This window comes from Budorcas taxicolor, chromosome 14 (assembly GCF_023091745.1).
Source record: "Budorcas taxicolor isolate Tak-1 chromosome 14, Takin1.1, whole genome shotgun sequence".
In the NCBI taxonomy this organism is placed as follows: domain Eukaryota; kingdom Metazoa; phylum Chordata; class Mammalia; order Artiodactyla; family Bovidae; genus Budorcas; species Budorcas taxicolor.
This window is the reverse complement of record NC_068923.1, coordinates 41,450,252-41,522,340: the sequence shown is the minus strand read 5'-3', so window position 1 is coordinate 41,522,340 and position 72,089 is coordinate 41,450,252. Positions and strand designations below refer to the sequence as shown.

The following is a 72,089-nucleotide window of genomic DNA, read 5'->3' as shown; positions in this document are numbered from 1 at the left end:
GTATATGTCACAAAGGGATACATTAATTTCATGAGTAATGAACTGATTCATTTTAAAAGCCTGATAATATAGTGCTCCATAAGGAGAAAGCGAGAGTGGATGGGCCCTTATGTACACTGTGTATAAAACCATCCCCAGGGGTATACAAGAATTATCTGTGTAAGTAAATAAAATGTTAGAAGAAAATGTAAGAGACTGCATATATACTCTAAGTATGGAAGAAAATTTATTAACCAAGTGAGAAAAACTGAAAACTAAAAGAAAGAAAACACTAGGGCGGGAATGAGGAAAAGAGAAAAAGATAGATTTGACAAAACAGCTTTTTTTCATTAGGGTGAAAGTGTCTTAAACAAAATCAATAGATAATACAGATAAACAGCGCTTTGGGGGAAAAGAAGCCACAAGTTGAAAGATCGACGAAGAGTTATCACTTGAAATGTATAAAAAATTTCTCCAAAACAACGTGCGAAAACATGGGAAAGGATATGAAAACAGGCAACTCACAGAAAAGCAAATCTGAGTGACCAGCACACACATGAAAAGATTTGATTCATTAGTAGTCAGTGCAAAAAAAAAAACCAAACATTTAAAAAGTAGCAATGAGGTATCACATCTGGCAAAAATTCAAGTGCAAAAATGCCTACTACTGACAAGAACGCAGGGGAAAGAAACTCAAACTACTGGGTGAAATGTCAGCTTTACAGTCTTTTTGAAAAACCATCTAGCAACATCTAATAAAATGTAATAGAATTACCTCCTTTGATGGGGCGATTCTATCGAAATCTATCATATAAAAATAAAGGCACCTAAAAATATCTACAACTCTGCTTTTTTCACAGGACTGTTGATATGCAGTACTATCAATTTGGGGAATAGTTGAATGTATTAAGATAATATTACATCATGAAATAATTTGCATCACTTAAAGCAATGAGTTAGAATGATACTATATACTTAAGAGAGTTCCTTGAAGTTTTAAGTGACAAAAAGAAAATACATAATAGTACGAATAATATAATGCCATTTTAAGGGAATTCCCTGGTCGACTGGTTAAGACTCCGAGCTTCTACTTCAGGGCGCCCAGGTTTGATCTCTGGTAAGGGAATTAAGATCCCACAAGCCACTAGGTCAAAAATAATAAAAATAATAATGCCATTTTTAATAAGAACTAAAAATGGCCTTCTATTTCTATACCTGTGTGTATAGGAGTGTATCTATATGTAGTTTGTTTATAATTATAATTATAGAGCATGGAGTAAACACATTCAGAGGGGTTAGGGAGGGTCTGCCTGATTTGAGGAAGAGCAAAGGAGAGAAGAAAGAAAGAGCAAAAAAGGAGAAAAAAGATATCATAGCTTCTCCTCCAAGATTATTGTATGATGCCATTTAAGCATTTATATTAAATTACATATATTGAACTGCAAGGAGATCCAACCAGTCTATCCTAAAGGAGATCAGTCCTGAATGTTCACTGGAAGGACTGATGCTGAAGCTGAAATTCCAATACTTTGGCAACCTGATGCAAAGAGCTGACTTATTTGAAAAGATCCTGATGCTGGGAAAGATTGAAGGCAGGAGGAGAAGGGATGACAGAAGATAAGATGGTTGGATGGCATCACCGATTCAATGGACATGAATTTGAGTAAACTCTGGGAGCTGGTAATAGACAGGGAGGCCTGGCATGCTGCAGTCCATGGGGTTGCAGAGTCGGACACGACTGAGCGACTGAACTGAACTGAACTGATACATATACGTGTATGCATGCATATAAAGAAAAAATTAATTTAAAAAATTAAAAACTGAGAAAGGGAAGGAAGAAGTGAGGAGAAGATGGAAGGGGTTGGGGGAGGAAAGGGGGATCGATGATCAGCCTTTTCAGACTTGCATCACATCATCTCCTTCACTTACTAGTGACTTAAGACTCAACCTTGACAGCCTTCCATGATATCAGATATTTCAACAATTTCAGTCCAAAATGTGAGGGAGTTTTTAGTTTTTGTAATTTTTCTTTTCTTTATCCTTCTCTTCCCACTTCATGCCTTTTTAAAAACAAGAACAACCCATTGCCAATGCTGAACATCACCTACACGGCTCAGATTCTTACCTGACTTCACGGAAATCTTTTAAACTGATATGCCTACAGAGTGGTTTTCTATGCTTTTTGTTGTCTGTGTGAAATCTCAGATAACCTACTGACGAGGAGCTTCTTCTAAAAGCAAAACACCCAGCTCCAAGAAAAGCTTGCTTTTGCAAAACAACAACAAAGGCTTCGTCCACATCTTCTGAGTTATAAAAGACAAGAGACTGTGTTTTCGACACAGAAGAAACAATTTCTGAAATGCCTTAATAAATCTCAGTAATTGTTAGAACACCATCAAGTCAAGCAGAAAACAAAGAAGGATATCAATTTCTCAAAAGATCAAGGTCAATAAAATTGGTTCCAGCAACCATTCAACAATTTATAATGAGATCAAACTTGTCACCAAATGTCTTGGGAAAGTAATTACAATGGACATACTTTGAGGCTGTGGGTTAGCACAAAGTGTCACCAAGGAATTAAGAATGATGACAGTATTAAGGGTTTAGGGAACAATGGATGAGGAATACAAATACGAGGGAAAGAGGTTTTAACACAGACATTGAGTTCGCAAACTAAAATTAACTTGAATTCAAGTTAGTATCATTTAGATAATCTATGTCCATTAAACTTTTATATTCAACCCTCATCTAATCATTCATTAAAGTGGCCTCCGTCATCTTCTCTCTGCTTGGCAAGAGTAGAGGACTCGACTAATGCTCACCCCAGCTTCTTTCTTTGAGCCTCCATTCTAATAGAATCACACTTTGTATCATATCTCATTTAAGCATAATTACAAGTTTATGAAACAGGTCTTCATTTCACTGTTTTAAGGTGAGGAGACTGATGCTTGGAGAGATACAATGAATATCATCAAGGTCAAAGAGCTAATGAGTGTCACAGCAGGGATTCACCGCCACGGCCAGTTTCAAATTGTGCTTTTTCTGCTCCACTGCCTGTGTCTCTGGTTAAGCCAATGCGGTCCTGGAGACAGCCAAACGTGGAGAACTCACCAGATCCACAGTCATCTGGCATGGAGTCACTGACTCTGTAATTACGCATACTAGGTCATTGTGGTTGCTAACTCAACATCTGTGGGATGGATCAGAAGACCCAGTGGCTCACCCCCAGCAGCTCATCTTCTTTAGAAGCTCACCTGGTGAGCGGACACTCAGTCCACCTCCCCAGGCAGTGTGTGGCGTGCCACCCTGTCCCCACCAGCCGCTTAGAGTTCTAGGATTCGTGGGCAAGTGACCTAAGGGAGTTAGTAATGACCCAACTCCCCATTATCTTTTCTTAGGACAAGATACACATTTTCTCCTCCTAAGCTCAGAAAATCTCTTGGGAAGAATGTTAAACGCTAATGGGCAATAAAGATTACAGAATCTTATCCTAGAGAATATGGTGGATTGGAGCACTCAGATTCTATGAGCTAGAGGTGTCTAGGGCAGCTCTTTCACTCTGCAGCTGAGGAAGCTGGGCTGAAGATGTAACATTACGCAGATTCTTGTGATATAGCCCTGCTTGCCTTTTTGACCCCATCCTGTGCCCCTGGGCCATCCTCCATGTTCCTCATAGAGCAGAGCAGCTAAGTACAATGGACAGATCTCATGTTTCAGTACCTCTGTTTCCTCATTTTAAAAACAGGTCCTGAAACACATTCTTTTTTTTTTTTTAAGTCTTTATTTTGTGTTGGGGTATAACCAATTAACAATGTTGCAATAGTTCCAGGTGGACAGCAAAGGGCCTCAGCCACACATATACTATAATATCTATTCTCCCTCAAACTCCCCTCCCATCCAGGCTGTCACATAACGTGGAGTATTTCCCTGTGCTAGACAGTAGGTCCTTGTTGACTATCATTTTGAATATAGCGGTTTGTACATCTCCATCACACTCCCTAACTATCCCTTCCCCCCTGGCAACCAAAAGTTAAGTCTGTAAGTCTCTTTCCACTTAAACACATTCCTATTGATATTCAACAGTACTAGAAGTTTTTTAGCCAATTGCATAGGGTTAACAGGGCTTCCCTGGTGGCTCAGACAGTAAAGTGTCTGCCTGCATTGCAGGAGACCTAGGTTTGATCCCCCTGGGTCCGGAAGATTCCCTGGAGAAGGAAATGGCAATGCACTCCAGTACTCTTGCCTGGAAGATTCCATGGATGGAGGAGCCTGGTGGGCTACAATCCATGGGGCCACAAAGAGTCGGACATGACCGAATGACTTCACTTTCTTTCTGTAGGGTTAATACGAGGATTACTTCATTAGAATTGATCAATGAGGCTTACATCCTATGTAAAATTCTTATCCTGGTGACTGCTCCATAGTAAGTTCTCTGTAAATTATTAGTATTATTCCCTTATCTCACCTCTACATTTTTGTACACTCCACCCTGTCTGATTGAAATGCCCTTCCCCAGCTTATTCATTCTTTAAGACTCAAAAATATCACCTCCTCTGCAAAGCCTTTCTTTTTATTCCAGAACAGTTCCTGACTTCCTTTTCCTCCTCTGGTTCTCTTTGTGCATGTATCAATTATAAAAATATTCAATATTAATAATACTTTGCCCCATATCTGTCTTCCCTCATCACCACTAGACAGAGTTCCATGAAAGCAAATGGAAGGTGGTGTCTTATTCATAGCAGAAGCCCTCCCATTTAGTGCAACAGGGAGGACAAAATTGATACTCTGTATACAGATGTTGAAAAGGTGAGTTGCCTGCTTGAGCTTTTTTCTTTCTTTCTTTCTTTTTTTCTTTTTTTGCCACGAGGCATGTGGGATCTTCCTTACTCAACCAGGGATTGAACCCTCACCCTCCACTGGGAAGCTCAACTTCTGGGCCACCAGGGAAGTCCCTTGCCTGAACTTTAGAGTCAATTGGTCATAGAACCAGAAATCTGATGTCCCCTGATCCTGCCCCTGGTGTTTCTCTCTCCATTCACGCTGCTTCTCTAAATCCCTGGGAACAGGGGCCACAAGACACTCAAGAGCAGCCAGAACTTCTCAGGAGACCTAGGTCGGTCTGGGTCCAATCAGGAGACCGAATCTACACAGTGACTTAAACAGGGTGCGTTTAACATTAAGAATTACTATACTGCAACTTAAGGGTAATTTTAATATGTAAGAAAACTTTATAAGAGTAAGTCCTCAAGGAAAACCAAGCATAAGAGGAGGTCCCCTCCCCAGGGCTGGGGTTCAGATCTCAGTAGAGAAGCGATCGTTTCAGACCACTACTTGGCAGATGAATTTGCCAGTCCACAGTAACAGGGCAAAGAGGAAGTGATCTCTGTGACACAAGTAAGCTGTGGCTGATGAGCTGGCCCACAAGGTGCTGAGGGATGGGGACACTTGCATATCTGGAGGGCCTAATGTTTATATTGCTAGAGCTGCAGGAGATGAAGCTGGGATGGAGGGAGCAGGCAAGAGGGATGGGGAGGGAATGGGGTGCCAGTGGGGGCAGAGAGCCCACAGGGCAGTGTCTTGATCATCAGCTCAGGCCAGGGTTGCAAATCATCAAACGACCATGCATTCTCGACTCACTTCTGGGGCAGAGTACCACTGAAGTGTTCACATCCACACCCCTGACAGACAGTGCAGACACCAGAAGCAGCACAAATGCCCTTTCCTTCGGTGGTATTCTTCCAGTACCCTCTATAAGAAAGCTTAATATCATGCTCACTATAAATGAAAAATGTTTAACGTTAGCCTGTCCATTATGACATAGTAGATATTGGAAGATGAATTGGGAGTTGACGGGCAATAAATTGACCACTGGCATAAAGCCTAAATGGAAATTTCAGAGTGTAATAAACGCCTATGTTAATTTTTTCAAGTCTGTGAAACTGCCAATCAAAAGTGAACAACTGGGGCTTCCCTAGTGGTCCAGGGGTTAAGAGTCAGCCTTGCAATGCAAGGGACACTGGTTCAGTCCCTGGCCTGGGAAGATCCCACAGGCCACAGAACAATAATCCCCTTGAGTCCCTTCCAGATTGTACTCACCCCAAAGCCAAATCCTAAGTCATAAACTTTTGTGACCAATTGAAGGAGAAATGGAATATTTCCTGCCATATCCATAAACAAGAATGTCACAGTTGTTGGCAGTTGCTGCCACATGGATGGTGAGCTGGTGAGCCCTGAAGGCACTTAGGAAGGAGAATGCCAGCCCTCAGAATGCAGTCACTCCCTAAGGTGAGCCCCAAGGGAGCTCAGGATGTGAAAAAAACCACAGGATACTGGCCCAGAACAGCTGGGATGCCTATGAAAGGAATGATTTCAGTGAGCCCTGACTCTAACATTTTCCCGTACATAGAGAAACACTAAAAATTCCATGACTTAGGATATCTGGTTTTCTTTAATTAACAATAATCTTTTGATGCTTAGACTACCTGACCTTTGTTACAAAACTTCTATATGAAACATAACTCTCAACTTTTAGGTTGTGAATATTTTTTAAGTTGACAGTAATCAGGAGGGGAGGTCTTCCCAGGTGGCACAGTGGTAAAGAATCCGCCTGCCAATGCAGGAGACCCAAGAGACATGGGTTCAATACCTAGGTCAGGAAGATCCCCTAGAGTAGGGCAACCCACTCCAGTATTCTTGCCTGGGAAATCCCATGGACAGAGAAGCCTGGTGGGCTACACAGTCCATGGGGTTTCGAAAGAGTCGGACACAACTGAGTGACTGAGCATGCACGCAATCAGGAGGGGAACAAGACTGAAAGTATTTAGCGGTTTCCCACTTCCCTGGTGGCTCAGAGGTTAAAGCGTCTGCCTCCAATGCGGGAAACCCGGGTTCGATCCCTTCCCTGGTGACTCAGACGGTTAAGCATCTGTCTACAATGTGGGAGACCCAGGTTCGATCCCTGGGTTGGGAAGATCCCCTGGAAAAGGAAATGGCAATCCACTCCAGTACTATTGCTTGGCAAATCCCATGGACAGAGGAGCCTGGTAGGCTACAGCCCATGGGGTCGCAAAGAGTCGGACACGACCGAGCAACTTTACCTTTACCATGGATATTTGGATGGATTGGACTTTCTCTCCATGTAGTATTATGTGGTCTCTCCAGCAGGGTGGCCGGATTTTTTATATGGCAACTCAGGGCTTAAAGAAATATGAAACTGGAAGCTTCCAGACCTTAATGCTTGGATCCACATAGGATCCACTTGCACTGCCTTCTGCTGATTTAAGCTAATGCAGGAGATGCGGGTTTGATCCCTGGGTCAGGAAGATCCCCTGGAGAAGGGAATGGCAACCCACTCCAGTATTCTTGCCTGGAGAATTCCATGGACAGAGGAGCCTGGCGGGCTACAGTCCATGGGGTCCCAAGAGTTGGACACAATTTAGTGACTAAACGACCACCACCAACCCCTAATGAGGGGCATGATGAAGGAACTGTGGTCATTTTTTTTTCTCCCCAAATAGGCTCATTGAAGAGGAGCTTTAGTAAGTATCTCTTTCCAGGTATGTGACCTGGCATCTTAACTTGATTGGCAAAAGTTTTGGCCATGATGATCTGGGAAAATCATCTGACCTCTTTGTTGAGCTGCTGGATCTTGCTAGAACAATGCATTTCATTAAGAATAGATTTTGCTACTGCTATTTTATGCAGAGACATTTTCACCAACTCATTTCCTGGAATAACAATCTTAGCTATTAAGAAAAAAGAGACCTTAATTTGTTCTTGGTGTGGGGGATGGTAGGGTAAGTTTAAAACAGATTAAAACAGAAGATAAAACAACACATCTCTTGTTGCTGATAAAAAACAAAGTGTCAAAAGAAGCAAAGCTCAAACCAAGCACACTTCCAGCTCCTTGCTGAAAGGAACTAAAGGAGACAGCTGCACTGAATTTTTATCAGATCTATTTCTGACACACATTTCACTCACCTGCATGCATCCCTCATCACATTCATGCAGGACCAGTTTCCAGAAACATCTCTTAAGTAAGTGAACTCTGCCAGTAGCATTTACAACTTTATAGAAAAATTGAGTTGATCCGTGGTTCTTGCATTCCAAATGCTACCCAAGAAGCAGGAGACAGGATTTGATTATACCTCATTAAACAAAATTACATAAAAGCAGACTTTTGGGGAAGTCATCAGACTTGGGCAAAACTCATTCATTCATTCATTCAAAAATTTTCATTGAGAAGGTGCTGCCATAAGACAAATGCGACTTACCATTTCAAAACAAAGTATCATAAAAAGCAGTAAGGGGAAGAGAGGTCATGCATAAGAGGGGGTGACACTGTTAAAGTTGTGGGACTACCCACAATCTCTGAACATCAGCGTAAATTGCTCTTCTCTGCTCCATGCTGGCCAGACAAAACCCACACCATCGGCAGTAGAAACCACCAAGAAGCCAAATTTTCAGTCTGAATTTCTTCTAACTGTGCTCTTCCTAATACGGTGCCTGGATGTCACCACTGGATTTGCCTTGGAGGAAGGCCGCTAAAGGACCACTGGACTTACTGCAGCAAGCTTTGGTATTAAGCCACACTCAAGACTCTTCCTCCACATAGCTAGCTGGGAGCACAGCTTGAAGTGAATGAGACATAGCACAGGTACAATTTGATGCAGAAGTCTAAAGAATGATGCCATGCCAGCAGAAGATCCTGTATAAAAACCATTACTACATTTATTCTACAAAGCATCAAGGCTATGAGAATGGATAAAATAGTTTCCATTCTCTAAAAAAATACCTGTGAAGTCTTATTGACCACACATATCTGCCTGTCATTAGCTGAGTCTTGGCAGAAATTCACTCTGCCTCTCACAACAATCTGGCAATATGGCATCAGGGTCCCCACTTTCATGGTGAAGAAACTCAGGCTAAAGAGGGCTACATAGCTTGCCCAATATCACATGGCAGGTAAAGTCCAGGTCTTGATTTTACCCAGTCCTAAGATCAAAGCCCTTTCTGCTTGATACTACAAAAGCTGCCTCAAGCAGAGAGGAGGATTTCAGTTCAGTGACCACAAAGAAACACCATCCAAATCAGACCCAGGGGTGCCTGAAAGGCTTCAGGAGACTCTGAGGCTGTAATTCACTCTTGGAAGATCAGTAGATTCATTCATTTAAATTATTTTGTCAATTATAACTGGAAGCTCTCAGTAGACAGTTCAAAGCAAAGCCATAAAAAAAAAAAAAAGAACAAAATAATGGCATTTGCAGCACCATGGATGGACCTAGAGACTGTCATACTGAGTGAGGTCAGTCAGAGAAGGAGAAGTATCATATGACATCACTTGTATGTGGAATCTAAAGCATGACACGAGTGAACTTCTTTACAAAACAGGAATAGAGTCATAAATGGAGGAAACAAACTTACGATTACCGAGGGGAAAGTAGGGGAAAAATCAGGAGATTATGACTGACGTACACACATTACTATATTCTCTGGTGGCTCAGTGGTAAAGAATCTGCCTGCAATGCAGGACACCCAGGTTTGATCCCTGGGTTGGGAAGATCCCCTGGAGAGGGGCAAGGGATGGCAGCCCACTCCAGTACTCTTGCCTGGGAAATCCCATGGACAAGAGGAGCCTGGCGGGCTATTGTCCACGGCGCTCGCAAAATGTCAAACACAATTGAATTACTGAGCCCACATGCATGTATAGCACAGGGAACTCTACTCAGTACTCTGTAGTGACCTTGGGAAAGGACTTTTTTTTTGGGGGGAAAGGACTCTTAAGAAGAGTGGATATAAGCATAGCTGATTCACTTTGCTGTACATCTGAAACTAACACAGTTTAAAGCAATTCTACTCCAATAATAATAATAATAAAATAAAGACACAACAAAATTGCATTTTAGGAAAACAAAGAAAGATATAAGACAAAAAGCAAAACCTCTCCTCTTTCTTCCCCCTCAGCCAGCAAGGTTAACATCATACTTCAGAAGTAGTCATTGTTATGAATATCTTATGTATACTTCCAAAATCTTTAGCTATAAAATCCTTTTTAAAAATGCTTAAATTATGCATTAAAATTATATGTGGATCTCTTGTTTCAGTTGTGTGTTAAATTTTAAAACTCTTGGTACAGATCATATATGCCATGAAGTTTTGTTGTTTTTTTTTTTCATTTAAGAAAATATATCACCATCTTCTTGCATCAGCATCTACAGCTACCTAAAGTTTCATTGTAAGGAATTCCACCATTTACTTTTTAGACTAACAGGTTTGTTTCCATCCTTTAATTTGCTATTACAAACAGTACTGCAAGGAGTATGCCCACCCCCTCACACCTTTTTTTGTGCACTTATGTACACAAAGAGAACTTCCTAGGAGAGGAATTCAGAGTGGTGTTGAAAAACTGAAGACAATGGCTGAAGTGAAGAGAGTGGGCTTGGAGTAGGGAGAACTCTGAAGCTGAGGGTCCAGTTAGGGGGCACAGGGCCAGCAGGGACACAGCCATGGAGGCCAGAAACAGATCACACCCGTGGGTGTGACCGAAAGAACGGTCTGAAACAGACTTTTTCTACCTCCCTCCCCAAACCGTCACCCACCCACACATGGCAGACAGCACCCACACACACACACAGCACCCACACACACACACAGCACCCACACACGCACACAGCACGCCTCATCCAGGGCAGCCTTCCCTCCTCATCATGAAGGTTTTCCACAAAATGCTGCGAATTTCAACACCTTCAGGTCTCATTTTTCACCATATATAATTGAAGCAGGGTGGAGAGATAGTGCTCACATCAATACGGGCAATCACTGTAAGACTTTGAGACCCCCAAATCAGTCTCCACAAAGCCAGACAGAAACACAAGTTGGGACAATGGCTTGTAGAACAGCTAATCCTGTTGACCCAGATTTAGCCTAACAGAGGAGCTTCATTTCTAAAATCACTGCCGTAAAATTATGACTTTTCTTATACCAACTACCTTAATAGGTGTTTGGGGAAAGATAAAGGGATGGAAAGGGGACCAGATTTTAAAAAAACAAAAACAAAAACAAAAACTCATTTTTTGTAATCCTCCACAGTGCATATATTCTCTTCCAATATAATAAAACGTGCCCTGCCTGTTGACAACTGAGAAAACTGAGAAAGTCTAAGTCGAAATATGATAAAGAAAAACCTCAGCCAGGACAATGGAAAATGTAATCAAACCTCAATAGCTCCCTCTGCTGTCGTTTTATGTAATTTAATTTTTTTGTTTGTTTTATTCAATTACAAATCACACGAAGCTGGGTAATATAGAAGTCAGTTGATAAAATCCTTAATTACTTCATCTAAAACTGGAAGCATCACTCCTGTATCCTGTCTCCTGTATTGGCAGGTGGGTTCCTTTTCCACTAGCGCCACCTGGGAAGCCCACTCCTGTATCATGAATAAGGATGATCTGATGATGGGACAGTTTTCTATACAGTAGAGGCATTAGGGTAACTTAAAGAAGTGACTGGGCTTCCCTGGTGGCTCAGCGGTTAGGAACCCAGCTGTCAAAGTAGGAGACACAGGTTGGATCCGTGGGTCGGGAAGATCCCCTGGAGCAGGAAATGGCAACCCACTCCAGTATTCTTGCCTGGAGAATCCCCATAGAGAGGAGAGCCTGGTGGGCTATACTCCATGGAGTCAGACACGGCTTAGCTACTAAGCAACAACAACAAAAGAACCGGCTACATTTCTGAAGTGAAAAGTGCTACATACGCTTCAATAAACCTCGATCTCTAAAAATTAGGCACATTTTTTAAAAGACAACTTTTAACGATTCACTTGTCTAGGCCACACTGGTCCTGTGAGAGCTGAAAAGCCCATGGCTTTGAAAAGGATGTGGAAGACGTAAGGTTGGAATGCAGAGAAAGGAACAAACACCAGGCCAATTAGGAACAGAACAGGTTCTTCCACTTGAGGCGCCAGGACCGCAGGGCACAGGACGGGGGCGGAGCCGGGGCTGCCACGCCCCGGAGGCTGCCGGCAGGAGGCCCCTCGGCGCGCATCCTCACCGGACGCTCCGAGCAAGTCTGAGCGGGGATATTTCTCACTTTACGAACAAGAAGACACTTAATTGTTTGGTCCGTCAACAACTAAGGAGAAAGATTGGGCACAGATTTAGAAGCCTTTGGCTTGGAAGTGGGAGCTAGAAAATCTGGGCTTTGAAGTCTTCATTCTGTCACTCACGGGGACCCTGGGAAGGTCACAGCCTCGCAGCCTGTTTCTTCCACTAAAAATTGAAAGATGTGATTCAGTGGCCTCACAGGTCTTTTCCAGCACTCGAAACCATTGCAGGCCCATCACACTCTATTCCCCCCCTTTATCTGACCCAGAGATGGTTCAGTTTAAATGACAATCAAAGGCAATTTGCGGAAAAAGGAAAAAAGAGAGGAAGCAAGGAAGGAGGTGGAAAGAGGGAGAAGGAGTGGGAGTGAGGTAGGAGATAGATGGGCTCCAGGTTAGACATTTTAAACTGGCCTCCTGTTTGTATTTCATGGGCCACGAAGAAGTGGCCTTCAGATTAGATACTTAATACTGCTAGCATTTCTTGAGACAAGAGATAGGTGGGCTCCAGTTAAGGCATTTACAAGCACCCTCCTGTTTGCCCTCTGAAATGAAAGTAACAACAGAAACAGGGTAAATTGCCAGTGTTTGTCTCTTGTAAAATCCTTAAGGTAACAGTCATGACAAGAACAAAGAAGGGCAAAACCCTGTTTGAGTAAAGGATTAAAGGATCTCCATTTCCCCGCCTTTGGGGACAGGAGACACTACACATGCGCAGAAAGGCTCCTAGGGGTCAAAAGTCAGGGGGTAACACCAGCCATAGTGAGTCTTGCTTTTCCCAGAAGCCTTCACTTCAAGATCCATCTTGGCTGAGGGGTGTGTGGGTACCCAGGGAAGGGTCCCAGGATAGGTCAGATGTGGAAAAAGAAACCAGAAAATTGCTTGAAGGTAAACAAAGACCTGGAAGAACTGCCCTATATAAATGACTTAATTGCCTCTTTATTGAGCTCCTCCTCTTGGGGGGGGGGGGCGAGGAGCGGGGACAGTCACACCCTTTCTCTGCGGGTGTTCGCCTCTTCCTTGCTTCTGCGTTAACTAAACAAACCATTTCACTCTGCTCTCCCACTTGTTGTGCTACGTCTCTAATAATAAACTCTGAACCTGCATTTATAGTTTCTGCCCCCAGGATCTTTCACTGGGGGTAAAGATCCAGAGAAAAAGAGATTCTAGGCTCTAGCCCTGCTGGTCTGGTGGCTAGGATTCCTGGTTTTCACTCAGGTTATCCAGGTTCAATTCCCAGGCAGGGAATTATGATCTTGCTTCATGCCACCGCTCACTGATGCCTCATTGAGATCAGGAGGAAAGGAGGGAGGAAAAATGGGAGGGAAGCTGGCAGATTTCAAAAAAGCAGCCAAATAGAATACTTGCAGTGAAATGGAGATATTGGCAGGTGGTGAACGTGCCCCTTGGTGAGAAAAATGAAAGTCACATGGCTTTTTTTCAAACAATAATGAGCAGCAGCAACTTTTCCCTGCTCCACTCACCGCCAGTTTATAGACTGACGTCTGGATCTCAATCAGCAAACACCACCATCGAAACATAAATAGCAAAGGCTCCATTCATCCCAACCCTGGAGCGGCTGGGAGGTGCCGATGACTCATTCAACTGGGAGCTTCAGAGCAGTTTACATACCAGAGAAGTCCCTTCCCTCCTAATCTCAGTTTACAAAGATAAGAACAAACACAAACACTTCTGGAGAAGTTCTATGAAGAAAATGGAGGTAAGAGAATGGAGTGGTAGGGTAACTGTTTCAGCTATGGTGACTAGGGACATCCGGTCTCTCTCTCCCTTATATATATATCTTGGCTTTGATCCCTGGGTTAGGAAGATCCCTTGAGAAGGGAAAGGCTACCCACTGCAGTTTTCTGGCCTGGAGAATTCCATGGACTGTATATAGTCCATGGGGTTGCAATACAGTCCATGGGGTCACAAAGAGTCGGACACGACTGAGCAACTTTCACTTTCACTTTATATATATATTTATATATGTATTTAATTAGAGGATAATTACTTTATAATATTGTGATGGTTTCTTGCCATACCTCAACATGAATCTGCATTAGCTGTACCTATGTCCTCTCCCTCCTGAATCCCCCTCAGGACATCCTCTCTGAGGAAGTTATCCTAGCAGAGTCCCTGCTGCTGCTGCTGCTAAATCGCTTCAGTCGTGTCTGACTCTGTGCAACCCCATAGATGGCAGCCCACCAGGCTCCCCCGTCCCTGGGATTCTCCAGGCAGGAACACTGGAGAAGAAAGCAAATATCTGATCTAAGCCGATGACAGAAGACCCTGAAAGTGGGAGTGAATCTACAGTATGTGGAGTGAAAGAAAGTCAGGGTGGCTGGAGGATGGGGACAGGGCAGAGAGAAGGTATGTGAGCTGAGGCTGGAGGGGAGTCTGGGCTGGTTAACAACGGAAGCAGGAGAGCTGACTTGGGCAGGAGAGAAGTGGAGTTGGGGCAAGTGGAGAAGAGGAACCCCGCTCACTGGGCACGGCCCGTGCTTTTGTTCCCACCACCTTTGCTTGGAGCTTTGTAAGCTAAATGGTGGTGTGGAAAGGAGAGCAGAGGAAAAAGGAAGTGAGAGGGTGCTGAGTGGGGTTAGGAGAGGCAAGAAGACCAAGGATGAAAGCGAACATCCCCCAGCAGATATCCCCCAAAACAAATCCCTGACAAATACGAACACAAGTCAAAACTAATTTGAGGGTCTTCCCTGGTGGTCCGGTGGCTAAGACTCCATGCTCCCAATGCAAGGGGACCAGGTTCAATCCTGGTCAGGGAACTAGATACCACATGTCGCAACTAAAGATCTGAGTGTAGCAACTAAGACCCGGCAAGGCCACATAAATAAATATTAAAAAAAAACTAATTTGAGCATCAAATCATTCACATTCTTATTTGTATAGGCAATAAAGCAGCAGATAAGGTGTGGAAATGATACAAAGTTAGAGGGAAAAAGTTCAGGGGTAATTAAAATCTCTGAACAATAGGTCCCTTGTAATGAAGATGTTAACTGAGAAGCCTGTTGGACTCTATGTTGGCAGATCAAGAAGGACAAAAACTGGTGTGTTTCTCTAGAAAGGTGGGCGGTTGTGTACCTGTGAATGGTGGAGTTATCCAACAGGACCTGACAGATCTAAGGACAGCTATTCACACAAAGGACCACAAACACCACACAGTCCATCAAGTGTCCCCAAAGCAGTGGTTCCCAGGGGGGGGCATCCACAGTGCCAAGTTTATACTCATAATCATACCAGGGCTCTTCGCTCTTATTTTCTCCTGAGTGTACAGTCCAGCTGCCCAGAGAATTACATGACAAGGGATACTGCAACAGCTTGAACACAAGAACGATGAAAATCCAGCTGCTACTAAATGAAACATTAAGCCCTTCAGAATTTTTCCATTTTAGTTTCCAGTGTGGTGACTATTGATAAAACCCATAGGAACAAAAGCTTTTGGGTTTCCTCAATCATTTCAGGGTAACAGAAAAGTTTGAGAACTGTGGCTCAACCTGTTAGTAAATTTGAGGTTATTAATATCATATAGTATTGTACTATAAATATAATGTAAGTGTTACAATAGGATAGTGATTGGTGATCATTTTATTATTAAGTGGGGAGTTGCATTAAGACTAGATACTAGGGCAGTAGATCCAAGACTCACAGCCATCCATGAACCACTTCCAAGGCAGTGATTTGTCTGCCATTGGTCCCGTGCAAGACTCCTAAGTGATGAAAAAGCAGATCTACAATGACAAAATTCGGAGGCTTTCCTCAAAAGGAATGCATGTTTCTGCACCAAATGATACACAGGAGCTGAAGGGGAAGAAGAGGCTGTGTCTATGAGAATGAAACTCGCATTCATGTCTTTTTTTACATTTGAACCTTTCTCAGAAAGCTGTCCAATACTTCTTCACACACACTCACATACGTATATACGCTATTGATAGTCATTCCTTTGGTTTTTCATTTGACCTTTCACCTACTGCCTGGAAACCTAAAGAAATTTGAAACCTTCAGTTTTCCATTTCACATTTCATTTCACACATGACTTTTCAACCATCGCCTGGAAAGCTGAAGAAATTTGGGGGGATAAAAAATAAAAAAAGAACCAAAACAGAGAATCAAGCCAAGGCTACATACAACTCCAAGATAGGTATTGAATATTTAACTTCTTTCTCAGGCCTTCCTGCCCCCCACCTTACTAATGGAGCAATGGGGGAAAACCATCAATTTACATAAACTCTGAGAAAGGAAACGTGTCTTTCCAAAAGAGGAATGGTTTGACTCAAGACTTGACATGGTTTCAGTTGGCTTTAAATTTAGATACAAGAAATTGTTAGTGGGTACATTTCTTCTCTCCAGCGTTACACACAGAAAACATTGCTCATAGTTTAGATATTTGAAATAAATATGTAAGTGCTAGCACGTTATATTTTCCAAGGGGTATGAATACTTGTCTTTATTACATTTACTTGCAAAGATGTCCTACCAAGTCATCATTACATATGGACACAGGCAGTCATGTTAAGATATTTAATACAGAGGGAAAGAAGTTTGGGGACTTTAAAAAGGATAATTTAGGTCAAAACTTCTCAAATAAAGTGTTAAATAATGAAAGATACATCATTTAAGGAGTGGATTCATAAGTGATACAAACAAACCTTGCACACTGTAATTTAAAACAATTATGCAGAGAATTCCCTGATAGTCCAGTGGTAAGGACTCTGTACTTTCACTGCCAAGGGCCTGGGTTCAATTCCTGATCTCAGAAGTAGGATCCCACAAGGATTTGATTTAGATCCAAGAGTTCTTCAAATAGGAATCATGTCTTTTTTCTATGAACCACACCTCACCTCTAAGTCACCATCTAAAATTTCCCAACGGAGTGAAAACTGAAAATACACTTGCAAACTACAAGCAAACTTCTACATTTTTAATGAGTTTCCTGCCAAGTTTTTACCATTTTCTGATCTACACCTGATGTTCAAGCTGGTTTTAGAAAGGGCAGAGGAACCAAATTGCCAACATCCGCTGGATCATGGGAAAAGCAAGAGAGTTCCAGAAAAACATCTATTTCTGTTTTATTGACTATGCCAAAGCCTTTGACTGTGTGGATCACAATAAACTGTGGAAAATTCTGAAAGAGATGGGAATACCAGACCACCTGACCTGCCTCTTGAGAAACCTATATGCAGGTCAGGAAACAACAGTTAGAACTGGACATGGAAAAACAGACTGGTTCCAAATAGGAAAAGGAGTCATCAAGGCTCTATATTGTCACCCTGCTTATTTAACTTCGATGCAGAGTACATCATGAGAAACGCTGGACTGGAAGAAGCACAAGCTGGAATCAAGATTGCCAGGAGAAATATCAATAACCTCAGATATGCAGATGACACCACCCTTTTGGCAGAAAGTGAAGAACCAAAGAGCCTCTTGATGAAAGTGAAAGTGGACAGTGAAAAAGTTGGCTTAAGGCTCAACATTCAGAAAACGAAGATCATGGCATCCGGTCCCATCACTTCATGGGAAATAGATGGGGAAAAAGTGGCTGACTTTACTTTTTTGGGGGCTCCAAAATCACTGCAGATGGTGACTGCAGCCATGAAATTAAAAGACGCCTACTCCTTGGAAGAAAAGTTATGACCAACCTAGATAGCATATTCAAAAGCAGAGACATTACTTTGCCGACTAAGGTCCGTCTAGTCAAGGCTATGGTTTTTCCTGTGGTCATGTACGGATGTGAGAGTTGGACTGTGAAGAAGGCTGAGCGCCGAAGAATTGATGCTTTTGAACTGTGGTGTTGGAGAAGACTCCTGAGAGTCCCTTGGACGGCAAGGAGATCCAGCCAGTCCATTCTGAAGATCAGCCCTGGGATTTCTTTGGAAGGAATGATGCTAAAGCTGAAACTCCAGTACTTTGGCCACCTCATGCGAAGACTTGACTCATTAGAAAAGACTTTGATGCTGGGAGGCATTGGGGGCAGGAGAAGGGGACGACAGAGGATGAGATGGCTGGATGGCATCACTGACTCAATGGACGTAAATCTGAGTGAACTCCGGGAGTTGGTGATGGACAGGGAGGCCTGGCGTGCTGCAATTCATGGGGTCAGAAAGAGTCAGACACGACTGAGTGACCGAACTGAACTGATTGATCTACACCTCATTAGAGAAATAACTTTTATCAAGTTATTTCCAAAGCAGTCAATTTAGTTTTCAAACCAACAACTCTCTTTCAGTCACATTTTATCAGTTTACATATTTAAATGTCATAATAAAAGAAATAAGTACAACTGGAATAAGCAAGCTTAGAAAAAGCCACAAATGATATTGATAAGCATATGTACAAGGGCAAACTAGAAAACAGCTCTGAGATGCAAGTATTAACTGTGATCTAACAAAATCAGTTACTGCTGATAGCCCAAGCAGAATAAGTTTAATATACTGGAGATGATAGCTTTAATATTAGCATGCAACAATATTATGATAAAGCTTTAATTTGTAAACTTTTTACCTCAAGATATAATCTTGAATATGTACTAGAGTAGCTAGAACTACCATGTGTCAAATACCTCTTCCTTCTAAAGCTGTACAATGTTACCAATGCCATACTGAGGTAACACATCCACATTAGTGTTTCCATTTTGAATTGTTACTAAATATTCATTGTGAAGCTCTTATAATTCACTAACATACTTAAGTGGCATGGATATCAAGCAGCGTTGTAACAGGCAAAGCATACATTTTTTTTTCTTTTAGTATTTATTTATTGCCTGCATCACAAGAGACACAAGAGATGGGAGTTCAATACCTGGGTCACTAAGATCCTGGAGAAGGAAACGCATCCACTCCAGTATTCTTGTCTGAAAAACTTCATGGACACAGGAGCCTGGCGGCTGCAGTCCAGTGAATTGCAGAGGTGGATTCGACTGAGTGACTAAGCCCACACATTTACTTAGTAGTGCCAGGTCTTAGTTACAGCAAAATTTCTTGATCTAATTTTCATCTTTGGCTTTATTTTCTTATATTGCTTATAGATATTCTTGTCATTCCTCCATTTGCTCTCCTTTTAGTCTAATTTCCCTTTGGTTTTGCTGTCTGCTCTGCTCTGGCAGGATTAACTAGCCGTATTGTTGCAGTTTACTTACTTTGAGAAACAATGGCTGACAGTCACTGAAAACCCAAAATTGCAAAAAACAAAGATAAATAATAATTTAACTAAGCTTTAGACAGGCAGTGCCTGTTCTCAGGATCTCAATCATATAACACTATGAACTGAAAATAATCAAACTTTCTACTGCATCTGAGCAGTGAACATTATCCTAAGAAATGTCCAGTGGTAATCAATAAATCCTAAATTTTCCATACAAAACAAAAGAGCAAGTTAACACTTAAAGTCTTGCCACAGACCCAGGGGTTGTGCTCACCGCTTTATTTAATTCTTCTGAAATAGGCTCCATTCTCACTCCTTTTGGGGCTTCCCTGATAGCTCAGACAGTATAGAATCTGCCTGCAATGCAGGAGACTTGGGTTCTATCCCTGGGTCAGGAAGATCCCCTGGAGAAGGAAATGGCTACCTATCCACTTCAGTATTCTTACCTAGAGAATTCCATGGACAGAGCAGCCTGGCAGGCTACAGTTCATGGGGTTGCAAAGAGTCAGACACGATTGAGTGACTAATACTCAGCTCTTTATTTTTTTAACTGATGAGGAAATTTAGGCTCGGAGCCTAGTGCACCCAGATTCCAGTACAGGTTTATCGGCCTCCAAAGTGTATGCTCTTGGCGAGAATATTATGCAGCAGACTCAGAAATATTTCAAAACCATTCCATCAAAAAGGATGCTGAACTATTTAAATCACCTTCTTTAAAAGGAGTGCATCATTCTAACCATAATATTCTGTTTTAACTCCTACCTCTGGCTTTTCAATCCAGGCAAATTTGAATGACTGTCTGTTCTTATACGTAAGACCAAGATAATCAGCCACCATCTAAATTTTCCCTATTAATACACCTTCAATCCCTTTATTAAGACCTCTGCACCCTTATACACACAATTAGAATCCATTCAGGGAGGAGGTATGAATCTCTATTAGAATTCCTCCAAAATACAACTAACCGTTGAGAAATGAGGAAAGAAAAAGAGGGAGGGGAGGATAGCTCTAAAGAGATAAAAGGAGAGTAGCGCTGACATATATACACGGTCATGTGTGAAATACACGGGGAAGCTGCCGTATAGCACAAGGAGCTCAGCTGGGTGCTCTGCGATGACCTAGAGTGGGGTGGGAGGGTCAAGATGGAGGGGATATATGTATACTTACGGCTGATTCACGTTTTTGTATGGTAGAAACCAACATAACATTGTAAAGCAATTATCCTCCAATTAAAAAAAGTAAAAAGGACACACGAGCCTGCCAGGATGAGCCTAGGTGGTAGTAAGATTCCTGTATTCCTCTTTATAAACACAAGGATGAAAGAAGAGTGCAACTGTCTACTCAAGTATGGACTGTGACTTCCTTCCAAAGCCCAGTGTGGAAAGGAGGGACAAAGAGTGACCTGAGCAATCTGACACTACCACAGCCAAGTGGTCAAAGTCAAATCAACAGGCGTATGTCGGTGGTGTGTGTCCTTGACATGATGTGGGAGAAATGGCAGCTTTACCCACGTGTGGTCTTCCTCCCCAAAACTTGTAACCCCAGTCTAATCATAAGAAAGACGTAAGTTCCAAAGAATTTTACAAAATATTTGACCAGTTCCTCTCAGTACTATCAAGGTCATCAAAACCGTGTGAGAAACCATCTTGGTCAAGAGGAATCTAAGGAGACATGACAACTGAAAGTAATGTGATATCTATCCTTGATGGCACCCTGAACCAGAATAAGGACATTTGGTAAAAACACAAAAATCAGAAAAAAATAACAACAGATCAATACCAATCCATTGATTACAACATATGTACCAGACTCATGGCAGATGTTAACAAGAAAGGAAGTTGGGTGCAAAGTAGATGGAAATGCTCTGCATCGTTTTTCTCAGTTGTTCTGTGAAAAGTGAAAGTGAAAGTGAAGTTGCTCAGTCATGGCGACTCTTTGTGACCCCATGGACTGTAGCCTACCAGGCTCCTCCGTCCATGGGATTTTTCCAGGCAAGAATACTGGAGTGGGTTGCCATTTCCTTCTCCAGATCTTCCTGACCCAGGGATTGAACCCGGGTCTCACTGTTCTAAAAAACAGTCTGTTTGAAAACAGAAAAGGATTAATGCAAAATGGCAGTAGAATAAAAAAAATGGACAGGATTTCTTTAGGACACGTATTCTCTTGCTTTATACAAACACTGTGGAAAAGATGAGTTTCAATCACTAGACTTTAGGACTCACTGAACGGAAGTAGTGGTTGTATTTTATCAGAGGCAATTAATCAAATATAATTTGAGGTTTTCAGCACCTATATTTTGAAATAAACAGAAGATAACTATCACAAATATTCCTGGTTTCCAGACTTACTTTTAAATGAACACTCATTGCCGGAGTAAGCTTAGAAAGTGATTTAAATCATAAAGTTGTAAAAATTCATAACTGCAAAGAAGCTAAGATGCATTTTATGCCAACCTCCTGAACTACCAACTACACTGACAACAGTCATCTGTTCAGGGTCAGGGTCAGTCTACCAGTTAGAAGGAATCGTGTGCACTTCCTATTACAAGCCTCTACAAACAATATGAGAATTACTATGTTTGTAATGCAGATAAACTTAAGGAGTATGTAAAATAATCATTATAACAAAGAGAAACAGATATTTAAAATTTAAGACTAAGGGAAAAGGGACCATTGTGTAAAACATAGTTTATCTTTGGATACAATGTCTTGTCTTTCATTTTACAAAGCAGCTTCTATTTCAGTGTTTTCTACATTAATAGGGTAAAATGTAGAGCAACTGCAACCTATCCATGAAATGGGTAAATTTCCTGAGGGGGGAAAAAAAAAAGTCACTGTTTAAGTCTGACTTTCCAATTTCCAATTCTAAGATCCTCCTCCATACAATATTCTACTCTGGTTACAAACATGTCAGAAGTAGCCAACGATGTTTCAAAATGACATTCCAGCAGCTAACCTCTGAGTGTGTTACATAAAGGGTATTCTTTGGAAGGGCCCAGGGTAGCAGGAAGGGATGTGGAAGCCCCACCCCACAGTGCTATGAAGTCTGAACTCACATGTTACTTGAACACTACATTTTGTAACAACTTTTATTTACAAGTAGTTCCAATGTTGTAAGAGTAACTCAAGTTATGGACTAGACACATTCTGAATTTAGTGCAATGTTTATAAATAAACTGTATTTAAACTGTCCTATCTGTGGGTGATTTACAGGGGAGTTCTGCTCCTATTATTGCACCAAGAGTGATGGGGAAAGATTACATGTCAAGATTAGGAAATGACAAGTACTAGTGCCAGACAAGTACTAGTGCCAGTACTAGTCCATGACTAGTACTAGTCCAGACAATGACAAGTACTAGTGACTCCTGAGTCCACTCTCGAGTCAGCTTAATTGTGTAGTACACTATTTACTACTAAAAAAAGTCCATGTACAAGTGGACCCATGTAGTTCAAACCTGTGTTGTTCACGAGTCAACTGTTCTAAGAAAGCAAACAACTTAGGTCCCTTAACTTCTAACTGCAAGATTATTTTAGTTCCTAGGCTAGAATTACTGAATCTAATGTCACAAAGATAAAGCCAAGCCAGTAAGAGTCCCAGTCAGAAGCAAGAAGCCTCAAATATAAGCTGCTGAAGTGAGGCAAACCTTCTCTTTAGGAGATGAACAGTAAGAAGGTGGCTTCCAGTGATGCCACAGTGTGGACACCCGGGGTGTCTGTGAAACAATGTCCTGATCGCAGGCTGTGTTGTATGCAGCACAAAACTAAACTTTGGTTTCCCTCATCTGATCAAGTGCTTTACAGAGCCCAGCAATGATTACCAACACACCATTCAGAGTCCCCACCCCCCTACCTCCATAAACTGTAATCAGCCCAAAGGATAATGTACACACTATTAAAAAGCATTCCCTGCTCCCAAGAATGGGAGATTATGGTCATTAGACAGCTGGTGCCAAGACTTCCTCCCATTAAATAAGCCTCTTTCTCTTTTGCTCTAAGTTTAGTAATAATGGTATGTAATTCAATAAGTGCACTGGAGTGGATAAAGATTAGGATAAACTGTTAGCCTTCCTCCTCTCTTTAATTCCCCTACTTAATTTCAAATGGCCAACTAAATCGAGTGATATAATCTACTTGTACTTGAGAAATATGTCAATCAGGAAATTCATAACAGAGTTGGCAAAAACGTTAAAATTTTTCTGGAAGGCAATGCATATTTATAAAGATAAAATGGAAAGAACACAGATGTGAGTGAACAATTTTTATTGAAACCCTCAAAGATTAAGAGGACCAAATGGTGAGTTTGGGTACCATAACAGAAAATCTCACCTAACTGTACCATCATTCACAGGAATGAACAAACCCAAACACGACAAAATTCAAATTCTCATGTAATTGCTACAAGTGAATGTAAATGAACTAATCATTTTATCATAACCTTTCTTTAATCATATGAAAAAGAAGGGAATTTACATGGCATAACAAAAGATATGCAAAACTTCATGAAACACAATTCTCTTAAATTTCTCAAACTTATGTTTATAGGATGCAGAATGCACTTGAAATGATTAAATGACTTAAGCTGATTCTTTTTTTTTTTTTTATTGCAAACTGTTTTAACATCAGCTTTAACCCCCATGCATGGTATTCAAAAAGAACACAGCTTCAGAATTAAAAAGATCACTTAAGTTAAAACGAGGACTGAACTCAGGAAAAGGCTGGGGTTTCTTCTGAAAGGAATCTTCAAGTACCAATATGTATAGAGAAAGAATACTAATTTTGGTTACATTTTCCCCCTTACTGTTAAATATACAAACTATATAATACCTTTCAAAATAAAACACCCATATAAGATAAACTTTAATTAAGAAACATTCAAACCAGATCTTGGAAAAACATTAGGCAAGGAGTTTACTGGGCCAATAATGTCTCAATCTGTGATTGCTCAAAATACGGGGTCAGTCTCCTGTTGAAGAGCCCAATTTCTCACCCTTCTGGGTCCCAGGAGTTAAGAAACCTCCCATTCCTTGTGCTAATGAGACAACCTGCGATCCTTTCACTTAAGAGGAAAAATATTCTGCTGCACGTTGACAGACCAAGAAGGGAGAGAAAGTAGGTACTCTGAAGAAAACTTAAATGAGGGGGAAAAAAAATTCACCGATTGAAAAGTTTTGTTTTTCCCAAAGGAATGCTGCACCCATTTCACTTAATATTAGAAATCCAGGTTAAAGGCACTGGGAGGAACTCCTCACCACGAGTAGAATTACAGGTGACACTTCTGAGTCTGCTATTGCAATCAGCCTGCCTGTTGAGTGTTCTGTGACGTTTCTTACACAGAAACCTACTGTAAATGAAACAAGTTTCGATCTGTGAATAATGTAACAACTAGTTTTATAAAAAATATTCAGAGTTGCTAATAAAGCACCAAGAAAAAGAGCAGCTCAGAGGACTCAGAGCCTTTCTACAGGTCACTCATGCACAGTTTTCTCCCACAGGACCTTCAGAGTGACAATGGTCTTCTCTGACCCGTCCCACCTATATAACCCAAGGGACGTGGAAGGCTGCTGCGGGGACTACACCCAAACGCCAACTTTCATTATAAATAGTTAAGAGATATCTTACAAGATTTCATGGCTTACTCTGAAAAAGGTAAAACAGGTGCAATTTTCCTTTAAGAAAGTCTTGATTTTTGTAATACACTATTAATATTTTGATGTTCCCTTCAGTAAACACTGATAACTATGCTGGGACTACCAAAGCACTGTGAAGTCACTACAATTTATCTACAAATACTGTATTTTTTTTCACCTGAATACAGTATTTGTATATTTTAAGAAAATATTGTACAAAAAAAAAAATCATATAAATGAAAGCCTCAAAGAAATATGTCATTAAATTTTTGAGTTGAAGTGACCAAAGACCATAGTAATGAAAACATTTCTAAACATGATGTAAACATAAGTGGAGTAATGCAAAACATCAAGGTATTCAAACCTACTATATTGCTATTACCATCCTTAATGTATCTTTCTACATAGCTTTCTCCTTTTGGAACCGTAATATAAGGGGCAGTACATTATTTCATAACCATATGCCATCAAATCAGGTAATACAGATGCTTGACACGTTTAATTATACAAAATCAATTTGTTTCAAGATACAAAATTAACGTTGATATGTCATTAATGAAAAAAATAAGATGTTAAAAAGATAACTATAAGAATACCCAGATATATGCTGTATTCCCATTTATATAGATCTGATCAATAAAACATCAACACATTCACTTAGATACTGATTTAATCCATGGATCAAGGCCATATTTTCAAATATTTTAAGGATGCCAGGACACCGCAAAAGCCGGAGAAAGGAGTTGAGGAACAATATATGCTTGCTAAACAAGAACTATGTTTATTTAGCTAGTGAATACCTAGAGTAATAAATTTTTACTTCATGATAGCAGTCAGGCTCGCAAACACCCAGAAATAGGAATTAAGGGTTTTAAATGTAGTTATAAAGGTCATAAAAAGTCTGATTAGACTGAGGTACATTACTCAAAATTTTGAGATTCATTAAGTGGTAGCAAACAAAATAATTCCTCAGACAAATGCACATTTTTCAGTATACATATTATTGGGGGAAGGAGGGGAGAAGAATGTGCATTAACTGGTGAGACCCACCAAGCTGCATATCAATATTCTGTTACACCAAACAGTTTGAAGACAAGGGAAATGTTCTAATATAATCTCAGATTATGTTTCATTTGGCTAAAATAGAGCTTAAGGTTGCTTTGCCATATTAAAAGTTTACTACAATAATTTTCACATAAACATTTAGACTTTAACTCCAGGACTAAGTATGGCATGATTCTTTTGCTTTTAATCTGTCAAATAGCTAAAAATTGACAATTTAAAAACTACAACAAAGAAAAAGTTGAAGCAGTGTGACTCTTACATCATTGAACCACTTCTAATGGTTAACTGTTAGTATTTAACAAATTCAAAGAGTTAATGAATCCTTGCATTCATTCAGTCTTCTGTGCCTTAGCTAGGATGCATAATTACAAAAGACAGCAGATACTGGTAAAAGCTTCAGGACAGAAAGTGCTTGACGGAGTTACAGTTCTCAAGTGTGTTTGGTGAGAGTATAAGGGCAGACGCGCTGATGAAAACCATTACAAGAAGAGTCAATTCTGTGTTGTTAGAGTTCAAAGATGTCACCTTAAGCAGAAAAAAGCTTTAATAACGTCTTCTTTGACTTATTAGGCATTTCCAGAGTCTACATCATTAGTGTTGTAATTCTAACAGGATATCTTCATAGGGTTATTGTTTGTTTCTATTTCTCTCCTGAAAGAAAAACACAAAGACCTTTAAGGAAACATCATCGTTTAGGGATTTAAATTAGATGCACATAGAAAGTAAACCACGTCCATAAAGAAGTTCTTCAAATACTAATTCAAATAGGTAAAAACGATTCACTATTACCTACACACACCACAGTGGGAGTACCACAAGCCATTTTAAAATAAACAATTCCAAACACAAAGACCCAGTTCAAGAGATTACAGGTCCCTTCCACAGCCCTATCTTCCCACAGAATTTTGTTTACGTGGGACTACTACAATAAATGTATTTCTAGCCCCTTCCATGAGTTCTTGATGGTTAAGTATCAAACAGACTGTAAGTCCTGTGAAGCAATCAGAACTACTGGCTTAGGCAGGGTCAGGAGGAAAGGAAGAGGTGTGTTAAAGTTGCATTCAATTAAGCTTTCTGTGTTAATTTCTCCGTATCATACTCTCACATTCAGCATAATTCTTCATTTGAATAAACACTAATACTTATTACTAATAATTCCTTTTAAGAAAGCAGAAATCCCTTGAACAAAAGTTAAACTGAGTGATGTTTTCATGATGGTTATTAATCAAATATCCACCTGCAATACTTATCTTTGAGCCTGCAATTCTAACAAGTTCACAGTGATCCTAATGCTTCCAGTCCAAGGACCACAGCTTGAAAGCCACTTGTGTCTAATACATTCTAAGACTCTATTTTTGGTTTCACTACTCCTTTTTCATGAGTAATACAGATTCCATAATAAATATGTGCATACTTTGAAAATGGTAAAATTAATGTCGCATCCTCTGTGACATCAGGAAATTATTTAAAATTTTAAAGACAACCTAAAGTTCTTTGTTACTAAAGCCCTTCCTTCTTCATTTGTATATATTTCTACAACTTGAATGACAGTATTTAACACAGGAAGTTTAACAAATAAATGTCCTACTATACAAATAACACAAATAAACTATTTTATGCACCCATAAGTATCAGTGGGATATTATGAAATTAAAGACTAAAACAAAAATGAAAACAGACACAAAACAAGCTAATTTCCAAAAGGATAAACAAAAACAAAAATCCAAAAGCATAAAGGAAAAAGAGACCCCCCAAAATTAGAAAAAAGTAATAATAATTTGGAACCAGGAAGTTATAGTCTAATTTTACAAGGTACCTAAAGCTTTAAAAAATAAAAAATCAGCCTAAACATAAAGGAAATTTATTTCTCAGCTGAAGGAAAACAGATTTGCACGCAAAATGGTGAAGCCTGCTATAATCAGCTGGATTATAAAACACAGGAGGTAACGAATGGCTCACTGTTCCTTCTTCCCCATGAAATGATTAATGAGAAAGCACAAATATAAAGTGGCAGAAATACACATTTAAATCAAGCCATCAAAACATGTAGGTTCAACAGAAACACAAAAGAGCTCAAATCTGTATTAAAAAATGATTTATAGGAAATGAACCTTAAACATAAGGAGACAGAAAAGTTAAAAATAGTGAAAAACAAGCCAGATAAAGACTGAGTCAATCAACTGTATATACTTGATTGATATATACAGTTATATAGTGGATATATATGTGTATATATATAGTGGATTCTAAAGGCAAAAACCATTGTTAAACAATCACATATTGAGTGAAAAACATTTTATAATTACAGCAGTATTAAAAAAAATACAACTTTATATATATTAAAAGTTGTCAGAATTACAAAGAAAATGTGACAGGTTCTTAATTATAGTAGAATTAAACACATTTCTCTCAGTAATTGATAAAGAAGACAAATTGGTGAAAATAAAGACTGAATATACAGAAAACAGAAAACTGGGCTAAATAATTATGGCAGGGTACACAATGAACAATTACAAAAAGGAACTATATGTTAGACCAGAAAATGAAAATAAATACCAAGGAATCAGTATCATACAGATCACATTTTCTGACATCAATTTTAACAGGTAACATTTTAACAGGTAAAAACATCAATTTTAACATGGCAAACAGGTAACAACAATGACGAAATCTTTCCACACTGGAAATTCTCTTCTAAAAGTCTCCCGAAGACCATAACAAAAATTCCAAAGTTTTAACACCAGTGCAATATACTAAATCTAAGCCCTTGAATAGCGCTTAGAAATTTACAACTGTTGATTTGAAAATATATATATATTTTTCAGTTGAAAAATGAGCTCATCATCCACTCAGTATGTTAGGAAACGAGCAGCAGCTAAGTCCCCCAAAATAGAATATAAGACCCAGGAGAACAATTTAACAGAAAACAAAAAGCAAAGACAGCACAAGAAAACAAAAATAAACACTGATGTTGGGGGGAAGGGGTAAAAGAAGCTAACAATTGAAAAATCTCTAAAAAGACTCATTTAAAAAAGAGAAAGCATAAATAATATGAAGACTGATATAGCTAAAAAAAATTTAAAACACTATTAACACCAATATGAGGCTTCCCTGGTGGCTCAGACAGTAAAGTATCTGCATGTGATATGGGAGACTCCGGCTCAGTTCCTGGGTGGGAAAGATCCCCTGGAGAAGGGCATGGCTACCCACTCTAGTATTCTTGCCTGGAGAAGCTCACGGACAGAGGACCCTGGAAGGCTACAGTCCATAGGGTCACAAATGCCAATGTGCCAAAAATGTCTGAGACAATACCAACAACTTGCTAAAAACATAATTTATTAAATACAACATGACAAAACAAACTCAACAGTAAAAAGAAAACTTGAAGAGACTTATAAAAACTAAAAAAGAACTTTAACCGACAATTAAAAATCTATCCCAAACTAAAAACTACCAGATTCACGGTTCCATAAATGCATTTGATTAATTATCCCAGAATTAGAGATAAGGAAAAGAGAGAATATTTCTTGATGTATTTGGAGGTTAGTAATACTTTGATACTAACTTCAGAAAAGTATGAGAAAACTGAATCCAGTCTCACTTGTCCCAAAAGGATCTCTTATGGGCTGTTCTGATGCTAACAGAGTGTGGAGAGGAGCACAGGTAGGTGCAGGAAGGCAGTAAGGACAGCACAATAATCCTCCAGCATGGCAACGATAGTAACGCAGGGTGCAGGACTAGTGAGAAGTGCTTGGATTCAGGATATATTCTGAAAACAGAGCCAACAAGACTGACCAACAGACTGGTTAGATATGGAGTGTGAAAGAGAAATATCAAATTATTCTGGAAGGACAATGGCCCTCTACAAAGGGGGAGCAGGTCTCGGGCAGGCAAAGAAACAGAAGCCATATTGGATTTAAGATGCTTATGAAACAACTAAGTGAAGATGTTACATAGGCAATTAGAGACATGATTTCTAGAGAAAGAAGGAAAGGTGCAGTGTGAGCATACAAATTTCCAAGTCCTCAGCATGGTAAAACATCCTTCAACAAAATTCAATTCCTCCTGAAGTCAAAAGGTCATCAACACCTCTGCTTTAGGCAAAACCCCTCAAGTACCCCACATTTATATCATAAGATTTAGAACAGTGCTTGATACTGTCAGTATTAAACATTTGAATATGAGAAATTTCTGGATATGCTATTAGTAACAGACCACTAAAAACATGAGACTAAGAATTAATGAGCTACCTATCAGTGATACAACTTTTAGTGTTGTTTTAAAACCAGGTACATATGACACAGCTGAGGTCATAATTACATGCCCCAGTGAGTTGTACGAAGTAACACAGGGGGATAGGAAACCTGAATTACACAAAGGAGCCAAGGCCAAGAAGCCATGGGAAAGGATGAAACCTCTAGTGCTATTTCAGCAGACAGCACTTCAGACATCTTTAGGATACAAACTTTCCAAAGTGGTTCACAGAACTCAATTTTTACTTTTAGTTACGACTGACAATTCAAAAATAAAACAGCAGCCTGCAGAAAAATCCCTCCTCCCTCTCTTCACCACAAATAGAGGGCTAGGTCTCAACCAAGCAGATGCCGATATCTGACGACTTCTTCCCCACCCAGATTTTAGCAAAGGTACCGGAGATTGCAAGACCAACACCTAGAATTCAGCCTGTGAAGATGAACTCTGGGAGGAAGTTTACTCCCCAGCCCATGTCTTTTTGACACAGCTTAACAGATGAGCTAAGAACTCCCCTACCCTTAAGGGCAGGAGAGAGCTGAAAACAAAAATTTTCTTCAGTGTCCTCAGAGGGGTCATCACCTAAACATTACAGGTAAATGACTTAATTCCTTTTCATTATCTTTAGGTTTAAATAATACTATAAAAGTAATAAACTTTAAGAAAAAAGCATAAAAATCAAAAAGAAATAAAATGGTCTCTACTGGCAGATGGTATGACTATTAGGCAGGAATAACTACTAGAATTAATATGTGAATTTAGCAAGGTCACACAATATAAGACACCTCTATAAGCTTGTAGCAAAAAACTGGGAAGACTGAAAATACAAATTATAACGGCAGAAAAAAATATAAAACACTTAGCAAAACAATTCTGTAAGAGTCATGAAGTTTTCAACAGTGAAAACTACAAAATTTTACTATTATATTTGTCTCTCCCCAAAACTCTTAAGTTCTACAAAGCAAGGGCTATTTACCTTAAGTGGCTTACTGGTAAACCTTTAATATTTATCTGTTGAATGAATAAGGTAACAGTTAAGAAAAGAACACATAGGGTCTAAATATATGGTGATAAAGGATGACTAGCGCAAGATACACGCTAGTGTTCTGGTGCGGGGAGGGGTGCAGGGGGAACTTATCTGGGACCCAGTAACAAGTTCTTAAAAACACACAGAGGAATCAATATGCACCCTATTTTGGAGTGAGGTTTTAGACTATGATAAAATGAAAATAATAAACTTATTATCCTCTAGACTGTCATTCATAAGGGAAACTGTTCACGTGTAGCTCTTTTACATCCTAGGTCTTTTACTTTATGTGCTGCAGGGAGGTGGTTCCAATACCCCGTGGATATCAAAATCCAAGGTCGCTCAAGGCCCTCACAGTAGCTGGCCCTCTGTATCCATGGGTTCCATATTGACAGGTTCTTATCTGTGGACATGGAGGGTTGACTGTAATCATGCATTTGCTGCTGAAGAAAAAGAAACAGTTGAAATACCATTCACTTTAAGGATGATTGTTCACACCATAACAGATATGAGTTATTTACCAAGCTCAGAATAGAGTATTACTACAATAAAAATGGAATCATCTTGACTATTCAGAAAACCACTCAATGTCTTAACATAGAATTACTCACTTAAATATGCAATTAAGTTTATTCTATCAAGTGTGATATATCCTGGGCCAAAACCTATCTTCCAGAGAAATCTTTTACAGTGAGGATCAAATGAAAAGCAGGATTTTATACACTGAGTTTGCTTCTGTTCACCATAATGAACTCACTAAACAAGACTTCAACCATACAACAGTTAACAACTATAATCTGACAATGAGAAAGCATTAAATTAAATGTTCCACTTGAGAAAAAGAAGTATAAGAACTGTCAGGAAAATGTTTACTGTTGACAAAGATATACCTACTGCTCAAGTAATTTCTTCTGTATCAACACAAACTTGATTACTCTGAGACAGACCTAACATCATCTCATCTCAGAATCAAAATTGCTCCAACTGAGAAAAAACTTCTATCAGGGACTAAAACTTACTCTTTGGAAATACTCAACAATATAAAATAGCATAAATGACTAAAATATACAAGACTGTTCTGGAAATCGAAACTATTTAATAGGGATTTTATTACCATTATGTCTTGCTTGTTTCAGTTTAAGCTGCAGGGCTTCATCTCTTTCCAAGGAAAGAGTATCATATTTTAGAAGTGCACCCCAAAGTTACAGGTACTCAAATACACTAATTATTCTTATATGGAATTTAAAAAGCTATTAAACTAAAAATCTCACCTCAGTCTGTTTACTGATCAATAAGGACTTATAAGAATGAAGGAATATAGAAGAAGTTGAATGATGTAGTCATTATAACAAAGTAAAATTTCAGTAAAACATTACCTAAATAGTTAAGATGGCTATGTAGACTCAAATTTATACTGGGCAAATATACTCCAGACATCAGCAGTTTTTTTTTCTTTATTTTGTAATCACACTGGCTTTATCGTTAGAAATAACACACACGATTGCAAGTTAAAGAAAGTAATGCTCCCCTACCCTCCTCAAGTCCTTTCTATTTTAACTTCCTCTGACATAACTGTACCTGGCATACTAATACATACATTCTTGATTTGCCAGTTCAGACACTATTGGCGGTTTACTTGCTAAGTCATATCTGACTCTTGTGACCCCATAGACTGTAGCTTGCCAGGCTCCTCTGTCCATGGGATTCCCTAGGCAAGAATAGTGGAGTGGGTTGCCATTTCCTTCTCCAGGGGATCTTCCTGACCCAGGAATTGAAGCCAGGTCTCCTGCATGGCAGGCAGATTCTTTACTGACTGGGCTATGAAGGAAGCCCTCCCATTGTATATGATGAGCAATTTATTACAGTGAATGCTATATTCTCTTCTTCTCTACAACAGAGCTCACTCTATTTTAGTTCCAGTGACCATCCTTGACTTTGCCTACTATAGGCCAAGCATTAGGTGCTAAGGATTCCGCAAAGAATCCTAGAATCATAGAGCAACGCCAACCAAGAGTGCTCAGGGCATCCCAACCAAGGGCTCATGTCTCTGTCAGGCTTCAAAGACCACGATGTCATTTAACAGACAGAGCAGGCAGATGCTTACAGCCCTGAGATTCACTCTGTACAATGAGGACTATCTGACTCAAAACGCATAGTCTCTACAGAGAGATATTTGTTCTAATGTAACCAGCTAGCGGCTGTCATCCTTCTTGAATTCCTTTTTCATTCTGCTGAAATACCTCTTCAAGTTTTTCAAGGATATGTAGCTAAGATCTTGTACACCTAAAAATTTTATTTTGCACTCGTCCCTCACTGATATAATTTAACACTCATCTTCAAGAGCATGATTTTATGCCCCATTCCTCTACACAACAAAATGAGAATTCGTGTATGTGTCCAGAGTTGTAGATGAGAGAATTTTGATTGCAGTCTGACTCTCCTTCCTTTGTAGCTTATAGGTAGAAGGCATATAATCTGTCTTTTGTTCAGAAAGCTTGTCTCTTTACCTCTTTTTCTTTTAAAATTTTAAATAATCCTGCTAGTTCCTCAGTGAGCCCATTCATTCTGGAAAGTTCTCTTTAATCATTCTGCCCTCTGATTGCTTTTTTCCTTTAGAGGCAGTAGATCTCCTTTCCACCATGTCTTCCACTCCTTGTATTTTTCATCACTGTTGCTCCACATTTGGATATTTCTTTCATTTAAAATTTCAGAACTAAAACATTAACACTGTATTAATCCACTTGCTTAAGAAGACTTTTAAAAAATTTTTTGATAGTGTTTTTCATTTCCAAGAACATTTTCTGGTTTTCTTCTTTTTACGTATGAATATTAACAACTCAACTTTTGTTTTATAAATTACTTTCTGCTCTCTGAACTACCTGTTTCTTTTAGAGGATCCGTCTTGCCTTTTCCTTGTCAAGCTTGATTTTAATCAAATATATCAAAAGTGTGTGTTCACATCTAAGAACGAAGAACTATACAAATACTACAATGACACTGGCATAAATTTTTCCTTTAGCTTTAAGCTTCACAACTACCCTTTCACTATAAAAGAGAAAACCCGGCTTTCCAAGTTTTATATAACCAGAACTTTCCAAGTTTTATATAACCCAACAGGCTATGTGTGATTGGCTCCTCCATAGGGTGCTGTGCTGGCAAAGAAAGGTGGGGAATTCCTCCACTGCCAAAATAACCAGAAGGGGAAGAAAAAAATTAGTCAATAAAAAAAAACCTCTAGCAATGACAAGAAGAAATTAGTTCTTTACACTTCTTGTCTGTTACCACAAGTCGGCTCAACAACTTAAAGAAAAACATAAACACAGTAAGAAAAGAAAGGAAATTACAGTAACCACAAAACTCAATGTAAAATTTTAAATTACAAAAGTCCTATTAGAAAGTACAGGAAAACCTGCCCCTGAGACCCAAGATCACAAGACCCCAGCTGTGGGCTTAAGATAAACTAAGGAGGGTTGGCTGTAAAGGGTGATCACTGGTTTCTCTCTAAAGCCAGTCACTTTCTTTCTTCTTATAACAAATCTTTCTCTGCCTAAAAAAAAAAGAGAAAAAAGAAAGTACAGGAAAAAAGTTCCTCAAACTTGGAGAAGGCAAAGACTTGAAGTCATGTTAGCATAAATGTTCTAAAATAGTTCTTATTATTCAAAACTGCTTGGGTTGTTCCAATCTTAACCTAGATCCTATACTACAAAAAAAAAAAAAAGAGAGAGAGAGCGCTAAAAAACCCCAAAACACTTAAAATGACACTGTGGACCAACTGAAAGAATATCATGGTTACTAAGAGAATAACTTTATTCTTAGTAACTATACACGATACATTTTTAGGGTAAAGAGCCATGATGTATGAAATGTACTCTCAAAAAGCCCGTATCAGGCAAGCATTTTTCCTGCTGATGACATTTAGGTTGTTTCCTGCTATTTACTACTGTCAACTACACTCCTAACAACATTCTTGTATGTATCTGGGGTATGTGGGAAGTTTTTCTTAGGTACATATCCTGGAGAACTGCTGAACTGTAAGGTACTGAAATGTTCAGCTTTGTTAAGAAAATGCAAAACTACCTGCCCCAACTACCTGCTATATCAATTTAATACTCCTATCTGCAAACACATAAGACATTTTGTTGGTATACATTCCCTCCAATACTTGCTATTATCAAGCTTCTTAATTTTGCCAAATGAATACATATAAAATATTTTCTCACTATAGTCTTGAATTAACTCTTAATTCATTTCCTGAATTAAGACTGAATATATTTTTATACTTATTAGTCTTGTTTCCTCTCTCATAAAAGGACTATCCTATCTTTTGCCCATTTCTGTATGGGACTATTTTTTTCTTAAACTAATTCACAGGAGTTCTTTATATATAACTGTCTTTGGTCAGTTATGTTAAATTCCTACCAGTTTCTAGCATGTCTTTTTACTTCCTTTAAAGTATTACTTACTTAACTTTCTTTTGATGAACAGATTTTAATCCAGGCAAATTTTTCTCTTACAAATAGTAAGTCTTTTCTCTTACAAGTAGTTCCATTTCATGTCATTTAAGAAACCCTACTCTATCCAAGGTCACCTGAGGAAGTGTGACTTCCAGGGTATCAGAAGCTTTGAGGAATTTCAGCTGAATACAAGACAGAAGGTGTCATATAAAAGTGAATACTAGGATAATGACTTGCTGCTCCTTTTATTTAAAAAAGAAAAAAGGCATAACCAGTGAAGGAAATCCTAGCAAACACCACTGATTTGTCCTTTCTTATAGAGCCAAAAAGGACTAGAACAGACAAGGAACACATCCTTCATCACTAGGACGCCCAGAGTATTTGAAAGCAATTTTTGCTGGAAAGCTAGAGTGCAAACACAAGCATATCTAAGAGGAAATACACAAATGAGGAACAGTACCAGGGAAAAAGTGGCAAGGACACACGATATCCCAAATGCCAAACAGTTAATCAGTGGGGGAAATGACTTCCTGATGCGGTCCTTTCAAAGCCTAAGGAGAGTCAAGTTTTACCTACTAGCATGGCCACTGCACTGGCTCTCCCTTCCTACCCCTCACTGATGAATCACTTAACTTGTAACATCAACATATTGGGTTGGCCAAAAAGTTTTTTCAGGTTTTTCCATCGCATCTTCTGGAAAAACCCAAACAAATGTTTTGGCCAACTCAATACATCATGGCTCTCTCATCTCCACATCTGCAATGGAAAGACAATATGCAACTAACATAAGCACTAAAGCACCACACAAAAACAAACCTATTTCAGGGCAAATACCTGATCCAGATGATCTCTGTCTGGTTTAATGACAGGAAAGCAAAAAAAAGCCAGAGTCTGAAAATATTTTTTTCACACACACACACTCACAAAGACACTAACAAAACTACAATGAGTTCAGACAGACACTGGGGAAAGATAAAAGACAAAGAGGGCAGAAAAAGATAATCTGGGGGGATACTATAACCTGGCTGCGGTAGTTACACAAATCTACAAATGTGTTACAATTCACAGAACTGTACACCCCAAAAGAGCGACCTTCACTGTAAGACTTTTTAAAATTTTGTTAAGGATATATACAACACAAACATTTACAGAAGCTTAACATTTTCCAAATCTGAAAGCAACCAGATGTCCTTCAAAGAATGATTGGTTAATGAACTGTGGTAAATCCATACAATGGAATAGTAGTAATTAAAAGGAACAAAGAACTGACTGGCAAAACATAAATTCTGAAGATACAGTGCTGAGTAAAAGACTCCAGTGTTAAAGTTCACATGTAATTTCATTTATGTGAAATTATGGAAAATGCCTTACGGAGACAGAGAAAAGATCAGAGAATTACTTACTAGAAGGGGGAAGGGAGCACTTGACTAGCAAGAGGCAGCAAAAAGTATTTTTCAACTTTACTGTACTTTAATTTTTAAAATGAGAAAGGTAAAGAAGCTATGGAAGAGGAAGGAGTTTCTAAAAAGGACAATTACAGGAAGCAGAAATAAGCTTTCAATAGTCATCTTTGTGCTCAATAAAATCAAGATGGACTCTGAAACAAGGGATTCAGGTAAGAAAACAACAGGTATATGCCAGGAGCCAGCGTAAGGAATTCCACCCATGACAAGGTCATGGCAAGGCTAATCAGACCTCAGGTTTTCCCCCTGCAATTTCCTGAGCATCCACCCCCTCAAAAATAAGAATCTGCCGGCCTTTGTTCTCTGCTTTTCCACTTTTCTGATATTCTCTGGAAAAAAGTCAAATCAGGGCTTTAGTCTTCTGCATTTGAAAGGGATGTTTCAGTTAAACCCCCTCTGAGTGCTCTCTAGCTTGCCTAACAGGTTCCCCAGACCTCTTACAGCTTGTGAATTGCTTACAGCCCCTCAACTGGGAGAGGCACAAAACTTAAAAGCGTCTTAAAGATACAGAGCCTTTTCTAAAGAGTTAAAAATCGTATTGGTGACGGGTTTTCACTGTTGACTCAATGACTGCTGCCAGACCTCCATATTCTTTATCTTTTAGGCACCTGGGAGGATGTTAATCAATGTAAACGGGATATGGAAAAAGATATATAATAGTTTTGATGCTAGCAACACTAGACTTTTGAGTTACTTTTCTCTTTGTTATATATCACTGCACTCCTCTTGTGTTCTTGCTATGTAAGAATGTAACTTTATTTAGTGCTTTTTGAGAATGGCACCAGACTGTGGGAAGATCAACACAAATAAGTCTGGTTGACAAACCCTTATCAGAAAAAAGGCTGTAAAATGTTAATTGGTCCTTTTGGCTGGAAGATGATGTAAATTACCTAAGACTTGTGTATATAATTAGGTATGCAGGGAGAAAAGCCTGGTTTTGATAAGAATCTGGACTGCTAACACTGCATAACTTTGTTACCCATTGATCTCCATGTTTTATCAAAAGTATAAAAGGCCTTCTGAACAACAGAGGCCGGAGCCAGTCACTGGACTGGTTTCCCCCATGTCTCTCTCTCTCTTTCTCCTTTTCTCACTTTCCCTCCCTCTGCTCTTTACTTTAATTTCAGGCTGAATTCCCATCTGGGGCGCAGAGGCTCGCCAAGTCTACTTACTTGCCCTGGCTGTTAAGACCCGCGTGAAAGGGAGCCTAAAGTGAGGCACCCTGAGATATTCAAGTGAGTGCCGGTGGCCCAACATAGATGGTGCAAATTCCTTGTCTGGAATTTTATTGGTCTTCCGCGTAATCCAAGTTATTCAGCCCTCTTTCTCCACTTAATTTTCCTACTACACTGTTGTTTCTTAATCTAGTATCAATAAATAAATAAGTTTTTCTCACGCCAACGCCATCCACGCTTCGAATTCCCTGGATCCACCAGGGCTGGACCCCGGCAGGTATAAAAGGAGACATGGATGTGATAATGTAAGCAAACTACTGCTGTCTGTGAGGAACAGAAAGCCTTACAAATTACAGAGTCAACAAACAGTCAAATCCATGACATGGAAGTTCAATTCTGAGAAATTCTCCAAATGCAAAGAACAATAATAAAGATAAGAACCAATGGCACAGAAGGACCAAGATTCAGTATTATTTTTTGACATTACTAGGGAGAATAAAAAAAACTTGGCCTATAAATGAAGGAATAAGGAAAATTATGAGAGACCCACATTGCACACATTCCACACACATGTTCACACTGCAAGAATAAATTTTGTGCACGCATAGAGAAACAGCTATTTCCAAAGAAAGAAAATTTAGGCTGGTCTCAGACTTCTCCATAATATAAAACTATAAATAATATACTATAAATAGAAAACTATAAAACAAAGCCTGAATGAAAAGACTGTGACCCAAGATTTCTATATCCAGATAAAACAGTTGCTCACATATCATGGCCAAAGAAAGGCATTTTTTGGATCTAGAAGCGCTTAATAATTACCAAATTACTCTTCCTTAAAAAAAAAAAAAATTGATGATGGTAGTAAGTTAGATTCAAAATTAAAATGTCAAAGGTGGGTTTAGACATGTTATAAAAAGACTGGCAGTAAGCCATGAAACAATTTAAATGCAAAAATTTTAAGTTTAAATCTTTATTGTATATATGATTTTGAAACATAAATAATTCCTGACACAATTATAAATAAAACTAGGATAAATTTTCAAATTGGGTAGAGAAGAAATGTGAGAATATGTACAAGGGTGACCCATCCTTACTGGTGGGAGGAAGAAAAGCACAATCACTTCTTCTGATTCACTCTTTGTAAAGGTGCTTACAGTGGGGCCACTGACTCAACTGCTGAGCTCAAAAAAGCTACTTTTGATCCTCTTTTTCCCTCACTTCCCACATTTAACCTGGAGAAAACTCAAGGATATTCAGCAATTCATTGGTAAGGCTGAGCAGTGCTTTTCACAGTCAGTTGTATTGTGCTGAATTGTATTCAAAATTCAGCACAGTGATCACTAGCACCAGAATCACCCGAGATGCTTGCACACCAGGCCCCTGATCAAATGTACCAGATTTTCCTAGAGTGGGATTCAAGAAGCTGCGGTATCAGGAAGCACCTTAACTGATATTTGTATGGCGTAAGTTTTGGAAACTACTGCCTTAGGATCGTTATTTCCAACATTATTGAGCAGTGAGGGCTGTACTTGAAACAGTTCCCTCTTCTGTACAGACTAAGAAGCCACAAGATACTTAGGTTCGCACAGAAACAAACCACTGATGTTTCACAGACAGAACAAGTTGAAGTTCCTGCTTTATCTTCATTTCTACATAGAGGCTTTCCATCGTAACCAACTTAATTTACTGGAGAAGCTTCTAATGAGCTCTGCTTTACTAGAAATTTAAATGTATTATGAATGGAAAAATCTGCCAGTTGCCTACTCCATCCATTCTCTTCTCCTCCTAAAAACAGAACTCTGCAATTTACTTTTGTAGTTTGGAACAGAAAACATTCCTCAGCCCGTCCTGCTCTGTGATCAAACCCTGGCCAACCTGAGGCAAGTGTAAACAGTGTTTAACTTCAGGGTCAGTCTCCCTTAAAGTCTCACAGAGGGCAAATAACAGAATCAGAAATCGAATTCTGCAGTTTACATCTAAGTCCACTTCCTCTCAGTTCTAAGCTGTCTTGCTAAAGTCAGATCCTCACTATTCAATATATTCTGTACAAATGCTATAAGTGCACAAATTATAAATATGCCTCAGGAATATTAAGGGAAAATATCTATTTATCATAAACACAAAATCAGTAACATTCAAACATTTAAAAGCTGTTTGTCTCAAACTCCAAATACATATTCCCATAAAATTAAAGTTAAAAGATCAGTGACTAGAATCCTTAGCCAGTTCTTAATAACGAATGCAGATCTCGGAGCTCTGATGAACAGGACTCAAAGACTTTTATCATCTGAGAAGTATGAAGAATAGGCAGGAGGCAAATTCAGAGTAAAGGTTGCCCTTGGGAATGCATCCCAGGCCTTCAAGGATGTTTGCAGAGTTCTGTTCCATAAGCTAAGTGGTCAGTTTCCTTCAGGGTAATGTTCTTAAACTCAGAATGTAACACCACACGGCATTAAAGACTATCCGTCCATACATACCACCCCAATGAAAAGACCCTACACACAAAAATTACTGTACTCTTACCCTACGCATGGCTTCCTCCTCTTCTTGACGCTTTTCATAATGTGCAAAGTCATCAAAGATTGAGGTGGTATGCTTGAAAGTAGCAATTATTTTAAGCACTTGCTTAGCTTTTTCTAGGGGTACCTCTTGAGTGTCCCTTGAATTGGTAACTGGTTTGTTGTCATTATTTTCTAAGCGAATATGCCGTAATTGGTTATTGGGGACATCTTTGACAAAGATCCATTTAACTTCAAATTTGCCCTTCCACTTATCCTGAGACCAGACTCCAGCATACGCATTATAGTCCACAACAGACTTCATCTCAGCCACTCCACAGAAGTGTCCACTGCCATTCACACTGAAGAGCAAATAGAGTGGGCCTTTCCCATTCAGGGAACGGTAAGCCGCATCCAAACGCTTATTCCCATGCTCAGTACTACACCAGATAGAGTACTTAATGGAACGGTGTATGTCATCCTCAGAATAGCTCTTAATTATGAACACACGTCCGTTCTTCAGGTTCCAGTCAAAGTCTTTGGGATTGTAGTTGTTTATGGCCTTTAGCTTTTCCAGCACGGGATGCACTTCCACACTCGATGGGGAAGCGCTGACAGGAACGACACCTAGACCAAAGTTTTCACTGCCCGCTCCATTGTTCTGGTTGAAGCCGGCCCCCCTGTTCCGGGGCGCCACCCAGCGGTTCTGCAGCTGCGGCTGCGGGGGCTGCACTTGGTGAGGCTGGGCCTGTGGCTGAGGTCCTTGTGGCTGCTGCGCTTGTGGCGGCTGAGGCTGCGGTTGAGGCAGTTGGCTCTGCACCAGGGGTGGTGGCTGAATTAATGGCTGAGGCTGCTGGATTATAGTCTGAGGAGGCAGAACTGGTTGGGTTGGTGGAGCCTTTACCACTGACCCTTTTTCATCCCAAGTTCCAATATTCATGTTGTGTTTTATAGGAGGTGGCGGCACAGCGGAACCCCCGATTCCCACATTGCCCTTGGGTTTAAGTTTCGGTTGAGGTTTGGCGGGCTTTCTGGCAATGGCAGCCCAGGAGGTGGGTTTCGGTGCCGCACTGCTAACCGGGGGCACACTATTGGTTGCGATGCTGGTCATACCACTGCTGCTCAATGCTGTTCCTACGGTTTTTGTCACTGCAGCAGTTAGGTCACCACCAATTTTCAGTCCGGTCATGCCTTGCTCGATACTGCTAATGCCAGGCACCTTGCTCAAAGTATCATTGCCAAATCCAGCCTGTCCATCAGTAATAGCTCTCCCAAGAGAACTAGGTGGATAGCCGTAACTGCTACTATAAGCAGAACTTTGTGTTGATTGTCCCTGAGATCCACTTGTCCCCCATGTAGAGAAATCAGCATTACCAGGAAAAAAGTTAAATCCATGTTGACCAAGAAATGGAGGGGTATTTCCTAATGCCCCAGGCTGACTAAACACACCGTCTGGTATATAATGATGCTCTCCATTACTCATCTGTCCATAGGTTGTCAGATATGGCATAGGCTGGTCTCCAGCTGTGGACCATGCTGCTTCCCCAAGCGAATATGGAAATCCAATGGATGGAGCATAGTAACTAGGCATGTATGGATCTGACATTGGTGGATAGCTGTTATTCTGGAAAACAAAAGATCACAGTCAGGAATGATGTACAATGTGGGGGGAGGGGAACACCCCTAAAATCAAATTGTTTTAAATAAATGGGAAACAGATGTACCTGTTTCAGATTAAAAAAAAAAATATTTTAAATCTAATTTTACCAAGAGAAAAATTTACTGATGACTATTTTAATATATTTATAATAAAATTACAGAGTTTTTTGGGGGGGATGGAGGGTTAGGATGGGGATTATTTTTGTGTAAGACCCAGATCCTCTGGGCACAACTTAAAAACACTCTAATTTCTACAAAAACTTGATTTATAAACTTTGCAGAAACACTGATTGTTAGCTTTATTTTAAGCCACTGATATATCAAAAATTTATGAGTAAGGATTAAATGAACACAGATGATGCCAAATAATAGACAAATTGCAGTATATCTATGATGGAATCCAGTCCAGTAATTTTGCATTTTTATAAAAAACAGAGAAATGTTCACACTGAGAAGAAAAAAAGACTTAATATTATATAAATCCATATTTAGTTTTGCCTTGCTCATTTTGAAAAACAAAATGAAATTCTAACAGTTTCTTAATGGTTGGTAACAGGTGCCAACCTGTTCTCTATGTTCTAAGTTTTACACAATATGGTGGTGGTCCAGTGGCTAAGACTCCACACTCCCAATGCAGGGAGCACAGGTTCAATCCCTGACCGGGGAACTAAGATTCCACACGCCATGCAATGCAGCCAAAAAAAAATTATAAATACTTTAAAAAAATTTTACACGATAAATTTACCAACTTCCTGATCAGAAATTTAACTTAGAAATTGTTAAGTTCCTACCATTTTTCCCAGAATTACTGTAATTAAATTGGCCTTTATTTTGAATAAAATGAACTCATCATTCAGTGATGTCAAAATTCAAAGCTTATTAAAGAAAAAACTCAAATTTGTTAACTAGCCAATGTAAAAAATAAAAGTCTATGGATTTCTTTTGAAGGTAGGTTTCTTGTGCCCCAAATACGTCTAATACAGTCAGCCCTCCAGTCCACAGGTTTTGCATCCATGGATTTAACCAACCATGGCACAAAAACACTCAGGGGGAAAAAAAAGTTCACTAAGTTTCAAAAAGCAAAACCTGAATTTGGCACATGGGCAGCATGTTCACATGGCATTTACATTTTATTTGGTATTATCAGTAATGTGGAGGTGATGTGAAGTATACAGGAGGTTGTACATAGGTTCTATGGTACAGATGCCATTAGGGACTTGAGCATCTGCGAATTTTGATATCAGTAGGGTCCTGAAACAAATTCCCCCAAGGGACAATCTGTAATAGATTTTCACTCTATATTCATGGTGTGACTTTTAAAGCCTTGAACAGAGCTTTAAATTTTGTAAAATTCATCAAGATGAAAAAATTAAGCTAATATCCAGTTGAGACAATTTGTATTCCTTTCCTAAGGGTCAATACCATTTTGAAGTTTAATTATTCACTTTACATTCTAAGTATCCTGGAGCAAAGTGCATTGGCAGGGGGTGGTACGCGCGGGAAGGGCTGTTACTCTCTTGGGATTATTCCTGTCACTGCTTTCTCACCCAAGAAAGAACATCAACATGTGTGACAATCACATCATAGATACTACCTGGAATTCATTTTATTTTTTAAAAGGCCTATTACTAAAAGTTAAAGTGCTTTACTATTAAGGTATCTGTGATATATACCTCACAACTGTTAAAACTGTACACTATAAGAAAGTTAATCTAATATTGTCTTTTGAAATAATTCTTATATAATTAAATGAAAATAACAAAAGAATCAAATAAAGGTTGCATTTAAATAAGACACAGATTTACCGAGTATTTCCAGTGAAACATGAACTTAAAAACAAAAAACAACTGTCATTTAGCAATATTTAAAAAAAAAAAAAGACTTTAAATACACTTGACATTAAGTAAATTCCACTGTATTCAAAACTGGAAATATATGTGTCAACTATTTATTAATTTAGTTTTTAGATAATTATTAACCATATCCAAAAATATATTCAAAAAATTCTCACAATATTAGCATGAAGGAAATGAAGCCTGAGGAATGCTGAAAATCACCGAGTGGTTTGATAAAAAAATAAAATTCTTGAAGATAATGAGCAAACTTCATTAGACATGGATACACTCACATCTGTGTTTATAATTCAATCAGTAAATTACTTGTTAAAGTATTCATACTGAAGTCACTTGAGAAAGCCTAAGTTTAGACAATATAAACAAACAATCAAGATTTTCTTAATTTTTAAGTTTTTTCAAGTTATTAAAATAATTCCTTTTATTACTTTATTATTTATTCTAACCAAACACTTACTAAATGTCTACACTGTAAAAAATACTGACATAAGATATTCATTCTAACGGAAAACCTACAGTTAAGAAGACACACAGCACAGGAAGTGGAATATATTCCACACAAGAGAATAAGACAGCTCAATGAATATGTAGGTAATCACTTTCGAAGTTTTAATTTAGAGTATTAGCCTGAAATCTGGACTCAGTGCATCTTTACCTGGATGTGGGAGTGGAAAAACAAAGTGAAAAGCTTTAAAGCTCATTCTTCATGATTAAAGTGTTTGCAAAACCATACTCATAAATTATGTTGAATATTCCTTCTTTACCCTCACAAATGCTGAATTCTGCACAACAGTTACATATCAAGTTTCTAATTTGTCTATACATGTCACATGATTCAGGTATCAGCAAACTAAAGAGCCAGTGAGCAAATATTTTAAGCTTCACAAGCCAAATACAGCCTCTGGTTGCAGTCACATATTCATCTTTTTATAACCCTTTAAAAAGCTTCAAGCTCAAGGGTTTCCTCAAAGAAAACAGGTTTTGGTCCCTGGATCAGTTTGTTAACCCGGTTTTAATAATTATCTATTTATAGTGATTCCTATTAAAAAAAAAAACAAAACCCTGTATCATTAGATTCAGTGGGTAACAAATTTTTGCCATTTCTTTCACTTCGGGGGCTGGACCAGGTCCAAACCCTTTCCATGTGGAGATTTTTGTTAAATATAATTACTTTTGAATCATGAGTTTTACTTCACCCCTAAATTAGTGATTGTATCAAAATACTAAGTTTAAATTGCTTTAAAATGTGCTCCTTTAATCACAAGTATCTTGTTAGACAGCTCAGGCTAGTCAGCAGAGATGCACGGCTGTCCATACCTAACTCCAGAGCTATCCACAGTGAGCACAATGGATAAATGGCCCGCTCTCTCCAGTTGACCAAACAATGCTAACTAATTCCTAATTCTTTCAGTAGTTATAGCTGAAAGAGAAGCTTTTTTCTTATCTCTGTGAAAGAAAAACCTGAACAGTCTCCCGTGGGGCTAGGGTTTCAGTTTGGGTTCTAGTGAAAACAAAGTTTTGGGAAACTATTCAAAGTTTAAAAGTAAGATACCGTAAACACAATTTGTATTAGCAGAGCTTTGTTATAATTGGAAATATTTTTAAATGTTTTGCCAAATATAAGGTAAATTCTTAATTGTTAAGTGGGACATCAATTAGGAAAGTACCTTGGGTAAAGAAGGGGAACAAAATTTCTACCTACTGATGATGGAAAACAATAACTCAAAACTATCTTTCACCTTTTACTTCAAATCTGGTACAATGAGGTATAATCAATTTAACAGTTTATGTCCAAATAATCACTTTAAAATAGTTTATTCATAGTGAAGTTTCACTTTGTTGTTTAAAGATATATGACCTCTAAGCAAAGTGATGTGAAATGTTTGGTATTTCTCTTACTCAAGAACTAATTAGTAATAGGAAGATAACAATATGTACACACAGAAATTGATATAAAATTCAATGGATAGAATGAAACATACTTGTAAAGTAACAGATCCACAAACCCTTTACCTAGAGCATAAACTCAGAAATACAATCTGGAGAGAGACCATTTAATTATATGAGGTAGATGTGATGCCAGGAGGTATCTAATCTAAATTCTAATCCCAACCCATCAGTTGTGTAAAACCAGTATCAAGCTATTTAAACACTTGAGTTTCCTCAAATATTGAAAGAAATAAAAATAAGGTACCTAGGACACACTAACTATTCAATCAACAACAGTTGTATTCATTAATACAATTTAACTTGCCTTTTGAAAATATAAGTTTAAAATGTAAATTAATCACCAAATGCATATAATTTCACTCACATTGACCAGCCTGGATCTTAAGAGTATAAAGTCACGGTATGACACAGTAGTTGTACAAGGACATAGGTTCAGTTCTCTACTCTTCCAGTTTCTATGTCAGTGACCATCAGATCATTTAATTTCTCTAACCTTGTTCCTTCACTGGTAAATGGGATAGTACCTGCTGCTCTAATCAATTACAAAATTTAAAAATCTACCTGTTAATTGCAAAGTGCTAAAGTATAGGAGTTAATCTTATTTTAATTTAAAAACAAATATAGAAAAGATTAAAAACTATCCCTTAGAATTTCAATCATTTATAATTATCATTTCTTAGCCTTTTTTCTATTATCTCAAATGAAGTTTGAACAACAGTAAGAAAAAATTCATGATTACTGTTCTGACCTGAGGGCACTTCAGTACAACTCAATTATAACTGAGTCTTTCAGCTATACTAATACCAATTTTTACTTCATAAATATCCAAACTTCAAGAGAGAATACTGTACAATGTCTTCGAAGGTCAATATGAAAAAGGTTAAAGTATTATTCACCATTAACAGCATGTCTGCAGAGAAAAACGGAAACATCCATTAAAAACGAGGTACTTCAAACTCCAGAACTAACTTACTGAATTAACAACAAAAAGTTGAGTTTAATATACTTTTAATGTATATGTGAATTTTATTTTTTAAAAATTATACTTCTAAAAAAGTGTAATACATGCATATGTAATCACATAGGTGTTGTAAGAAAATGTAGCATCATACACTATACTCAATTAATCCGAATTATTTCACCAACCATACTTCTTCATTCCTTAATCCTAGCAGTTAACCTAATCTACTTATTCAATAAATACTTAATGAACGCCTGCTACATGCCAGATACAGTGCCAGTCACTGGAGACAGAAAGAAAAAGAAGATGGTCTTTAGCCTAGAGCATTTCGCACGTTTAGGACGAAGACAATCTAGGAAGGATAGTTACAGAAATAAGAACAAAGCAAAACAAAACACTTGAGCATAAACAAGAGCGAGCAAGTAACTGGGAAAATCAGAAGACTTCACTAAGTGATATACATATGAGACTCTGTGTGTGTAAACCATACATATAGATAAAAAGTTTGAGATCATGAAAGAAAATACTCAGAAAATATTTATGTTTTCAGAAAATAAGTCCTATTCCCTAAATAATGTAGATGGATAAGTTGGCCAAAGATGAGTCAGGGAGAGAATGGAGTCACTTCAATGGCACTCAACACTATGAATATACCTTCTGTGGTGAAACTCTGATAAGTCTTTGAACAGGACTATGGCAACAGACTACGACTTTAAGACTACCACTGAGTGCCAATATGGAATCCCCAGTCAGGAAATCATTCCACAGGCAGAGATAATGAAAACCTTACCTAAGGGCAATAACAACAGGGACAGAAAAAGATATTTTATGTTCTTAGTTCTCTATACCTCTTCTCTGATCAACACAGCTAGGAATTTATTACCTATATATATATATATATATACCTATGTGTATATATATATACACACACACACACAAGCAGACAAATTCAAACTGTGGTGTTTTTCAATTTATTCTTCAAATTTATATGCATAAATCACATGGCATCTTTTAACAGTAATTAAACCTGAATTTTCAATCAACTTCCTTGTTAGACTATTTTGAGGAACTATAGAGAACTAATTTTAAGTCCTGAAGGACATTTATTTTTTAAATTACTATGAAAATTATTTCCTAAGATATTGAGCACTAGGAAAATAGAAGAAATATACTGCCACAGAAGTAAAAGACCAACAATCTGTTTTTAAAGCATCTCTGAGTTTGAACTGATTTAGCTCTAAGTATATAAAACAAACAGTAAAAACCTTTCCAGACTAAAGAATATAATTTTTATTATTTATAACAGCAAAACCAGATGAAGGGATTTCAAAGACCTACTGTGTTTTTCGTTGAAAATTTAATTAAACAATTTCGGCTAGGTCAGTGCAAGAAGCTATAAATACTTGCATAACTTTAAATCTCCAAATAATTACTTCAAATATTTCACCAATAGAAGTTTTTACTAATCTACTTTAAAAGGTCAATTTGTATTTTCTATTTCAGCTAAGTAATCACAACAAATTTAAAATTTGTAAGGCTTATCTTTAAGATTTCAGATAATTTTCAATTTTGCTCTCCAATAAAGTCAGTTTTCAACATTCTATAGTGTTCATGCTCATGCTCAGTTGCTAAGTCGTGTCCGACTCTTTACGACCCCAGGGACTGTAGCTCCCCAGGCTCCTCTGACTATGGGACTTCACAGGCAAGAATATTGGGGTGACTTGTCATTTCCCTTTCCAGGGGACATTCACAACCCAGGGATCAAACCCGTGTCTCCTGCATTGGTGGGTGGATTCTTTTACCTGCTGAGCCACCACGGAAGTGTTAGTACCATTTCCCCTGATTAGATCATTATTTTCAGTTATTACAGAAAGGTAACTGGTAAAAACCTATTCATTAGTACTGGCAAGGAGGAGGTGGTAAGATATAGTCTCACTGGTATCAAACTTTTAAGACATCTCTTTAAACAGCACATTACACTGATTCATCATTGATTTAAGTGATTTAATTAATAGAAAGCATAAGACCTTTCATTTAAACATCACATTAAAACAAACCTTGTATAGATGTTTTTGCCTCAACATAAGGAAACTTTTATGATAACAATTTAAAAACTGGATTCACTAATGTAAATGCCCTTACACTCTTAAAAAAACAAAAACAAAAACAATGACTTTCCAATGCTTTATGTGAAATTGTATGCAGAATTCCAACATATAAAACACATAAAATGCAAAGCACAGCTCTGGTTGCTACACAGGTGGGATCCAGGTTACCCTCCCCAGGTCTCCCCTAGGCAGACCTGAAGCATCTCTGTGGAATGCCAAAAAACCAATCTTCTAAGTCCCTGTGACAAATAAATTATGAAATATCTGTTACCAAATAAAACAAGAAGATTCTTAAACAGGCAGCAATTCTCAAACATTTATAATTCATTAAAATATCTTGAAAATAAAGTTTGAACAAATATTTCAGAAAATACTCATACTGTACCCTTGCCTTAGACATTCTATTTTACATTATAACACACAAAGTATAAAATCAAATAGCAAAAACCAATTCAATTATTTAAACCAAATAAATTTCCCAAACGTATCTAACAATGGAGACCTTGTTAGCAGAGTATCTACTATAACTCATTATATCAGAATTTCTCAAAAAACTGGAAACACTGCCATAAGGGATGTTAATTGAGATTACTGTCTGGGCCCAAACAGAACAGAGTACTATTTATTTTGTTTAAAACCTTCACTACACCCCAACAAATAATCTTCCCCTACTTTCCAGTGATACATTCTTTCACACCCATAGGTGGAAAGTAGATTTGTTACTGAGACCACAAAGTTAGATTACATAAGCATGAAATAATTTTTTTTCTTTTTTCAGAAGTAGCCAAACTTCTTGAAAAAATGTAAATTTTATCACTTATTTTTATTTCTTCTCATTTATTTATTCCCTCCCAACATACTCGAGGGATGTAGATCAACTGATAGAAGGGAGTGTGAGAGAAATAAACATAGATTAGGTTGAACATAACCATAGTTCTCCGAAGTCCTAAAAATAATCGTATATTCCACAAATTGGGAACTACTTTTTGTTGAAATTTTCTCTGCAACTGCAAATTCTACAACAATATTTGGTTCCTTGTTCTTTTATTAAGTTTAAAAACAATCTAGGTTAATATTTCAAGGTACATTTTTTCATGCATCTTTTTATAAGGAAAATTAAAAGTAGTTTCATTCCAAAATGTTGTCTCTAAAAAAACTGGTTAATAATGAAAGCTTATTTATTAAATTTATTTCCAGTAGTGGTATTTTTATTAACAGAGATGCAGAAATGGAATACAGAGACTAAGGAATATCATTTGGTTTGGTCAATGTTTAAGTCTAAATTATTCCTGTATATAAATTCACAAGATTATTTGTGAAAAATTCAAACAAAGAACCTCAAAAGCCACTAGTTACTTGATTTGATGAAATTCTCTATGCTTACAATATATAAGGCAAGTGTGTTTATCATCTTTAATTCTATTCCTTATTATCAGGTTAAATAAAAATGTTAAATATAATAACCAAAAATTTCAGGTACAAACTGTCCTCTCCCCAAAATTTCTACTCAATTAAACCTTGCCATTTGCTTTGGCTATGAAGACATGGCATCAGCATTGAAAGATTAAATTCAGCAGTCAGTCTAACCACAATATATACAAAAGCTCATCTTTAAATCTTTACATTTCATAATTGAGTTTTAGCCATCTACAATTTCGAAAGAACTGCCCTGTGTCATAAACCCGCAACTGTTATTCACTAGTGTGTAGGCACACTAGATTAATACATGATATGGTTCGTCTCATTCAATTAAAACATCTATTTTTAAAAATCAATTGTTTCATTTCCTAAACATGGGACTGGCAGACTTACCTGATTTGTCTGGCTACTTAAGTATGGCTCAAAATCATCATCATTTACAGCATCTTTTTGATGAATCGAACCGTTTTGTACTGAAACTAAAAAAATACATTTGTATTAGATATACTGTAATTATCTTTATGAAACTCATAGAATAACCTAACATTTTCAGTATTTTTCAAGTCAGCTTGGAAAAAATTATCCTGAGTTCTTCGTTCTTTTCATTTAAAAACCCCCTTAAGGATGAACTTAATTTTGGATATAAATATTTATATGGCACTGAAAACTTACAAATCTTGTCTATATAAGCCTAACATCACATAAACACAAGCTATATATATACACTTCCCACTACTAAAAACATAACATAAACATCTCAATTTCAACACTGTCGTAAGCAAACAGTTAAATTTAAATGTTGGAAGGGTTTGCTAATGCTATATTTGAATCTAAAATAACTACTTCAGGCAGTGTTGCTGACAAGATAGACTTCTGAATGTGCTCTACCTTTGCTAAATCACTGTAACTATTCAGTCCAATAAAGACAAACAAATAACCTTGTTTGGTAACCAAAGTTAAAATAGTATATTAAGTATCTCCAGTTAAAGTGACTAAGAATTCACTTGTAGTATCAAAATATTATCATAAAAAACCTAAATAAAAAGGGCCTTAATCCTAAACAATAAATAATGAAGACTTTTACAAGAAACTACAAATAAAACTAAGACACTGGAGTGAAGTCGCTCAGTCGTGTCCGACTCTGCAACCTGTGGACTGTAGCCCACCAAGCTCCTCCGTCCATGGGATTCTCCAGGCAAGAATATTGGAGTGGGTTGCCATTTCCTTCTCCAAAGACACTGAAGATAACCATAATATTCTTGCAACATATGAAAACACCAGTTAGAGGCTGATTTATAATGACATGTTTGTTCAGAGATCACTTCCATCAGTGCTCTGTATAAAGCTGCCGTTCTGCACACTATGTCAGTACTTTTAAGCACAGATTCAAGGTGGTAAAAAGGCCCTGGGTATGAGTCCAAAATCCAACCCTGAGAGGCTGGGAGATCTCAAGTTCATAACTTAGCCTCTCTAACTCTACTTCCCTGTTCAAGGAGGTTATTAATAGTACCTACTTCATCTCATCTGAGTATTCAATGACAGTATTTAATAATCTTGGATATTATTATTACATAAAATATTACAAGATCCAAATAGGACTAAAAGATTACTTCAGGACCACATTAACAAGTTTACGACTAATCGCTTAGGTACCAAAAAAAGCCCTTCAATACCTGAAGATTTATTGCTGAAAATAGTGTATTTTGAAGTATAACCATTAAATATGAAATATTATAGATTAAGGTTAGGAGCAATGGATTTAAGTTGTGCGTTCTTGTATAATAGCATCTCTATTTTCCTTTATTATTCCAACAAGTTTAGGGACCTAAACGAAATATACAAGTTGACAGAGACATGGGAGCAAAGCTAGATAAAATACCTTGTGTTTTGCCATCCTGGGTACCAATGATTACTCAAAAACTACTACTGTCTGAAGCCTTCAAAGTAGACCTCTCGTGAATTCTCCACTGCCCCTCAAAGCTTCTAAGAGAAACCTGAAGGTCACCACAATCCTGGCCTTACTGAGATGGTTTAACTGTATTTGATAAGGACTGTATCAATGCTAGAGCTGAGCTGAATGTGCTCCCCAGGAGTTACATATGTAACAACTACTAGAAACAAAATTAAAGCAGAGGGTACCTTAAGTTATTTTTGGTGGACTAATCATTTCAGCCCAAGAGATTCTAATATATCTGTTCTTTACCACTCCTTTATCAAAAAGCTAGTTGCCTGATCCATTAATCTCCTGAAAAACATTTCTTCACCACACTCCTTGACTGGTACTTATGTGTCACTGGTATGTATTTGACAGTATCTGAAACAGCTACCTAGCATGAAGTTAAAACTATTTATCGCTTATACTCATTATAGAGTCTCAGAAATTTATTCTACACTGCTAAAAGTTTTTTTGTAAGTACCTGCTTAAAATTAATCTAAATATATATTATACTGCTATTATTCTTACTCATTTCCTGTTCTTTCTCTTCTGCAAGGCTGAGACTAAGAAAATATTCTCATACACAAAATACAGCACTAAACACAGTCCAGTCTTTTATAAATGATGCATTAAAATGTCTTAATAAGTCCTAAAAGATTATTAAAGGACTATGTCAATCTAAGGATAAAAATGTTTTGTTTCAAGTATTTCACTCATACCGATAAGCAATTTGCATCAAATTAGAATCTGAGTAAGAAGCTAGTCCTTGAGTCTCAGAAGCATACCTTTCTTAAGGAAATTCAATTGTCTTAAAGACTCTAGGTTTTGAACATCCCTTAATGACAGTTTAATGTCTTGGAGACCAAAAGCCATTAAAAAAGTAATGAAATCCCAGCCAATTCTATAGTCTGTACAAGTTCTTCAGGGAAAAAAGAACAGATGACTTACATGATTCTTCGCCTGTTTCCTCTGCTCTATGAAGCAGAGTCAAATCAAGATAGAACATGGGCCTTAGAAGTCAGGTGATTCTTTGCTCTGGTCCTGACTACATCAAGTTAGGAAAGTCAACAGATCTGTGCATCATGTTTCCCCACCTATAAAAACAGGGACAATACCATATACCCTCTATCTCCTTATAGGGATCTTTTGAGGATTAATAAAATGAAGCCTATAACAACAGTAAAGTGCTTTGCAATCATTTCCAGAGGGGGTAGGGTGGGGAGAGGATACAAAAGATATTGCCAAAATACAAGGCATTTTCCATTGCTTTTCTGAAACACTAAAAAACAGTCAAATTTAGCCTAATTTTTTAAAATTGTGGTACCAATGAACATTTCCCTCTGCTCAGAGGGGTACGGGAGGAAAGGAGGGAAAAGATAAATTCCTTTCCAAATATGTGCCTATTTTTACACTTAAGGGAAAGAAGGAAGCAGGCAGCAAGGCCTGGGGCTACAAGGAGCCTGGGATCTGACACTTTTTATCTGTGGTGCCTGCAAGGAAAGGAAACATTTTAATACACTTTTTAAAAATATATATACACTTTTATTCCAGCAAGCAAAAATTCAGCTTGTTAATAAATAAAATGATATTAAGTCAGCCTTAAATTATGGGCCAATAGATACACAATTATCCTTAAATTTCTACTATCCTGCAGTACTACCCTGGCCAAGAATAACAGAGTTCTAATACTTAACATAGTGACAACCTATCAATTAAAAAGAATTCCAACTTATAAACAAGTAAACTTAACAGTGTTATTTATGCTACAAAAGCATTTTTGCCTTACAAAGAGATTGATACAGAATTCTTTGCAAATTTTTGCTCCTTCAGTACATTTAAGGACATACAGAAAAATACTTGGTAGAAAATCAAGACGTTATAGCCAGGAATTAGGCTGATGCTGTCAACTGAAGACTATTAAGAAAGGAAATTCACAGTCCCTAAAATCATACTAAATCAACTAAAAAGGGGTATGCTTTTCAAAACTTAGATAGTTCCTCTGAGATATGCATTTTTCATAAGTTTGTTAAGTTTTGAGTTTAACTTTCATACTCATCTTTAGAATACTGGGAGTTAGTTCAAGGAAAGTCTTTCTGCTTCATGAAAATAAACAGAAATAAATATAAAGCGATTTTACTAGCTTGAAAACCAAGTCAACTAAGGCAGAGTAGTTTTTTTCAAACACACAGTTACTCATAGTTATCAGTTTGCTGGAGGTGCTGCCTTCTTGTAATTCTCCCCACAGAGGGATAAAAATACAAGTAATGTATATGTGTATCTGTGTACTTGGGAGTATCCACCAATTTACAGCATCTTATGTGTTAGTGGCTCAGCTGTTGTCTGACTCTTTTGCGACCTTATGGACTGTAGCCCACCAGGCTCCTCTGTCCATGGAATTGTCCAGGCAAGAATACTGGAGTTGGTAGCCATTCCCTTCTCTGGGGGATATTCCTGACCAGGGAACGAACCTCTGTCTCTGCACTGCAAGCAGATTCTTTACTGTCTGAACCACCAGGGAAGCCCCTGAAGCATCTTAAGTCATTATGAATACTTTTAGGCCAGTCGATACTTTCCCCCCTGCCATGTCTCAGGCAACAGCTTTCCTGCACCTTAACAACAGATGAGGTGAGGCAGCAAATATAATGAAGTGGTGGGTTATTTTAACTACAACAACCCTCAAAACATACAACAGGATTCAAGGCCAGAATTATTACATTTTACAGGGAGAGGGGAAATTCTGACCAAGAGGTATAATGTGCTCAAGATTACTTGGCAAGCCAGTGGCCACAGGCAGTATTAGAACACAGGTCTCCTAGGGATCCTAGTCTACTGTATCCAGGGGTAAAACTGTAAACTGAATAGTAAGAAAGAAAGAAAATTTCTTCGAATAAACATTTATACAAATAAATACTCTGTATGTGTGTCTAAATATATCTGAGGTGATACTGATGGGTGAAAATAATTTTAATAACCTAAAATATCTGTAGTCAATACATAATTTTGTTTATAGAAAATTTCTATCTCTAATATCAAAGATGTCATAAGGACACACCTAAGTTAAATGACTATCTCACAAATCATACTTATAGTAATGGTTTACAATGCTGGAGATACTCTATTTTGTCAGACAAGTTGAGTACTTCATAGAACTTGCACACTTACCTTAAAGCAGGTAACACAAAACACTTAGCATTTCAAATAGCCTTGCAAAGTGCCACCTCCCCACAGATCTAGGATAAAATAATTCATGCTAGGCAATAATGACCACAGATTTCACATATGTCCAAGTCTATATACTTTCTAATGGGCAGACCAGCATGAAAGAAATTAATGGATCACTCTCTTTAAATTTAGAAACCAATTTTTTTAAACTCACATAAATCAATATCAAATTGTGAGCTTTATGCTTACAACAGAAAATAATTCTAAAATTAAAATTAGCCTAAAAATTAAAATTGCTGTTTATATATATCTTTAATCAAAATGAAGCAATGGATTTATTACCTAATACAGTGTCATTATCTAGCATGCAAAAATTGTCAAGAAATTGTACAACTCTAACTAAACTGTGTATAAAGAATCCAATCCTTTCAAATTTATTGAAGTAGCTAATAAAAACCCTAAGAATATAAAGGGCACTAAAAAACATTGAATTTACATCTAAAAGGCTCTGCAGATCTTACTTTATAGGTAATACTTTACAACAGAAATAAAAAACAGGACGCTTAATTGTTTAGTCTAATTTCAAGCCCTATTATAAAATGTAACAAATACATAGTTCACTGCAATGTTACTTAATTGGCACTGTCCCAAGAAAGCAGTTATTGTTCTACACTTATAAATGTCACATGATTAATGTCATGTTTCAGTCAGCTGACTGTATTGTTCCATATTAATAAATAAAAGATACACTCATTTTTTTAAATGCTCGACTTTCCATGTTACTTTTTTCCCTTCTAACTAAAGAGTAAACTACATAATCCTGGCAGGAACCTCACAAATTATTTCCTTCTCAGTCATTTTTAAAATACCACATTGAGTCAAATCTTTCAGGGCTACATAGCAAGATGACATGCCTGCTCAGTTTTGATCTCTAACAGGCTATTGCCTCAGTGTAACTGACTTCAACAGAACCAGTGATTAATAATACAATTTTCACTAATGTAACAGAATAATTATGTGGGTTCCATGTTTCCATGTAAACCAGACATGTCGAGGAAAATGCCCACCTATCTACATGCATTTGTTGAATCTGCAGAACTTACATAAAACAAACTATAAAATTAAATAAATCTCACTACAATTCATAACCAATACCTCCTTAAGTGAAGTACAACTAATAAAACTGTTACTTGTATCCTTTTGATTCCTATAAAAGTGGCTTCAAAGCAAGGAACTACCAAACTTTCAGACAGCATTTGGCTGCCTTAGCTGTGATGAATTGTTTTTCCAATTCTGCATTTCCAAAAAAAAAAACAAAAAACAAAAAGGTCTTCACGTAGTTTAAAAGCATCATCAAACTAACAATGAGAAGATAAAAAAATATCAGAACTCACCTTTATTTCCTTGCCCTTTAGGTCTCTGTGTAGCAAGATGAAAGGTGTAGTAATAAGAAGGGGAAAAAAGGGAAGAGAGGAAAAGTGTGTTAACCCGAGACGTTACCGGAGACAAGTTATTTTAAACAATCCGCGTAGGAGTGAACCCCACCACATCCTCCATCGCCACCGATCTCCCCACAATCCCGGTCCTGAAACCTCCCACCCGCCACTCGGAAGCCGTCTCCCCGGGCTCGCTCGCTCTCAGCCCCGCGTCTGCCGCCCTCAGGACGCGTCCGAAGGCCCCGGAGCGCAGTCCTGCCCGCACCCTCCGCGGCCCCGCGGCCGCCCGCCCGGGCCGCAGGCTCCGGGGCCACGGCGCACGCCCCAGCCCAGGCTGCGAGACCGCGGCAACTTGCGTCCCGGGCACCGTTACGGGCCGGGCAGCGGCGGCGACAGGGAGGAGCCGAAGCCCCAAGCGAGGGTGGAGCTCCGCGGCTCGGGCCTTCGCCAAGCCTGCGGCCTCTGCTCCCTCACCTGATCCACGCTAGTGGCTGACATTCTTCACCGCAACCCGAGAGCTGCTGCTGCTGCTGCTGCTACCGCCGCCGCCGCCGCCGCCTGGGCCTCTCCCTTGTGCACTCACAGCAGTTGGCCGCCGCCCTCGGCCGAGAGGCTCTTCCTGCCGCCGCCGCTCGCTGAGAAGCCAGAAAGACGGCCTCGCTCTCGGGAGTTGGTGGAAGGGGCTCGTCTCTTCCGCTTGCACGCTCCTCTTCCCCTCTCGCGCTTCGCTTCTCGGGTCCACAATGGCGGACAGACTCCCTGGTCTCACTTCCGCTCCGAGCCTCCCTGACCTTCCGCTCTCCACTCTGACGTCCGCGCTCACCTCGCTCTTCCTCCCCCACCCTCCCGCCGACCTTGGCTCCGCCCCCGCCTTGCCACGTCATCGGAGACGGGCCCGCGCGGTCGGCCCCTTGGCGCAGGCGCCGCGGTGGGAGCGCGCCAGGGAGGCTGCGAGCGCCAACTTCCCGCGGCGCGTCTGTGCCTTCCTTCTGTCTGGCTCTGAGGCCGCTGGGCGCGCGTCGGGGGGCGGCATCCGGGAATGGGTCAGGAGTCGGACTCCGGCGCATTCTAAACAGGAAGTTAACCTGGGAGGCTGGCCGAGTTGCCCGGGATTCTAGAGCGGGGCCGGCGCGAAGTGAGGGTTGGCCGGTAGGAACGCCGCAGCCGAGCCGAGGCCGCCTCCAGAGCCGAGGCCGGCGGGGGCCAGTCAGCCGTCCCCGGGACCGAGTTGCTGGCCCGGCTGGGAGCCAGTATATGCAGCGCTAGTGGCTGTGTTAGAGCTCTGGGCGCCGACACTTAACAGCACATAGCGGGTGCACGGGCGAATGTTCGTTCTCGCCAAACCCAAGGAGCATGGCAGGAATAACTCATATTCTGCCGTTCGCTCTGAGTTCAGAGCGTGCCCTCCCCTGCCGATGATTTTGGTGAATGAATAAAGTTACTTTGGGAAAGGTAAGCGTGGTTGCAGAACGCTTTTTCAATCCGAAAAGGACAGACGTTTCAAGGTTCAAGAGAAACCGAGAAAGTTACTCTTCTGCAAAACCAAAGGAACTGATTTGCAACATTTTGAATGTTTGGTTAAAATTACGTCTTTTCATTAAAGGCAAAGGCTACTTTGCCTAAAGCGTGTGAATGTTGACTGTATATAAAGGAATAACTTAAATGGCCAAATCTTTACCTCAAAACCGTCGGATAAGAGATTAAGTTTGTGTTTAACAATGCAACATTTTAGAAGCACTGAATAATAGAGGTGAATCCTATCTTGGGAGTCCAGTGTTTCATATAAATCGCCGAGAGGCGTTTTTAGGTCAGCTCAGCTTCCCCTCTGGGAAGTTAAGTTTTTGACACATTCTGATTGACCATGTGCTGAATTTAAAGATCAGAAAGAGGATGGATAGTGAGAGACAAATTGTAATGAACCTTGTATGCGTAGTAATTGCCCAGATTCACTTCGTACCCAGCAGCATTTAAACTATTTGAATTTTTCCCAGTATTTAAGACAATTTCTAAGGCTTTTTGTTATCTTTAAGTAACATAGTATAAAGGAACCAAGCACGGAAAATTCAATTTGAGGGTTGATTAATGCATTTTTGGAGGGAAGATATCCTTAAATATGCTTAAGTGAAGTGAAGTCGCTTGGTCGTGTCCGACTCTTCGTGACTCCGTGGACTATAACCTACCAGGCTCTTTCATCCGTGGGATTCTCCGGGCAAGAATACTGGAGTGGGCTGCCATTTCCTTCTCCAGAGGATCTTCCCAACCCAGGGATCAAACCCTGGTCTCCCGCGTTGCAGGCAGACACTTTAACCTGTGAACCACCAGGGAAGCCTAAGGTGAAAGTAATCTCTGAGAACACTGAACCCCCTCCCCACCCCCCCACCCCCCAACAATTAAAACCTGCTTTGAAACAGAAAGGTCAACAACTTTGTTTCATTCTCATGTGTGTGCCTGCTCAGTCACTAAGTCGTGTCCGACTATCTAGGAACCCACGGACAGTAGCCCACTAGGCTCCTCTGTCCATGGAATTTTCCAGGCAAAGAAATTTATAGTGGCAAGAAAAAGCAGAAAACAAGTGGTCCTAAGGTTTCCCTAAAGCGGTGTATTCCAGAGTGTTTCCCTAGGCTAATAGCATCTCTGGGGAACTTAAATGAAAATTCTTGGTACCCACCATATATACTAAGTCAGAAACTCTAGGATGGGGAAAGTCTTTGTTTTGAAATACCTGTAGATTAACAGAAGTGTTGCCAAGAATTTCTATGTATCCTTCACCCAGCTTCCCCTAATAGACACATATTACTCAACCAGTTACTACATTTATCTAAACCAGGAAATTGACATTGTTATAGTACTGTTAGCTACAGACCACCTGGATTTCCCGTTTTTTTCACTGGTATTCTTTTTCTTATTTATCTCCCCCCAGTTTGTGAGTTTCTTGGTCTAGTCTCATGGCCTTGACATTTTTTTGAAGTGTATAGGGCAGATGTTTTTAGAATGAACCTCAAATTTAGTTGTTCTGATGGTTTCTCACAATTAGGTGGGGGTTGGTGGTTCAGCGGTAAAGAATCCACCTGCTGAAGTGGGAGACATGGTTTTGACCCCTGGTCTGGAAGATGCCCTGGAGAAGGCAATGGCAACCCACTCCAGTATTCTTGCCTGGAAAAACTCATGGAGAGGAGCCTGGCTGGCTGCAGTCCATGGGGTCACAAAAGAGTTGGACACAACTTAGTGACCTAACAACAAGGTTGGGGTTATGGATTTAGGGAAACGATACCACAAGTGCAGTGTCATTATAACAGGGCTTGTGACATCAGTATAACTTGTCACTGATCATGTTAACCCTGGTTATTTGGGCTAAAGCTGTGTCTGCCAGGTTTTCCATGGCAAAATTAGTATTTTCCACTTTCCGTACTCTAGTCTTGTGAGGTGAGTCGTTAAATCCAGCCCATACTCAAGGAGAAGGGAATTAAAGCTCCCCTCCTGGAGTATTTGGAATTCCTGTGCAGGGAAGATCTGACCTTTCTCTCGTATTTCTGTCACTAGGGACTCATGGATATTTATCCAGTGCTTTCATAATTAATTTAGTTGCTCAACTTGTTCCAGTCTTTGGCCCCTGGGAAATCAGATTGATTTCTGTGTGCTTTTGCCTTACCTCTGTCCTTTTTTTTTCTCCCCAAGCACTACACTTTGGAGCAGAAGTATTTCATTCATTGTAATGTTTACTATAAGGAAACTTACTGTGACAAGGAAATGGCAAAAGAAAACATCAAGTAGCCCTAAAGTCTCCCTAAAGCTCATCAAAGTATGATCCTGGGATAAAAGCATCAGTGGTACCTGGGAGTTTGTTACAAAATGCCAGTTCTCCAGGGTTCCACCCCGTAGTTAGGAAATCAGACACTGGAGATGGGTCCCAGCAAGTTGTATTTTATGAAGCTCAGGTGATTGTGAAGCACACTAAGTTTTAGAACCACTCCATCTAAGTTTCCTCAAAGATCCAGGTCAAAAACCTACTCAAAGAACCCATGCATTCTGTTATCAGCCTTAGTGAGAGTTTCTGAAGCACTTCTAGTTATTTGCTTTAAGAATAAAGCAGACGAAATATGGACAGCTGTTTCACCAAAAGGGGTATACAGATGGCAATTAAGCATTTGAAAAGATGTTCAGTGTCTTTTACCATTAAAGTGCAAATTAAAATCACAGTGAGATATCACTGCACATCTATCAGAATGGCTCAAAAAGGTGACCAAATGGCTTGCAAAGTTGTAGTGGAGAACTGCATCACCCTTACATCACTGGTGAGACTGTAACTAGTACAATCCTTATGGAAAACAGTTTAACAGTTTCTTATAAAGCTAAGTGTGTGATCATCAATGGTAGTTACATTCTTGAGCACCTACCCCAAAGAAATGAAAACTTGTGGTTGACTAAATAATGGCTTTGCTATATTTTGACTAACTCGAGTCCCCAGAATTCGTGAATATGATACCTTACTTGGCAAAAGGGTCTTTGTAGTTGTGATTAAGTTAGTGATGTTGAGATGGAAAGATTATTGCGGATGATTCAAGTGGGTCCAATAAAATCAGAAGGGCCTTTATAAGAGAGAGGCGACAGTCCATGGGGTCACAAAAGAGTTGGACATGAGTTAGTGACGACACAACAAGGAGCGCCAGAGTTAGAAGATCTTGTGTTGTTGGAAGCAGCACTTGGAATGTAGCTATGAGCATAGATATGCTGGCCAGCTCCGGAAAGAGAAGGCCAAGATCAGATTCACCCCTGGAACTTCCAGAAGGAACTCAGAATTCTGATCTCCATAACTGCAAAATAATATATTTAAGGGTTTTTTAGATTAAGCTTGAAGAGATTTGGGCTTTCCAGGTGGCTCAGTGGCAAAGAATCCACCTGCCAATGCGGGAGACACGGTTTCAATCCCAGGGTCTAGGTGATCCCATGGAGGAAGAAATGGCAACCCACTCCAGTATTCTTGCCTGCGAAATCCCACAGATGGAGGAGCCTGGTGGGCTACAGTCCGTGGGTCATGAAGAGTTGGACACAACTGAACACAATTTGTTACAGCCACAATAGGAAATAATGCATTTCTGTGTTCATGCAAACATCTATACACATATTTTTATAGCAGCTTCATTTATAATAGCTAAAAACTACAAAAAACCTAGGTATCTTTCAGTGGATAAATGGGAAAACATTCTGTGCTACATCCATACCTGGAATACTAGTCAGTAATAAAAGGGAAAGAAAAAAAGAGCTGACATAGAAAACAACTTGAATCTTGGGATGAGTGAAAAAAGCCAGTCCTGAAAGCTTATATACTGTGTGATTCCGTATATATATGTTGTTCAGTCACTCAGTCGTGTCCAACTCTTTGTGACCCCATGGACTGCAGCACAGCAAGCCTCCCTGTCCTTCACTATCTCCTGGAGTTTGCTCAAACTCATGTCCATTGAACCAATGATGCTATATATATTTAATAGTATTGAAATGACAAAATTATAGAAGAAAGAGATTAGTGATTCCCTGAGGGTTAAGGCAGAGAAGGCAATGGCACCGCACTCCAGTACTCTTGCCTTAAAAATCTCATGGATGGGGGAGCCTGGTAGGCTGCAGTCCATGGGGTCGCTAAGAGTCGGACATGACTGAGCGACTTCACTTTCACTTTTCACTTTGATGCATTGGAGAAGGAAATGGCAACCCACTCCAGTGTTCTTGCCTGGAGAATCCCAGGGACGGCAGAGCCTGGTGGGCTGCCGTCTATGGGGTTGCACAGAGTCAGACACGACTGAAGCGACTTAGCAGCAGCAGCAGAGGGTTAAGGAAGATTTGACGACAAAAGGAAAGTGGGTACAGTTGTAAAAAATCAACAGAAGGGATCCTCCTGGTGATGGAAAGGTCTGTCTTGACTAGAGAGATGTCATTCTCCTAGTTGTGACATTGCTCTATAGTTCTGCAAGACGTTCCCCGTGGGGGAGCCTGAGTAGAGAGCGTACTATGTCTTCTGGATTATTTCTGACAGTGTGTGTGAGGGTACACTTAAGAAGTGTGATTTTAAATAAGGAATCATACCTTTCAAAAAGATAAAGCAAACATGGAAAAAATGGCATACCTCTTATTAAATGAGATGATGTATAAAAAGTACCGTTTATTTTTGAAGACTAAAGATATGGCAAACTGGCTTACTATTCCATGAAAAGGGAGAATCTGTTCAGTATGGTTCCCATCTTTCAATTTACTCTGTGTAAGAAAACAGAAGGAATCAATCAAAATGTGAACTCAGTATCAATTTACATGGTTATTTCCTTCTTTGTAACTTTCTGCTTTCTAGATTTTCTACTCTTATAATTTTAAAACCTATAAAATAGTTAAGGATGAGCTGAGTCAGCTTCGGATTTTTCCCACTCTTAATGTGTGATCACTTTCAATGTCTAATCAAATTTCTCATCTCCCATCGTTGATATCTGATCACCCTAGCCTGCCATTCAGTAAGAAAGCTCTTGAAATAAGTTTGGAAAAACTTCTCCCTATGCTTGATGACTTCTCTTAGTAATTTTCCATGCACAACCCCCACCCACCTTTCACACACATAACCTGTTTGTTGTCTGTAAAGCCCCAGTTGTCCTTAATGAGAGCTGAACTCATCTCTCCTATTTCAATAGTTTTGACACTTACCACAATAGTCTTAAACAAAGTTTTCCTTACCATTAAAAAAAAATAGTTAAGGATGAAATGTTATATGTCTTGAGATTTGTATTTAATCCAGCGAGAGAGAAAGAAGGAGGAAACTGACTGGATCAGCTGTTATTGAGGCTAGGTCATAGGTCTCTTTATTATGGTCTCTCTTACACAGTTGAAATTTTCCATGATGAAAATTTAAAAGAGAAATTACCTTATTTTTGCTGTTGTTGCAGTCAGTTCTCATCATTCTCAATGTGAGACCTGTCGCTTAGTCATGTCCAACTCTTTGTGACCCCATGGACTGTAGCCCACCAGGCTCCTCTGTCCATGAGATTTCCCAGGCAAGAATACTGGAGTGGGTTGCCATGTCCTACTCGAGGGGATCTTCTTGACCCAGGGATCAAACCCGCATCTTCTGAGGCTCCTGTACTGGCAGGCAGATTCTTTACCACTGAGCCATCTAAGGAAGCCCCATCATTCTGGATAGTTGGGTTCTATAAAATGTCTGGGAAACCGAATTAGCAAATACTGAGCCATTTCTCTGGGGGAGTTACAGGGTTAAGTTCCTGGCAAGCCTCTCATCCCAGCATGTTTCTCAATCAGAACATAACCTTGTTTTGTTTATGTTTTTGCTTTAAGGATACTTTATTTCATATATATTATTGATTCATTAACATTGAGCTCTGGGCCAAGAGCATTGGAACTCATGCCCAAACAGAGCTTACCTAAAACACGTGTTTTCTCTATAGGACATGTCACAGCCTTCTTGCACTTGTGGACACCAGATAGCATTTCAGCACTACATATGGGGGGCATTTTAAACAGAAATCAGCAACAGAACGCATAAAAATGTGATAATTGGCATTTGATATAGACTATGAAAATGATGTAGGTAGACAGTATGAGTTGGAGAAGGAAATGGTAACCCACTCCAGTATTCTGGCCTGGAGAATTCCATGGACAGAGGAGCCTGGCAGGCTACAAACCATGGGGTCTCACAAAGTTAGACATGCCTGGGCGACTAACACACACATACAGTATTAGAGCTGAAACAAGGCAGTGTGTAGCCATACCAGACCTCAGTCAAGACTTGTATCTCCTTCAGCAACTCGGATTTTCCCCTAGTCTGCCCTTGTATATCTCTGCCATCACTAAAGTGTTCGAATATTGATTTGAGGGTTATAAATAAATTTTAAGAAGTATATTTGCAAATACAGAATTCATGAATAACAAAGTGATAAGCATAGTGATTGACACAATGTAAGTTATAAGTAAGTGTTCCTTTCTCTTTTCATAGGTACAGACTGAGATGCTGAATTACTCAAAATTTTATGTGAGTCCTGTGGTTCTCATATAAGTGAGTTATGTTAGTGAAATATATTAGAAAGTAATGTGCAGGTGGGACTTCTCTGGCAACTCAGTGGTAAAAAACCTGCCTGCAACTCAGGAGATGTGGGTTCGATCCCTGGGTCAGGAAATGGCACCCCACTCCAGTATTCTTGCCTGGAGAACCCCATGAATAGCGGAGTCTGGTGGGCTACAGTCCATGGGGTCACAAGAATCTGACATGATGTAACAACTAAACCACCACCATCAATGTGTAAATTCATTTGTAGTATAAGTGTCATTTGTAGTTGGTTATAAGTGGTGGGGGGGTTATAGAAAGTTGAACATAACTTCCTAGCCTGTGAGGAAGTTAGATTTAACTTAATTGTGTTAAAATTTTTGGGTAGTTCCTAGTGGTCTAGTGGTTAGAATTCCATTGCCATGGACGAGGTTCAATCTCTCGAAAAGAATGAAATACTCTCTTAGACCAGTGCTATTCATGAGTCCAAAATTGTATGAGAGGCAACAAAAAATAGAACACATGGATTTTTCAGTCATATGTATCTGGCTTCAAATTCTTGCCAACCCACCTAATAGCTGTGTGAACTAAGGTTAAAACATGCTCAGTTTCCTCATTTTAAAAGTGGAATCATCACACCCATGTCACAGAGTTGTTGAGAAACATTTTTCCAGCACTGGGGCCAAGCAGGGACTCTTGTTGTTTCGTTGATAAATCATTTCTGACTCTTTGCAACTCCACGGACCACTTCTGTCCATGGGATTTCCCAGGCAAGAATACTGGAGTGGGTAACCATTTCTTTCTTCAGGGGATCTTCTCGACCCAGAGATTGAACCCGCGACTCTTGCATTGCAGGTGGATTCTTTACCACCGAGTTACCAGGGAAGAAGGGACTCTGGCAAAAGGTAATTCTCTCTGAGATGCAGGGGGTTGTTGTATCCAACAGCCTGCTAATTGCACTTTACCTCAGTCTCAGATAAAGAATATGCAAATAGGACTTCCTTGGTGGTGCAGCAGATAAGAATCCACCTGCCAATGCAGGGGATGTGGGTTCAGTCCCTGATCTGGAAGATCCCACATGCCTTGGAGCAACTAAGCCTGTGCACCACAACTATTGAGTCTATGCTCTAGAGCCCGGGAGCTGAAACTACTGAGAGCCCCTGTGCCAAAACTAACTGAAGCCCATGCACCCCAAAGCCCATGCTCTGCAACAAGAGAAGCCACCGCAGTGAGAAGCCCGTGCACCACAGCTAGAGAGTGGCCCCCAATCCCTGAAACTAGAGAAAGCCTGCGCACAGCAACAAAGACCCAGTACAGCCATAAATAAAGTAGAATGTACCTGTCAAAAATAATTTTTTTCAGACAAAAAAAAAAAAAAAAAAGAATATGCAAGTCATCCTGAATTCCCCTTTAGTGACCCATCATAAATATTCCATTCAGGAGTTAAGGTTTTACTTGTGAACATAAGCAGAACACTGATTCCACAATATTTATCAGCATTCGTCCAACCCTTTCTCCTCTTTCCCAACCTTTCCATTTATCTTCTTCATCCTTCCTCCGTATTAAGCAGCACTTTGGTTCTTCTGTTTGTGCACAGGGATGGGATGTAGCTACGATGTGGTGTCTGGTGTGCAGGGGGATGATTAAAGGATTTTCGTCCTGGCCTTTTAGGTTTAAAAGCACAGGTGCACACGTGCTCAGTCACTTCAGTGGTGTCGTCAGACTTTGTGTGACCCTATGGACTATAGCCTGCAGGCTCCTCTGTCCATGGGATTCTCCAGGCGAGCATACTGGAGTGGGTTGCCATGCAATGAAGTGACAGAACCTGGTGATAGGTTGGGGTATAAGGAACTTAATAGAAAAAAGAGTTAAAGGTGCTTTAGGGGATTCTAGCTTTGGAGATTAGGAAAAAGATGGTATTATGGATAGACTTAGGAACATAATAAAATGATGCTGGTTTGTAACAGGAAAATGTTGAGCATAGTTGCAAAGGTTAAATTTGAAATAATATTTGTACATCCAGTTATGGTTTTTTTCTCCTCTTTTATTAAAAAAAGTCATAGATTGGGGGGAAATAGATGAATATCCCTAATAGATAATGAGAATGTACAAATAAATAAAAAGAAAAATACATTTCCAATAGAAAAATGATCAACTCAATGCCAGTGATTCACCAAAGAAGACACCTAAATGACCAATCAATGTGAAAAACTCTCAACCACACAAACCATTTAAGAATTGTGAAATGTAATTAATAATTTAATATAGATTATCAAGATAGACTTTAGCCATAATTATGTTACTTCTTTGGAGAAATGGTTCTTTTCCCATACAAAATTAGACCTGAATGTGCTTAGAATGTACTTTGAAGCTGTGACTCTGTGCTCTGGCTCATGGAAGTGAGAACCTGATAGGGCCAAAGAGACAGGAAGCCTGGCTGGAGCACAGTAGGTTGATGTGACTTAAGAGCTGATCCAAAAATGTGATAAGAAGAGCTGACGGTTGGAGGAGTTAACAATGACAATATCAAGTGAAAAAGATAGTCTTTTAAAATTGAAATAATAGATCTCATTTCTGAAAATGAAAAAAAGTGAAATATAATCCTTCTAAACCAGCTGCTTATTTAACATATGCAGAGTACATCATGAGAAACGCTGAGCTGGAAGAAGCACAAGCTGGAATCAAGATTGCCGGGAGAAATATCAATAACCTCAGATATGCAGAAGACACCACCCTTATGGCAGAAAGTGAAGAGGAACTAAAAAGCTTCTTGATGAAAGTGAAAGTGGAGAGTGAAAAAGTTGGCTTAAAGCTCAACATTCAGAAAACGAAGATCATGGCATCCGGTCCCATCACGTCATGGGAAATAGATGGGGAAACAGTGGAAACAGTATCAGACTTTATTTTGGGGGGCTCTAAAATCACTGCAGATGGTGATTGCAGCCATGACATTAAAAGACGCATACTCCTTGAAAGGAAAGTTATGACCAACCTAGATAGCATATTCAAAAGCAGAGACATTACTTTGCCAACAAAGGTCCGTCTAGTCAAGGCTATGGTTTTTCCTGTGGTCATGTATGGATGTGAGAGTTGGACTGTGAAGAAAGCTGAGCACCGAAGAATTGATGCTTTTGAACTGTGGTGTTGGAGAAGACTCTTGAGAGTCCCTTGGACTGCAAGGAGATCCAACTAGTCCATTCTGAAGGAGATCAGCCCTGGGATTTTTTTTTTTTTTTGACCTAATAGCACATATTTAATTCTGGACCCAATAATAAAATAAAACATATGAAGCAAACATTAAGCATTTGTAAGAATGACATTGATATTTGTATTGGGGAATGGTATTTGTACTAGGCCATATGATATATCAGTAAATTTCAAACAACTGGCATCATCAGACTATCCTTTCTTACTATTAGGCTAGTAATATAGAGATTCACAACTAAAAACACTTATTACATAACAACTAAAGAAAATTAATTCCAATCTTATCCAAACTATTGAAAAAAATACATACTAACTCATAAGGTAAACATCACCTTGATTCAAAAATAGCAAGGACATTATGAGAAAGTAACACTTTAGCTCAAGCAGCAGCAGCATTTATGAATATAAACTCAGAATCCCTGCATTAAGTATCATGCTCTTGTTACTGACAGGGTTCTTGGCCTTCCCCAATGAACAGAAATTAGCTAGAGGCCAGACAAGAAATTCAGGCAAGGCTTACTAGGACCCCAGCTGCAGCAGGGGGGTAGTGAGAACAAACACCCATTTCTCTTGTTTGCCCACTCCCTGATGGTGGGGCAAGCTTGTTTCTTAAGTGGGGTGAGGGTAGGGGTGGCCTAGGTGGTCTGCCCACCCCCTTGGTGATGTTGAGTGCAGGGGGTGTGTGCAGCCCTGGGATTTCTTTGGAGGGAATGATCCTGAAGCTGAAACTCCAGTACTTTGACCACCTCATGCAAAGAGTTGACTCATTGGAAAAGACTCTGATGCTGGGAGGGATTCTGGGCAGGAGGAGAAGGGGACAACAGAGGATGAAATGACTGGATGGCATCACTGACTCGATGGACGTGAGTCTGAGTGAACTCTGGGAGTTGGTGATGGACAGGGAGGCCTGGCATGCTGAGATTCATGGGGTCACAAAGAGTCGGACACGACTGAGCGACTGAACTGAACTAAAACCAGCTGGGCTTCCCAGGTGGCGCTAGTGGTAAAGAACCCGCCTGCCAGTGCAGGAGACATAAGAGATGAGGGTTTAATCCCTGGGTTGGGAAGATTCCCTGGAGGAGGGCATGGTGACCCACTACAATATCTTGTCTGAAGGATCCCATGGAAAGAGGAGCCTGGTGGGCTACAGTGCAAAGGTTCGAAAAGAGACACAACTGAAATGACTTAGCACCGTGCAAAAAATTCCTATAGCACACTAGATTCCAATAAGCCACAGTTTTATTAACATGAACACAACATGAATGAAGTGATAATTCCTCGTGAGTAGAGGAGGGCTCCCCAGATGGTGCAGTAGTAAAGAATCTGTCTGCCAAGCAGGAAACGCAAGACGCAGGTTCAGTCCCTGGGTCAGGAAGATCCCCTGGAGAAGAAAATGGCAACCCACTCCAGTATTCTTTCCTGGAGAATCCCATGAACTGAGGAACCTGGCGGCCTATAGCCCACGGGGTTGCAAAGAGTTGGACATGACTGAAGCGACTTAGCAGACGCACACACAAATCAATTAGCTAGGAATCCATTAGTACAATAATCCAGCCAAGGAAAGTCCAAGGGAGCAACAGATAAATACAGAAAAGCACCGAAGATGCATGCTTTTAGGTACATGATGAGTGCAGAAGCAAAAGGTACGCTCATATCTAGCAAATGGAGTTTGGCTTGACAACCCTAGAGGATACCCTAGGGATACAGAAGAAAGTGATAGACCCTGTTAAAGAAAAAGTGTCAGAAGAAGTAGAATTTCCCCAACTCTATTTGGAATTTAGTGGAAAAATTAGGAAACAATAATGAAGAAAGTTCATTTCATCCGCTTTTTGACTCAGTGTATTTTATGACAAATCTTAGCTTTGCAATAGTTGTTGCAGTTAATTTTCTAGTCTCCGTCTTATACTGCAGATTATTTTAGTGACTGAATAAAGCGTAGAAGCCTCAGAGTGTTTCCTCATTTTGCAGACTGAAATTTCTGAAGCCATGTTACCATGTTACTACATGGAGTGAAATTACAGGGTCTATTACTCTCAATTATATATGCTTTTAACATATAGAAAGAATTTTTTTTTTTTAATTCTAAAGAGAATCTAAGGGCTTCCCTGGTGGCTCAGTAGTAAAGAATCTGCCTGTCAATGCAGGACATGCGGGTCCAATTTCTGGGTCAGGAAGTTCCCCTGGAGAAGGAAATGGCAACCCACTCCAGTATTCTTGCCTGGAAAACTTCATGGACAGAGTAGCCTGGCATGCTACAGTCCATGGGGTCACAGAGAGTCGGCCACGACTGAGCACACGTGCATACTTTCGATGAAACCTAGTTCACTTTATGTTTTTCCTTGTCCCCATGACTGATGGCAGAGGACTAGATGTTTGGATAACGTCACCAACTCAACCAACTCAATGGATATGAATTTGAGCAAACTCTGAGAGACAGTGAAGGATAAGGGAGCCTGACTTGCTGCAATCCATGCGGTCACAGAGTCCAACCCAATTTAGCTGCTGAACAAGACTGACTACTGCTGCTAAGTCGCTTCAGTCATGTCTGACTCTGGGTGAACCCAGAGACGGCAGCCCACCAGGCTCCCCACCAGGCTCCCCCGTCCCTGGGATTCTCCAGGCAAGAACACTGGAGTGGGTTGCCATTTCCTTCTCCAATGCATCGAAGTGAAAAGTGAAAGGGAAGTCGCTCAGTCGTGTCCGACTCTTGGCGACCCCATGGACTGCAGCCCACCGGGCTCCTCCATCCATGGGATTTTCCAGGCAAGAGTACTGGAGTGGGGTGCCATCGCCTTCTCCAGAACAAGACTGACAGAAAACACCTATTGATTCCTTCTAAAGTTCCACTAGGTGGTGCTACAGTGAAATTAATCATGACTTTTTCTCTCCTTTAATCAGTAGTTCTCAAACGTTAGTCTTATTTTGGAATTGCAAGCGCTATTTGTTTTCTCCAATCAATTTCTTAATTGTGTCATTACCAATTAACAAAAACAGGTCACCTCACTGCTTCTCTGGTGCTACTGTAATGTAATACTAAGGAGATGAATGTGAAAATGTTAGTTGCCCAGTCGTTGCCTGTTTATAACCCCATGGACTGTAGCCCACCAGGCTCCTCTGTCCCTGGGATTTCCCAGGCAAGAATACTGGAATGGGTTGCATTTCCTCCTCCAGGGGATCTTCCAAATCCAGGGATCAAACCAGCATCCCCTGAATTTGCAGGTGGCTTCTTTGCTACTCAGCTGTTAAAAAATCCATTAATGTAAGATACCACTCAAAGCTTTGACTGTGTAGACTAAACATTCTAGTTTCTAAATTGAGAATATTTTGGTGACATTAAGTGATCACAGAAATGTTATTAACTGGAAATGAGAAAAAAAAATCTTCCAGGAGCAGAGGAAGAATTTCTAATGGACATGTTATAAAGTCATAGTGGGACACAGAAATAAATGCTCCGTTTGATTAACTTCTGGAACCCTTCTATTCAAGGCATTCTTTACATATATTAAGTTTTTTCTATGATAAATTTGTTTCTGAAATGTTGGCTTGCAGGATCTCAGTTCCCAACCAGGGGTTGAA

At 39.3% G+C, this 72,089-nt stretch overlaps 1 protein-coding gene across 2 annotated transcripts; it reads right to left on the bottom strand.

Annotated features, from left to right (window-relative positions):
- Positions 1–23,481: 23,481 nt before the first annotated feature.
- On the bottom strand, positions 23,482–58,009 carry YTHDF3 (YTH N6-methyladenosine RNA binding protein F3). Of its 2 annotated transcripts, XM_052651707.1 has the most exons (6): positions 57,752–58,009; positions 57,236–57,260; positions 55,842–55,909; positions 51,137–51,222; positions 40,819–42,417; positions 23,482–26,573 (listed from the first exon to the last, which is right to left on the bottom strand). In XM_052651707.1, the coding sequence occupies exons 5-6, from the start codon at positions 42,397–42,399 to the stop codon at positions 26,550–26,552; spliced, it is 1,605 nt and encodes a 534-aa protein (XP_052507667.1). In that variant the 5' UTR covers positions 42,400–42,417; positions 51,137–51,222; positions 55,842–55,909; positions 57,236–57,260; positions 57,752–58,009; the 3' UTR covers positions 23,482–26,549. The 2 variants fall into 2 exon arrangements, with proteins under 2 accessions (XP_052507667.1, XP_052507666.1); XM_052651706.1 differs by lacking the exon at positions 55,842–55,909.
- Between the last annotated feature and the right edge of the window lie 14,080 nt (positions 58,010–72,089).

Excerpts from the sequence above, each read along its gene's own strand:
- YTHDF3 (XM_052651706.1), bottom strand. The coding sequence starts at position 57,775 with ATGTCAGCCACTAGCGTGGATCAG. Across the intron at positions 42,418-51,136 it reads TAAGTAGCCAGACAAATCAG|AATAACAGCTATCCACCAAT; the intron begins GTAAGTCTGCCA and ends TTTGTTTTCCAG. Across the intron at positions 26,574-40,818 it reads AGGAGGAAGCCATGCGTAGG|GAGAGAAATAGAAACAAACA; the intron begins GTAAGAGTACAG and ends TTTTTCTTTCAG.